The sequence below is a fragment of the Triticum aestivum genome, chromosome 5B, assembly GCF_018294505.1.
Source record: "Triticum aestivum cultivar Chinese Spring chromosome 5B, IWGSC CS RefSeq v2.1, whole genome shotgun sequence".
In the NCBI taxonomy this organism is placed as follows: domain Eukaryota; kingdom Viridiplantae; phylum Streptophyta; class Magnoliopsida; order Poales; family Poaceae; genus Triticum; species Triticum aestivum.
Genome location: NC_057807.1, coordinates 71,337,969 through 71,410,057, shown reverse-complemented (window position 1 = coordinate 71,410,057; position 72,089 = coordinate 71,337,969). Strand labels below are relative to the sequence as shown.

Genomic DNA, 72,089 nt, shown 5'->3' with positions numbered 1-72,089 from the left:
TTGATGGTGAATAAAACCACTAAGTTCAAGAAGGGCAAGGGTAAGAAGAACTTCAAGAAGGACGGCAAGGAAGTTGCCGCGCCTGGTAAGCCAGTTGCCAGGAAGAAGTCAAGCAATGGACCCAAGCCTGAGACTGAGTGCTTTTATTGCAAGGGAAGTGGTCACTGGAAGCGGAACTGCCCCAAGTACTTAGCAGACAAGAAGGCCGGCAAAACCAAAGGTATATGTGATATACATGTAATTGATGTGTACCTTACCAGTGCTCGTAGTAGCTCCTGGGTATTTGATACCGGTGCGGTTGCTCATATTTGTAACTCAAAGCAGGAGCTGCGGAATAAGCGGAGACTGGCGAAGGATGAGGTGACGATGCGCGTCGGGAATGGTTCCAAGGTCGATGTGATCGCCGTCGGCACGCTACCTCAACATTTACCTACGGGATTAGTTTTGAACCTCAATAATTGTTATTTGGTACCAGCTTTGAGCATGAACATTGTATCAGGATCTCGTTTAATTCGAGATGGCTACTCATTTAAATCTGAGAATAATGGCTGTTCTATTTATATGAGTGATATGTTTTATGGTCATGCCCCGCTGGTGAATGGTTTATTCTTAATGAATCTCGAGCGTAATGTTACACATATTCATAGTGTGAATACCAAAAGATGTAAAGTTGATAATGATAGTCCCACATACTTGTGGCACTGCCGCCTTGGTCACATTGGTGTCAAGCGCATGAAGAAGCTCCATGCTGATGGACTTTTAGAGTCTCTAGATTATGAATCGTTTGACACATGCGAGCCATGCCTCATGGGCAAGATGACCAAGACTCCGTTCTCCGGAACAATGAAGCGAGCAACCAACTTGTTAGAAATCATACATACTGATGTGTGTGGTCCAATGAGCATTGAGGCTCGTGGAGGATATCGTTATGTTCTCACTCTCACTGATGACTTGAGTAGATATGGGTATGTCTACTTGATGAAACACAAGTCTGAGACCTTTGAAAAGTTCAAGGAATTTCAGAATGATGTAGAGAATCAACGTGACCGAAAGATAAAGTTCCTACGATCAGATCATGGGGGAGAATATTTAAGTCATGAATTTGGTACACATTTAAGGAAATGTGGAATCGTTTCACAACTCACACCGCCTGGAACACCTCAGCGAAATGGTGTGTCCGAACATCGTAATCGCACTCTATTGGATATGGTGTGATCTATGATTTCACTTACCGATTTACCGCTATCATTTTGGGGATACGCTCTAGAGACAGCTACATTCACTTTAAATAGGGCACCATATAAATCCATTGAGACGACACTGTATGAATTATGGTTTGGGAAGAAACCTAAGCTGTCGTTTCTAAAAGTTTGGGGATGCGATGCTTATGTCAAGAAACTTCAACCTGAGAAGCTCGAACCCAAGTCGGAAAAATGCGTATTCATAGGATACCCTAAGGAAACCATAGGGTATACTTTCTACTTAAGATCCGAAGGCAAGATCTTTGTTGCCAAGAATGGGTCCTTTCTGGAGAAAGAGTTTCTCTCGAAAGAATAAAGTGGGAGGAAAGTAGAGCTTGATGAAGTACTACCTCTTGAAACGGTGAGTAGCGCAACTCAAGAAAATGTTCCTGTGTTGCCTACACTGACAAGAGAGGAAGTTAATGATGATGATCAAGATACTTCGGATCAAGCTCCTACTGAACTTCGAAGGTCCACAAGGACACATTCCGCACCAGAGTGGTACGACAATCCTGTCTTGGAAATCATGTTGTTGGACAACGGTGAACCTTCGAACTATGAAGAAGCGATGGCGGGCCCAGATTCCAACAAATGGCTTGAAGCCATGCGATCCGAGATAGGATCCATGTATGAAAACAAAGTGTGGACTTTGACAGATTTGCCCGATGATCGGCGAGCGATAGAAAACAAATGGATCTTTAAGAAGAAGACGGACGCAGATGGTAATGTCACCATATATAAAGCTCGACTTGTCGCTAAGGGTTATCGACAAGTTCAAGGGATTGACTACGATGAGACTTTCTCTCCCGTAGCGAAGCTGAAGTCCGTCCGAATCATGTTAGCAATTGCCGCATACTATGATTATGGGATATGGCAAATGGACGTCAAAACGGCTTTCCTTAATGGTCACCTTAAGGAAGAACTGTATATGATGCATCCGGAAGGTTTTGTCGACCCTAAGAATGCTAACAAGGTATGCAAGCTCCAGCGCTCCATCTATGGGCTGGTGCAAGCATCTCGGAGTTGGAACATTCGCTTTCATGAGATGATTAGAGCGTTTGGGTTTATGCAGACTTATGGAGAAGCCTGCGTTTACAAGAAAGTGAGTGGGAGCTCTGTAGCATTTCTCATATTATATGTGGATGACATACTTTTGATGGGAAATTATATAGAACTTTTGGACAGCATAAAGGCCTACTTGAATAAGTGTTTTTCAATGAAGGACCTTGGAGAAGCTGCTTACATCAAAATCTATAGAGATAGATCGAGACGCCTCATAGGTCTTTCACAAAGCACATACCTTGATAAGATATTGAAGAAGTTCAATATGGATCAGTCCAAGAAGGGGTTCTTGCATGTGTTGCAAGGTGTGAAATTGAGCTCGGCTCAATGCCCGACCACGGCAGAAGATAAAGAAGAGATGAGTGTCATCCCCTATGCCTCAGCCATAGGGTCTATCATGTATGCCATGACCTGTACCAGACCTGATATAAACCTTGCCGTAAGTTTGGTAGGAAGGTACCAAAGTAATCCCGGCAAGGAACACTGGACAGCGGTCAAGAACATCCTTAAGTACCTGAAAAGGACTAAGGACATGTTTCTCGTATATGGAGGTGACGAAGAGCTCGTCGTAAAGGGTTACGTTGATGCTAGCTTTGACATAGATCTGGATGACTCTAAGTCACAAACCGGATACGTGTATATTTTGAATGGTGGGGCAGCAAGCTGGTGCAGTTGCAAGCAAAGCGTCGTGGTGGGATCTACATGTGAAGCGGAGTACATGGCAGCCTCAGAGGCAGCGCATGAAGCAATCTGGGTGAAGGAGTTCATCACCGACCTAGGAGTCATACCCAATGCGTCGGGGCCGGTCACACTCTTCTGTGACAACACTGGAGCTATTGCACTTGCCAAGGAGCCCAGGTTTCACAAGAAGACCAGGCAAAATGTTCAAGATGGAGACATAGATATTTGTAAAGTGCATACGGACCTGAATGTAGCAGATCCGTTGACTAAACCTCTCCCTAGGGCAAAACATGATCAACACCAGAATGCAATGGGTGTTCGATTCATCACAATGTAACTAGAATATTGACTCTAGTGCAAGTGGGAGACTGTTGGAAATATGCCCTAGAGGCAATAATAAAATGGTTATTATTATATTTCTTTGTTCATGATAATTGTCTATTATTCATGCTATAACTGTGTTATCCAGAAATCGTAATACACGTGTGAATACATAGACCACAACAAGTCCCTAGTGAGCCTCTAGTTGACTAGCTCGTTGATCAACAGATAGTCATGGTTTCCTGACTATGGGCATTGGATGTCATTGATAACGGGATCACATCATTAGGAGAATGATGTGATGGACAAGACCCAATTATAAGCATAGCTCAAAGATCGTGTAGTTCATTTAGCTAGAGCTTTTCCAATTGTCGAGTATCATTTCCTTAGACCATGAGATTGTGCAACTCCCGGATACCGTAGGAGTGCTTTGGGTGTGCCAAACGTCGCAACGTAACTGGGTGACTATAAAGGTACACTACGGGTATCTCCGAAAGTGTCTGTTGGGTTGGCACGACTCGAGACTTGGATTTGTCACTCCGTATGACGGAGAGGTATCTCTGGGCCCACTCGGTAATGCATCATCATAATGAGCTCAAGGTGACCAAGTGTCTGGTCACAGGATCATGCATTACGGTACGAGTAAAGTGACTTGCCGATAACGAGACTAAACGAGGTATTGGGATACCGACGATCGAGTCTCGGGCAAGTAACGTACCGATTGACAAAGGGAATTGAATACGGGGTTGATTGAATCCTCGACATCGTGGTTCATCCGATGAGATCATCGAGGAGTATGTGGGAGCCAACATGGGTATCCAGATCCCGCTATTGGTTATTGACCGGAGAGGTGTCTCGGTCATGTCTACATATCTCCCGAACCCGTAGGGTCTACACAATTAAGGTTCGGTGACGCTAGGGTTGTAGAAATATTAGTATGCAGCAAACCGAAAGTTGTTCGGAGTCCCAGATGAGATCCCGGACGTCACGAGGAGTTCCGGAATGGTCCGGAGGTGAAGAATTATATATAGGAAGTGCTGTTTCGGCCATCGGGAGAGTTTCGGGGGTCACGGTATTGTACCGGGACCACCGGAAGGGTCCCGGGGGTCCATCGGGTGGGGCCACCTATCCCGAAGGGCCCCATGGGCTGAAGTGGGAAGGGAACCAGCCCCTGGTGGGCTGGTGCGCCCACCTTGGGCCCCCCTGCGCCTAGGGTTGGGAACCCTAGGGGAGGGGGCGCCTCCACTTGCCTTGGGGGGCAAGTTCCCCCCTTGGCCCCCCCCCTAGGAGATCCCATCTCCTAGGGCCGACGCCCCCCCTGGGGACCCTATATAAAGAGGGGGGAGGGAGGGCAGCCGTACCCTGCATCTTGGTGCCTTCCTTCCCCCTTGCTACACCTCTCCCTCCCGCAGACGCTTGGCGAAGCCCTGCCGGATCCCTGTTGCATCCACCACCACGCCGTCGTGCTGCTGGATCTTCATCAACCTCTCCTTCCCCCTTGCTGGATCAAGAAGGAGGAGACGTCACGCTGACCGTACGTGTGTTGAATGCGGAGGTGCCGTCCATTCGGCGCTAGGATCTCCGGTGATTTGGATCACGACGTGTACGACTCCCTCAACCCCATTCTCTTGAATGCTTCCGCTCGCGATCTACAAGGGTATGTAGATGCACTCCCCTCTCTCGTTGCTGGATGAACTCATAGATTGTTCTTGGTGAACGTAGGAATTTTTTTATTTTATGCAACGTTCCACTAAACCTTATTCCCACGCGTCTGCGACGACGCGGTAGTACCGCATGTCATCGTGGTAGTACCGCTTGGGCTGAAGTAACGCACCAAAGCGGTAGTACCGCTCTCCCAGGCGGCAGTAAAAAATTACTGCCGCGTTGGGGCGGTAGTACCGTTCTCTCCACAAGCGGTAGTACCGTGGCAGGCCGCGGTAGTACCGTGAGCTCAAGAAAAACACACACAAAAAGAGGTCTTCGCAAGGAAACTTTGAGCAAGAGAGACACCACAAGGACACGCACAACACAAAGGCAGAAAGTCAACAAGAAGCAACCACGCGACACTACCTCTCAAAAGAGAGGGCGGTGGCCGGAGCCACCTATGTTTGAGTCAGTTGGTATGGCACCGCGAAGAATTATCCTTGGGCCCATGACAGTCGTCTTTGAAGCACAAGTGCCATCAAAAATGGCTAATGTGAAAGATTTGATCGATTTATGCATAATGGGGGGGGGGAGAGTTCATTGAGAGAACAACACTCCCCCTATGTCCATGCCTACACCTAAACTAGACAACAAGTTGAGTGTGGTGGGAGGTGCAAGGGTTCAAGTCACATTGCTCGAATCAATGATATTTAGCTCATACCTTAACTCGCGAAATCTTGCTTCATCCAAGGGCTTCATGAAAATATCTGCAAGGTTATCATGAGTGTTGACATACTTGAGCTCGATCTCCCCTCGCCCAATGTGATCCCAGATGAAATGATACCGAATCTCAATATGCTTCGTCTTGAAGTGTTGCACCGGGTTGAGAGAAATCTTGATGGCACTTTCATTATCACACCAAAGAGGCACTTTGTCACAAATGACACCGTACTCCTTGAAAGTTTGCCTCATCCATAAGAGTTGTGCACAACAACTACCGGCCGCCACATATTCCGCTTCGGTGGACGAAAGAGACACACAACTTTGCTTCTTGGAAGACCAACTCACCAAAGAGCAACCAAGAAATTGGCACCCTCCGGAAGTGGACTTCCTATCCACTTTGTCTCCCGCCCAATTGGAATCCGTATATCCTTCAAGCTTGAAGTTTGCCCCTCTTGGGTACCATAAGCCAAAGTTTGGGGTATGAGCCAAATATCGAAAGATTCGCTTGACCGCCACATAGTGGCTTTCCTTCGGTGCGTCTTGAAACCGTGCACATATTCCCACACTCAACATGATATCCAGTCTAGATGCACAAAGGTAAAGCAAGGAGCCAATCATGGAGCGATATACCTTTTGATCCACCGCTTTACCATTGGGATCAATGTCAAGTTGGCACTTGGTAGGCATTGGAGTAGAAGCCGGCTTGACATCACTTAGCTTGAATCTTTTTAGCATGTCTTGAGTGCATTTGGCTTGGTTGATGAAGGTACCTTCTCTTCTTTGTTTGATATCAAAACCAAGGAAGAATTTCAACTCTCCCATCGAAGACATCTTGAACTTGGAGGTCATGAGAGCGGCAAATTCCTCATTGAAAGCTTTGTTAGGGGAACCAAAGATAATATCATCAACATATAGTTGGCATACAAACAACTCCCCTTTGACCTTCTTAGTAAAAAGAGTGGGATCGATTTGCCCAAACTCAAATCCACGATCTTGTAACAACTCGGTAAGGTGGTCATACCACGCACATGGGGCTTGTTTAAGGCCATAGAGCGCCTTATCGAGTTGATACACATGATCCGAGAAGTAGGGATCCTCGAACCGGGGGGGGGTTGCTTGACATAAACCAACTCATTAATAGGACCATTAAGAAAAGCACTTTTCACATCCATTTGTTGTAACTTAAAGTTGTGATGGGAAGCGTAAGCAATCAACAAACGAATGGATTCAAGGCGAGGTTTCACCGTAGTCGATACCCTCGACTTGGAGTAGCCTTGTGCTACCAATCCTGCCTTGTTGCAAATGATGTTCCCATGAGCATCTTGCTTGTTCTTGAAAATCCACTTGGTTCCAATGACGTTGTGGTTCCCCGATGGCCTTGGCACCAACCTCCACACCTTGTTGTACTCGAAGTTGTTGAGTTCTTCATGCATGGCATTGAGCCAATCCGGATCTTCGAGCGCCTCATGGACCTTTTGGGGTTCAACACAAGAGACAAACGCGTGATGTTCGCAATAGTTTGCTAATTGTCTATGAGTGCTTACCCCCTTTCTTAGGCTTCCAACCACATTATCCATGAGATGACCTTTGGTGGTGAGCTTGGAAGCAATCTTCACGGCACGACGCTCTAATTCCTCCTCGGATGTGGAAGGAGGAGGGTTAACTTGATTATCGTGAGCGCCGTCTTGAGCTTGTTCTTGATCTTGAGCTTGCTCATGATCTTGAACTTGCTCGAGGGGGAGAACTTGACCTTGGGCATCATTTGGAGGTTCACCACCATTTTGAGGTTGATCTTGCCCTTGGTCTTGTTCACGAGGTTGAGGGCCTTCACTTTGTTCTTCGGAAGCGTGTGGGTCTTGGGGAGGTGATGGCTCCACTTGAGTGGAGCATTGTCCTTCTCCTTCGGCCACAAGGGGTTCCTCAATGGGTAGAATATGACCAATACCCATCCTTCTTATGGCTTGGGGAGGAATTTCATCACCTACATCACAAGTACCACTTTGCTCCACTTGGGAGCCGTTATTTTCGTCAAACTCTACGTTACACGTCTCCTCAATGAGTCCGGTGGACTTGTGGAGGACACGGTAAGCATGAGAGTTTGTAGCATAACCAACAAATATGCCCTCATAAGCTCTAGCCTCAAATTTAGACAAACGAACACCTTCCTTGAGAATGAAACACTTACACCAGAACACCCGGAAGTACTTGAGATTGGGCTTGTTACCGGTGAGTATTTCATAAGGAGTCTTGTTAAAGCCCTTGCGGAGATAGAGCCGATTGGATGCATGACATGCTATGTTGATGGCTTTGGCCCAAAATTTGTATGGAGACTTGAACTCCGCCATCATGGTCCTTGCCACATCCATCAACGTCCGGTTCTTCCTCTCTGCGACACCATTTTGTTGAGGGGTATATGGTGCAGCATATTGATGCTTGATCCCCTCATCACTAAGAAACTCATCCAAGGTGTAGTTCTTGAACTCGGTGCCGTTGTCACTTCTTATTGTCAAGATCTTTGCATCATGTTGATGTTGAGCTTCATTTGCAAAGTCGATGATGGTTTGTTGAGTCTCACTCTTCCTCTTGAAGAAATATACCCAAGTGTATCTTGAATAATCATCCACAATCACCAAGCAATACTTTCTACCTCCAAGACTATCAAACGATGGAGGCCCAAAAAGATCCATGTGAAGGAGCTCCAAGGGTCTCTTCGAGTAGATGATGGTCGTGGGAGGGTGAGCCTTCTCATGAAGCTTTCCTTCAATACAAGCACTGCAAGCACGATCTTTGGCAAAACTAACATTTGTTAGTCCACGGACATGGTCCCCCTTTAGGAGACTTTGCAAAGATCTCATATTGACGTGGGCTAAACGGCGATGCCAAAGCCATCCCACATCAACTTTAGCCATTAGGCATGTCGCGGTCTTTGTGGGTTGCTCCGAAAAGTGAATCACATAAAGACCGTTCTCGACATGCCCAACAAAGGCTACTTTAAGATTCTTGCTCCACAAGAGGGCCACGATATCAATATCAAAGAAAGTGGCAAAGCCCATGAGTGCAAGTTGACAAACGGAAAGAAGATTGAATGCAAGGGACTCAACAAGCATGACTTTCTCGATTGTTAGATCATGAGAAATGAAAACCTTGCCAAGACCCAATACCTTAGAAGACGAGGCATCACCCCACTCGACATTGATGGGCATAGAAGGAATCTTGTGCACGTCCACCACCAAGTCCTTGCTCCCGGTCATATGATTTGTTGCTCCACTATCAAGCAACCATGATACTCCACCGGAAGCAAACACCTACAAGAAATCAATGCTTGGTTTTAGGTACCCATTTAGTAATGGGTCCTTTGATGTTAGTAACAAGGGTCTTAGGAACCCAAATAGACCATTCAATGTACTCATAAGGAGAACCAACAAATTTAGCATAAACATGCCCATCACTAGCACGGCACAACACATATGACGGGTTAAAGTCGCCGACTTTGTTGGGGGAGGTGGTTTTGCCCTTTTTGACATCGACACCCTTCACATTTTCCTTCTTCTCCTTAGGAACAGCCTCTCCCTCTTTCACAAAAGTTTGCTTGAGAGGAGGAGGTCGTTTGGTCTTGTCATTCTTCTTCTTGTTCTTGGTCTTGGGTGCAAACCCAATTCCCTTCTTGGCCACAACTTCCTTTCGATTGCTCAAAAGGTCGTTGAGGTTCTTCTCACCTTGAATGCATGTCACAAGGCCTTTCTCAAGTTGATCCTTCAACTTGGCATTCTCCTCCACAAGATGCACATGCTCACAACATGGGTTAGTAGCATATGCATTATCAATTAATACCATATGAGGAAAGGTGGCCTTTTCCTTGGTTAGCTTAACTTGGAGTTGAGCATGAGACTCCTTGAGGTTAGCGTGAGCACCCTTCAAGACCTTGTGGGCCTTGTCAAGTACATCAAACTCCTCCTTGAGTCTAGCATGATCAACCCCAAGTTTAGCCTTCTCGGAGGTTAGCACACGAGACACAACAAGAGCATGATCAAGATCTTTCTTTAACTTAGCATGGTCATCATTGTATGACTCCTCAAGTCAAACGATGCCCACGCTCTCCCTCAAGAGCATTAGAGAGATTCGATATCTCATCGGCATAGTCACGACTATGACCTTCCATCTTAGAGATGGTTTCTTCGTGAGCCTCAATCATGTCATTGGCTTCACCAAGTTGTTCCAAGAGAGCAACAAAGTGCTTCTTGGATTTGCCCTTGAGCTTACTCATAAATGACTCAAATTCATTCACATCCTCATTAGACCCCTCATGTTCATCAATGCAACCCTCCAAAGAAGGATTAGTAATGATGGTGGTTTTGATGTTGGGGGTTACCTTGTTAGTGGCTTTAGCCATGAGGCACTTGGCGGTGATGTTCTCGTTGGGTGAATCAGAGAGAGACACCCGGGGAGTGGTAGCAATGGCAACGGAGGCCATGATTGTTGCTTCTCCATTTTCATCATCATCGTCATCCTCATGGTATTCTTCTTGAACCACCAACCCACGAGTAGGAGTCTTCTTGGTGAAGTTGTTCTTGTTGGGGAAGGATTTGGCTTTGTCTTTTCGGATGAACTTGCCACCATTGTCTTCTCGCTTCTCGTAAGGACAATCCGCAACGAAATGGCTCACATTGCCACAGTTGAAACAAGTTCTAACTCGTTGCTTGCCCTTGAAGACACTTGAGTTGTTCTTGTTGAAGTTGGGCCTTGAGTTCTTCTTGCTCCAAAATTGCCTTGAAGCAAGAGCCATGTGCTCATGATAATCATATTTTGTGTCTTCGGGGTTGCTCTCCTCATCTTCCTCTTCTTCCACAATAACCTTGGCCTTCAAGGCAAGGTTGGGCTTCTTTGCCCTTTGAGAACGGAGCACCGCATTGTCGGTGGTCTTGTCCAAGATGCTCATTGCAACGAACTCATCCAACACTTCACTTGAGGTCATGGAGTGGAAGTCCGGTCTTTGACGAATGACGGAGGACATGGCCTTGTTGTAGGGCATCATGGCCTTGAGGAACTTGCGCTTGATCCAATTGTCATCCATGTCCTTGCTCCCATGATCTCGGAGTGAGACCATGAGTTTGGTCACTCTTCGAAAGAGCTCACGAGGTTCTTCATCTTCTTTCATTACAAACTCATCGGCTTCATCTTGCACCACTTCATAGTTGGAGCGTTGAATGCTAGCACTTCCTCGATAGAGAGACACAACGCATTGCTATGCATCTTTGGCCATGGCATGGGGTCGAAGATGAGGGAGATCTTCGGGAAGGATTGCATCTTGGATGATGAAGAGAGCACTCTCATTGAATTGATTATCCACCACTTCTGTCGGGGTGAAGTTGCTTTGGTCATGTGGATAGAAACCTTCTTCAATGATTCTCCAAAGATTAGTATTCACATGATTTAAATGACGCTTGAAGCGATACACCCAAGAATCAAAATCCCCATTTTTCACAATCTTAGGAGGAGGACCGGCATGATTTAAATGAGTAGAGGGAATCGGTCCTCCATAAGTTGGAGGTTCCACATGGGCAAAGATGTCGGTGCCATTTCTACCACTAGTAGAAGAACCCTTCTCACTATTAGCTTCCCCCTTGTCAGAGTTAGCATCCGTCACCTTGTTAGTGGGATCACCCACTTTCAACGGCGAGGTAGGTAGTTTAAGTCCTTCTAAGAATTTGTTAAACATGCTTTCTACCGTGGTTGTCATGGAAGTTTTCAATGTGTCCAAGGCCACATTGAATTCCTCGTGGGACACGCGGTTTCCCCATCACCCGTAGACGAGATCGGATTCACACCGGAGTGCTCCTCCTCCCCATGGTCTACGGTGTCAACCATACTCTTCGGACGGCAAAGTCCTTAATAAAGAGACGAGGCTCTGATACCAATGAAAGCATCGATATAGTTGACTAGAGGAGGGGGGTGAATAGGCAACTAACAATTTTTAACTTTTCTTTACCAAATTAAACTTTGCATCAAAGTAGGTTGTCTAGATATGCAACTAGGTGAACAACCTATATGATGCAACAACAACAAGCACACAAGCAAGCAAGGGATACAACACAAGTAAGCTTGCAAAAGTAAAGGTGCGAGATAACCAAGAGTGGAGCCGGTGGAGACGAGGATGTGTTACCAAAATTCCTTCCTTTTGAGGGGAAGTACGTCTCCGTTAGAGCGGTGTGGAGGCACAATGCTCCCCAAGAAGCCACTAGGGCCACCGTATTCTCCTCGCGCCCTCACACAATGCAAGATGCCGTGATTCCACTATTGGTGCCCTTGAAGGCGGCGACCGAACCTTTACAAACAAGGTTAGGGCAATCTCCACAACTTAATTGGAGGCTCCCAACGACACCACGAAGCTTCACCACAATGGACTATGGCTCCGAGGTGACCTCAACCGTCTAGGGTGCTCAAACACCCAAGAGTAACAAGATCCGCTAGGGATTAGTGGGAGGAATCAAATTTCTCTTGGTGGAAGTGTAGATCGAGGCCTTCTCAACCAATCCCGAGCAAACCAACAAGTTTGATTGGCTAGGGAGAGAGATCGGGCGAAAATGGAGCTTGGAGCAACAATGGAGCTTCGAGGTGGAAGAGATGGTCAACTAGAGGTAGGAGACACCCCTTTTATAGTTGTGGAAAAGATCCAACCGTTATCCACATGTCCAGCCCGCGACATGCGGTACTACCGCTCCAGGAACGCGGTACTACTGCAAGGCCACGCGGTACTACTGTGAGGGACCACGGTACTTCTGCGACAGCAGCAGAGACTAGAACATGCCTGACTAAGAGTAGTACTTCCGCAAGCGCGGTACTACCGCTCCCCCTTGCGGTACTACCGCAAGGCAGGAAAGTCCTAGCCTACGAAGGGCGCGGATGAATAAAAATACATCCGTGCCTACTTCCGCTGGAAAAGAAACAATGCAATAGTCCGACACGGTACTACCGCTGGGGAGCGGTACTACCGCATGGCAGCTGAAAACAGGTCGCGCGCGGTACTACCGCGCAAGGACAGCGGTACTACCGCAGAGGCGCGGATGTAAAAAATTACACCCGCCCCTACTACCGCGAAGTAGCGGCACTAGGCAGGCCGAGCGTGGTACTACCACGCATGAGGTGCGGTACTACCGCAGGGGCGCGGATGTAAAAAATTACATCCGCCCCTACTACCGTGAAGCAGCGGCACTTGGCCTGGGAGCCACAGTACTATAGTTCTAGAGGAGCGGTACTACCATGGGCTCATGCGGTACTACCGCGCCGTGGCACGGTACAACCGCAGGTGCCTGTGGTACTATCGCTCCAGGGAGCAGTACTACCGCAAGCTCAACAGCATTAGCCAGGACAAACGCACAAAGGATAGACGGGGATGATCCAAAGTGCAAGGGAAAGGTGGAGACAATGAAGAAAGCGTGTACGTGATGATTCCACCTGAACCTTTCCGACGCGGACCCCCTCTTAATAGTATGGCTCTCCTACGATTCAAATCCACCAAAAAGAAACGTAGAACAACGCCGTCTTCAATAGTCTTCGAGGGGCAACGAACCGTCTTGTGCCTAGCGATGAAGCATCTGAGAAACTCAAGGCACACGATTAGTCCGCAAAAACATTGTCATCAATCACCAAAACACCTTAGGGATAAATATGCCCTTACACCAAGGTCACTCGACCACTAGGGCGAACTATCTTTGGTGATACTCGAAGTGTTCAGACCTAGGCTAGGACGATGCCTAGATCAGGGTGATTCCCGATGGTGATAGTCTGGACTAATGTCTGGGACACCGGGTCATGTTGGGACAGTCTAACTCCTATGTGATGATGATGTCCTTGGAACACTTCTTATTGGGTTGACCGTTTGGTAGTTATGCACCTGGTCTGTCCCAACCTTATAGCCCAGAGTGACTGGATGTAAAATCTATGCACAACTGCTATATAAATAACCTTTCCATATTTCAGGTTAGAGTCACTCCTTTGATTTGATTTCAGGTCTAAGAGAAACGAGAATCCCTCCATTCCAAGCCACCCTTCCTTTATTCCTTGGGATTTGGAGGACGGGTGGAGATGATATAACCCTAGAAAGATGCAATCATTACCCTCTCTTGTTGACTGGTTGATTTTGTGATTTGAGCAAATATTCCAAGCTTCCCCACTATGTTGCTACTCTTGGAGGTTTTAGACTCCTGGGAGGTAGGAGTCGCCAATTAAGATTTGATAATGTGGATTTTCCCAGACTCTGTGAAGGTAGGCAACCTCAAGGTCCAATGCTAGTGGACTAAACTCATACTTTGCGGGGGTGAGGCTCCTATATAAGGTGAAACTTTGGGGGTACGTTGTGCTCCCCACGCTTCTCCAATGAACATTATCTTCCCTCGAAGGAAGTGAACTTCGGAATACATCTTTGTCTTCTTTGCTTTGGTTATTTCCATCTCATATCATTTATATTTGTGGTAGTAACTACCTTTTTCATGATCATCATATAAGGTGTCATACTTAGTCGTATAATTAGAGAACTTATGTACCCACAATACCCTATTTTCTAAGAAGGGTTGAAATTTGCAGTCACCTATTCACCCGTAGTTGATATATGATGGCTCGAGAATTTGTGATGATTTGTAGTGATTCTTCCTTGGTTTCACTGGAATTCTTATTACTCTTCGGATATTTCTAACACTAATCCCTTGAAAGAGAAGAAAGTCCATTTTCCTAATGTTTGATAGGAAAAATCAATTATGGAAGGAAACTAAGGAAGATTGCTGAAAAACAAGCCAAATAGAGTAACTTTCGCGAAGAAACCCAAGTCAACAGGCGCACCAGAGTAAAAGATGATGTTCCATACAACCGCAAGAGCTCGTATGGGCTGCCATCTGCTCCACCACGTCTATACATGCAACTTTCATGAAGGGCCCAGGGGATAAAAAGAACCCTAGTCGCCGCCACACCACCAAGAACAGAAGAAGAGAGGATCTGAAGAACCTTCGGAGATCATCTTAGTTTTGGTCCTTTCATCTCCATTATCATCGCTACCCCTTTCACTATCGTAAGAGTAATTCCAATTGGGAGAACAAATGTAACTCAATCTCATCCAGAGATCAAGACTATTTGAATTAACCATTTCATCTTATTGTGAATCTTCCCGGTATTATTGATATGGTTTTTATGGGTTTTGTCTTCATTGTGATTGATTCCCCTCTTATGATGTGTGAGTAATTCCCCCAGGTGTGGGAGATGTAGGTAAGCGGTAAGATTAATTTATGCCTATTCTATATGTCGTCATTTGCATTAGTAGTAGTATGATCTATCTAGTATGTTGTTATGCTATGGTGAACTCTATGCATGTTGTCCAATTCAAGGGCCCATGCAACATGATCTCCAAAGCTACACAGGTAACATGTATTGTTTAGGAAATCTGGGACCTATGACGTGATAGGTGGAGATATCTATGAGGACCAAAGACAATATGAGATAACAATGATCCATTGAACTTAATGCTTGGTTCCGGTCCAAGGACCTTAATTGTGGAAACGACCACTCTATGGTAACGGAGAAGCAGGGCCATAGTGAAATATAATCGGAGGAGTTTCATAACTTTAGGGAGAACCGCCTACAGAACACTTATATCAAATGCTATGAGTACAATACAAACTCGTATTACCGTCGCACTAGCACACTTTATATTCTTACCATGAGCTGAAATCTCTCCGCACCTAATCTCTTCAGTGCAGGAAATACAACCTTAGTCTCATTCATGTTATTTACTTTTATTAGTTCTTATAGTTGTTACCACAATTCCCTTTATATTTGTCAAGTTGGTTCATCCGTGATTGAGGACAGTAATAATATTTGCAGAAGCCAAAGTAGTTACTTCACACAAGAACTGTGACACCTTGTGTGTGATAGAAGCACTACCTATAAATACTCTCCTTCGCGCTTCGTTCGGATGATTACTCATTGGGACACTTCTGCAAAAGTGCTACACTACCCTGTTTGGCTTGCATGCATTAATATATCAGGCCATTCGGTTGGTATAAGAGACACCAACCATTTATTAATTGTTTACCACCTAAAGAGTAAGATGACGAACGATAAGGGGAGAGCTCAAGTAAGCTTTACCATGTAGGGGGTGCGGAAGACAAAGTTAAAAACCAAACTTGCGACCTCCATGAGTGCCACCGTGAAAAGGAGTTAGCCAAGCCCTTAAATTCATGTTCCTTGAGGCTTCTAAATCCTCTTGCCGAAGAGGTTGATAAAGTTCAGAGGACAATCACATCATCAAGTGAACCTAAGAATTTTGTTGATATACTTTACCAATACATCCCTCCATCTACACCCCTTCCACATATTCATAACCTTGACCACACACACATCTTGGACGGAACACGTTGTTCTCATGGAGTCTTGTTGTTGCGGGGAAGCGATCATGGAGCTTTAGGGTTCGCCTCATCGTCATCGAGTGTCACGAGCCATCTGAAGCAGATATGACACCGAAAAGGCGAGTTCGTCAACTCAGAAGGAGTACGGACATGTCCACCCAAACTAGGAAGACTTACAACAAGGATCTTGGCGCTCACCCTTTCGAATATCATCAAATGGCCGGGTGGGTGAGTGGGTGGATGGGTGGGGGGCTCAGGTCTCAAACGCTCTGCATGACTTCTTGAAACATCCACCCTAGTCATCATCTTCACGGGCTAACACATTAGACAAGTTCATAACAAAAAGCGACAAGTGGCCACTGTAAAGGTAATAAGAGCATATTTCACTTAGAGTTAGAGCATGGCCATCGCTACACGGTGGACAGATGCCTCAGGTATCCACGTAGGTTCGGGTGGTCCAAAACGCCTCAAAATATCGTTTGCAGAGGAAAACGGGTTCCTGCAGAAGAGGCAGTCTCTTCCCTGGTAAAAGTCTGCTGCTGACGCTGTAGATGTACCATTGGCTTCCTTTCTCCCTCACAGAATATGGCAAGCTAGCTCTACACTCATGTGGTATTGGGGAAAAGCAAGAGAGAGAAATAAAAAAAGTGAAGAAAACAGGAGAGAGGGGTGGGGCCAGCGAGGAGGTTGCAACATTGGGTGGGATTATTTCACACGGTGGTTTCAGTGCTCTTTATCTACGTGGATGTCTAGAGCTAACGCTTCCTGTAGCCTCCATTGTACATGCCCTTAGAAGTTAGAACCACTTGCGCTCGCCATCATGGTCCAGATCGAAGCCTCCTTCGATCTCCCAGCTGGAATCCACTTCGCATTCGCAAGTGCGTCCCAGCTGGAGTCCACCCACATTCGCAGGTGCGTCCCAGCTGGAGTCCACCTCGCATTCACAGGTGCCAGCCGGCGCCGTATCTTCCAAGCGCCAGCAACTTTGTTTTTGGACAACATAACTGACTTGGTAGGTTTTAGCCAAAATTAAAACTATGTTAGTGACATAATTATATTATAAGTAAATAAACGGACTGCATGTAAATAATTTTGTTTTGCCAGTTGGCCAAGCGTCGTGTGCCCCACACTCCCAGTTCCGTGTTCCCGTCCCATTTTCCTAGCCGAAACACGTTCATCTTGACCCACCGACAGCGGCGCCCCACCGGTCAGTGCGAAAAAATGGGGTTCCCGCCCATGGGCGCCCCCCGCTCAAAACGCAACCCACCCGACCACGCGGACGGACCAGTGGCACTAGTACCCACCCGCGGTACAGCATAGTATATCTAGCTAGGTCGAAGAAAACAAACGCGAAGGCCCAGTAAAAATTCTTCATCATCAGCGGAGCGGTGCCGGTGGTGCTCATGCCACTCATCACCTCTCGTCACTAGCAGGAGGCGGTAGAGTAGGGTAGGGTAGGGTAGGGTAGAGAGAGCGAGCGAGAGGGGGCGGCGGGGAGGCAGATGCGGGAGATCCCACGGGGGGTCGCCGCAGCCGGAGGAGGAGGAAGAAGAAGAGATGGACACGCCCGATAGGCCCCGCGCCGGCGCCGCCGCCGGATTCGAGGTCCGCGTCTCGGCCCGGGCCCTGATTATTTCTGGGGGATTTAGGGGGGAGCGATTCGTGGGGGATCGGGCTTGGGTGCCGGGGGTCGGCGGCCGGTTCGCTCCTCCGGTCCGGGGATGCGCATGTGTGGATTTGGTTGCGCGGTGGGCTCCCCCCTTGTTTCCGGGGGGTTCCGGGTGCTTGGATTCGTTGGGTGGGTTAGGTCCAAGGGGATGCATTTGGTGTGCGATTAGGGTTTTCATTCTGGCATGTTGTTAGCACTCTGCGGATGCTGGGTTGGTGAGATTTAGGGGCCTTTCCTGGTGGTAGAGGGGCTGGGGTTTGACTTCATTTCTGAACAATCATGCGGTCTCCCATGATGTTATGGGCGTCCTCCCTGGGGATTTTGCCCATTCTTATCAAATGAACAGATTTGATTGTCGATACCGGGGTTTAATTGTTTGCTTTGATTATCCTCTTCATTTTCCTCAAGTATTAGATGCTCTGATGCGTGCATTGTTAAGAAATAGAGGTTTAGTATGGGAGTTGGTGTTCAGATCCGTGCCTTACAACAATGCCTGTTGATTTAGTTCCATTGTTGGTGGCATATCCATGGGAAATTGAAGTTCTTGCCGGCTATTCATACTTACAACTAGGGAGCCTTCAGCTTGGACACAGAGTTTTATTAGGAGTACTACTTGATCATGCATAGTTGCATACATGGTTGTGCCAATAAGAAATGATGATCCCAGTGCACGGTTGGCCTGGTGCTAGAAACTTGTAGCCCTGATGTCCGTCACATTCATCACCCTTCATTTTATTTGATTGTGATCGAGAACTCTGTTCACCAGGCCTTTCCTAATTCTGTTAAATAATGATGTGCTAGTGGTCTACAAATTTTGGATTTGATTGTGCCAGTGCTCCATGCTAATTTTCTTCCGCAGCATTGGGTTATTTTGCCTATTTACACTAGTCTATAATCTGTATGTCAGGGACAGTTGTTTGTTTGCTAGTGTAACCTATGGTTGATCCATAATTGGTACATTTAGGATTCGCCTACCCTCTGCATTTGTTGATTTTGTAACCTTACTAAGTTGGATAACATGTACATTTTCTTGCATCTGAGCTCACTTTAATACCTGTGAGGAGATGAATATATGCACTTTCAAATCCTCTGAAAGATAATCCAGTAGTTTGTTTTCTAATAAGATTTTTCCTACCTGCAGGACTCCCCCGTCTTCAATTTTATCAATAATCTATCTCCTATACCACCTCCTAAACCTCAAGACTCATCACATAATGTGCACCTATTCAAGTCGTCTGACTTGGCTCCTGTTTCTTCAATCTTTGCCTCACCCCATGTCAATCCACCAAAGGAATCTAAACTTCTGATAAGGTAAATTTGTATTATTTTTGTAACCTGCGTGTAGTTTCATCCATTTAGGCTTAAAGTCTACTATGTCTTTTCATATTAACCAGGGATGATTCTGTTCAACTTTCTCAAGATTCAAACTCTCCTAATAGTGTCAGAACTCGATTAGGGAGTGCTATTAGGTTGATCAAATGCAAAAACATTGTTTCGGAGAATTGCAGTTTCACCTGCCACCTAAATCAGGGACCTATTGATTCTTCTGCCAATAGATCAAACTCTACAAGTAAATTGCCTCAAACCATCCAGTTTGTTGGTGACAGTTCAGAATGTGGTAAGAATCAAAGTGCTGATGGTAAAAAAGATCTTGCTAGAGATCAGGAGAGCATAGAACTAGAAGGCGTCCTCCTTGATCACACTGGCCCAGATAAAATTGACTCATCACAACCTGGAAGAATCGTTCATGAAAACCAACAATGTGAACAACAAAAGGATGGATTTACAGCATATGATGGGGATTACTTGATTACACACGAATCAAGTATGGATATGCTGAGATTAGCCCCACCATGTGAGGCAGATACACAGTTAGTGAACGAGACACTAAACGCTGATAATGTGTTCTCTGGCAATTCCTTGCTGACCGATGGGCCAAGTGGCTCTTACATCAACAATGCTGCACATGATCCAAATCTTTACTGGGATGGAACGGTTGAAGGGCCCACGACAGATTATACCCCACAATTGCTCTCTGGTGCTTGTCAAAGTCAGTCAGTGTCAAATGATCAAATCTGTAATGCAGTTGAAGAGCCCAGTGATCACATACCAATCGACCAAAGTGTATGTATATTTCTATCTTCTTTGCTGCTATGATTTTTTTGGACATGGTCCTCATATTGGCTTACAGATGAATAATAGTTAGGTGTTTAGTTTTCTAACTGGATGAGATAATGGTTATTTACACTGGATGTTACATCTTACAAGATTGACAATTAAATGTAACAGAACCGAAAGTTTATTTGGATCCTGCTTCCACTTTGACAATTTGTTGTTGATATCTTAACAACCTTAGCATTAAGGTTTAGCTCTCTGCACTCTTTATTTTTTTAAATAAATCTAATCTTGCATACATTGCATATTGCTGGTTCTTTTACTACCTGTCACTAATCTGGCTGAAGAGTCAATGTTCTTATCAGTTATCACAGCAGAATAACTTCTCTTACTGTTCTGGCAGGCCTTGTCACAGAATATGCGTGGTATGCGCAGGCGTTGCCTTTTTAATGAAAAGGCTGGGGCTGTTAACAAAGCTGCCAAGAAGACCTCAGATCGCCATTCTGCAAATACAACTACCCCCAGATGCAAAACTAATTCTGGTGATAAGCCTGTGAGAACCCCTCCATGTGCATTGCCTGGTATTGGCTTGCATCTGAATGCCCTTGCCCCAATATCAACAGACAAAATAGTCCCCCAAGCTGCTCAATCTACCATAAATCAAGCCAGCAACTTCCCCTGTGCTGTCAGTTCTTCAACAGCTGAACCAAATATTGTAAATGAAGATTCCTCTCAGGCAATCGTGGTTGCAAATGCTGATGAGTCTGGTCAGGGCAGTCCAAAGAAGAAAAGGTACAATGTCTATGCCCGTCATTTTATGTCACCAGCACCATTTTATTGGACAAATCATGGAAATGCAATATTACTGTGCAGACACAAGTTTGATGATGGTGATGGGACTTCATGCAAGCGTTGTAGCTGTAAGAAGTCAAAATGCTTGAAACTGTAAGGTCTCTTGTATCTTTTCTTTGATTTCAATCTACTGGATGCCTCGATTAATCCAAACACGAACAAGTTTGAATATTGGTTCTCTAAATGTACTGGCGCTGTTTATGCACTTGAGGTCGAAGATGCAGGTGTGCAGGGTTATCGTGCTGTATCAGCTGCTCCAAGTTTTGCAGTAGATAAATCACTGTAGCCTCTACATGATTCTCTAGGCTTCCTTTTATAGTCATCTCCCTCTTATGATTACCTCATTTATCACCGCATTTCTGAGCTGGTTAATATTCAGCATTTTCTTTAGGTTTTGTGCTTGTTGATTCGCTGCGGAGTCTAGTTATGGTAATCTTTACAGGTTTTAGCAAGATTTTCCTGTTATGCCTTGAACAAAGATGTTTTTGAATCTCATGTAGTTACATCATCCTATTTAGAATAATGTACCACAAAGATAAACATAGCCTTGTTAGTTGGCCACATAAGTTTATTCTTTTTTTTCTTTCTGCTGGGCAGGTAGCTGAACAGTTAGAACTTGCGGGTCCTCCAGCTCTTCAAATTTTCAGTTTTTCTGTGTACCAGTTTGGTCACATTACTGATGCTTGTTTTGACTGAATTATTGTCAGAATTGTACTAAAATTGTTTTCCTGTAATTGTTGCACGTTTTGACCTGTGCGATACTCAAAGGAAAATGCTCCTGACCTATATTTTGGACTCTACAGATTGTTGGAGATGTCATATAATTTTAAATATCTTATTGCTGAAAAAAGTTAGTTTAGTTTATTAAAAAATACTAATACCTTATACCTACAATATCCAAATAATCCACCTTGCTTGCCTCTTTCTTAGATCTTCATCTTGCAAAACTGAAATATGGTCAGGAATTTTGCCAATTTATATAGAAGGTTTCCACAGAAAAAGAACATATTGGTGGGTGTTTTTGTTTCCAAACCAATAGAAGACTCAGCCTGGAACACCCACAATTACTCCCTCCGTCCCACAATATAAGATCGTTTTTCAACCTAACATAGCTTGAAAAATAATCTTATATTGTGGGACAGTGGGAGTACTACTGTAGTATTTATGGCAAAAATTGGTGAAGACTCAGTCTCCAGCGCTCCATGTGGTTTGAGTCCCAGCATCATCTAAGGTTCTATTTGGCATGATGCAATATGGCTGAATTGCTTTTAGATATTTGGGTGTTTAGTTAGCGGCTTTTTTTCATAAGAAGCCAGTTGCAAATGGATACATCATTGTACTTTAGAACATACGAGACGAGGATACTATAACAGTTGTTGGATAACATAACTTTCAACTTTATAATCTGCTCTACTGCAGAGTGTAGACTTTTTCACAACAGCTTAAAAGTTAAAAGCACAGCAAAGCACATTAACCACAGACTGAGCCTCACTGTCCTTCACCTGTTCTACACAGCAACTGATGGTGGTATACTGACATGATAATTAGTCGTGTTGTAAGGCTTCTATCTTTTCTGATGACATAATAATTGGCATAATTCAATATGAGCAAAGCCTAAAACAGAAAGCTGTGGTGCACTTGGCTAATACACAGTCACACTCACTGTATCACCACATCAGGTCTTCTAGTCACCCCTATATACTTTAATGAAGACCATTTTGGTCTTTCATCACTAACTGTGTAAGACTTAAAACTAGTGGTGTAAAACGTTCTAAGGGTACAGTGCAACTGACTTAGGATTTAGAGGAATTTAAATGAAGATATCTGGTATGGGTTGTTAGTTGAGCTATCAGCTACTGTGGTCATATGCATAATGAACTTGCTGCCATAGCACCACACCGCTAGTGAGGTAGCAAGGTATGCCTCCCAAGAATACGACCATAAAGGGGGGGTGCTAAAATATACTTAAGTATAGATAGAAACAGTACTTGAAATGTCCATGTCTGTGTGAGACTTCTCTTTTTCTTCTTTTAGATATGCACATCAAGAACTGCAGATATTATTACTTGCAATAAATTTGGTTTGACTGGTTAAACTATACTTCTTTTGTTAACAAATCAGTTTGATTTTTTAATTATTTTTGTTGCCAAAAGTTGCTGAAAACACAGACAAATTTAGATGATGCATTCTTTTCTATCTGATGTATTGATGACTTGGCTAATTCTCATGCAGTTACTGTGAGTGTTTTCATGCTGGAGTCTTTTGTTCAGAACCCTGTTCATGTCAAGGCTGTCTGAATAAGCCTAGCAACATGGAGATAGTTCTATCTACTCGAGAGCAGATTGAATCTCGTAATCCACTAGCATTTGCTCCTAAAGTGATTCGCACATCTGAGCCTGGTCAGGAATTAGGGGTAAGAACCATTCTTTCATATTTAACTTTCTTTCCCTTCACCATCACTCATACCATTTGTCCAACATTGTAGGAATACCCTAACAAAACTCCTGCCTCGGCTCGTCACAAAAGGGGCTGCAACTGTAAGAAGTCATCGTGTCTAAAAAAGTACTGTGAATGCTATCAGGTACATACTCTTATATGGTTTAATATTTTTTACCTAGCTGGTTAGCCTACCTGAATTTGTCTTACTGTACTCTTCATCAAGGGTGGCGTGGGATGCTCCATAAGTTGCAGATGCGAGGGATGCAAGAATGCTTTTGGTAGAAGGGAGGGTGAGCTCCTTTTATCTGTTTTTATATACACTTATCTTATAAATCTGCAAACTTCTGCATGCATCACAGCGCATAGTTTCATCTTTAGCCTTTAGGTTGACATCACTTGCTTCAGATAAACCAAAGTACAAAACATACCCAACAAGTGTTCTTTGATTTGTCAGTACATGTTACTCTCTTTGAAATGTGCTCTATTAACAATGTTTTGTAGGAACGATATGATGAGTGTAGTTTTTTTTTCCGAATCATGTGATAAGTTTAGTAGCCTGCTACGCTGCTTTAGTTTTAGTTTGGACCATTGCCTGCTGTAAATATAACCTGTTTCTGTTAGAGGCTATGCCAGCCATCATTTCCTTCTAACCACAATCACACCCATACTACCACATCATTATTGGTGTGCTTCTGCAACTTTTCGAAATGAAAATATACAGGCAAGACATCTGATGATTAGCTTGTGAACGGGTGATCTTAATTTGTGTGAAGTAAGACGTCATTTCCTTCTTTTTAAATGCAATAGCACCAAATAGGCCAATGATAAAAGAAAAGGGATAATCATCTTGGTGGAACCAAAGTTTTGGTACTTATGTGACTGTGACATATCTTTCTGTATAGTTCACTGGAATTTTGGTGCTAGCCATCACTGTTAAGTACTCCCTCTGTTCCTAAATAATTGTCTTTTTAGTGATTTCAAATGAACTACTACATACGGATGTATATAGACATATTTTAGATTGTAGATTCACTCTTTTTGCTCCGTATGTAGTCACTTGTTGAAATCTCTAGAAAGACAAATATTTAGGAACGGAGGGAGTAGAAGGTTGGGAGGTTTAAGTCTTGAAATTTTGTTACTAGCCATCAGTATCTACCAGCTTTTGATGGTCCTTTTATTCATTGAAGGACTCGGACCGTTAAGCATTGAGGAAGCTAAGCAGGGAAATGAGGAAAATAGTGCTTGTGTGAAGGAAGAAAAAAAGGAAGATGATAATAATCAGCTCGTTATCTGCCCAGCTGCTAATCCAGCTCCTGCTGAGAATGTACTGACAACACCTTCAGCTATGGATGTCAGGTTTGTGAGTCACACCTTTGTGGTTTTGCACATATGTTACCATGAAATGTGAACCTACTGTTAGGTAAAATACCGAGCTTTGAGGCAATTTTCTATTCTTCAGACCCTTGGCTTCTCGTCCACCTTCAAGCTCTAAGAGGCCACGGTCTACGACAAAGGCCCTCGGACATCCTTCTCGACTATGCAACTCTCAAGCTCCTCTGAAGACGGACACTCTGCTCTCCCCATTTGAAAACTATGCAGAAATTATGTTTGGGGTGGGTACATCAGACAGCCTGAAAGGAGGGTTATCTCCTCAAACTTCTGTTAAGGTGGTGTCACCGAATAAAAAGAGGGTATCTCCCCCGCGCATTGGTACCGGGTTGTCTCCAATCTGCAAGAGCGGCAGGAAGTTGATCCTGAAATCCATCCCTTCATTCCCTTCTCTCTGTGGTGATGTAAATAACGTGGATACCAAGACCACCTCACCAGCTCCTTGAATTCATCAAGCATTTGTCACTGAGGTAAACCTTTATCTTTTCCTCGTTGAGATGTAAATTCAGTTTCCAGTATTTATTCATCCAGTTAACAGCTATTCCTTTGCAGGTCATTTCATTAGTTCCTTGTTGATTCCCCAGATGGCCAATGCCTCGTAGCTGCACCAGCTCCTTCATCCTTGAGAGTTTAATGAACATCCAAGGGACTTTTATTTCTCCAGTTCATTTTAGAGCCTGATAAGTATCCCATGATCATCCTATAGTGGACCGTTGAATAGTAATGTACCAAAATACCCCCTCGAGAGCCTTCGGCATGCTAGTAATTATATCCACACCTGTGGAGACAAGAGTCCTTGTTGAGTTGCACATCCATGTTCATCTGTATAATTAATTTATATATTTTTGAATCTATGTAACTGTAACTGAGATCAAATCATCGAGCATTAGATGTACTTATGGTCAGAAACCTTTTAAGATTTATATGTAAGAACTCTGGGTATTTTGGACCTTGGAGTATGTGTTTGCCAATGAACTTGAGGGAACATGTATGATTGACTGATTGCACTACCAGTGGAGTGAAGGAGTCAATTTTGCTCCCCTCCCGATCACGGGAATATTGGCCTACATAGTATTAATGGAACTAAACACCAAGTTCCATAGTGGGAATAACTTAGCTAGTAACATAACACGCCTTAATATAAGTTTGACTATGTGGCATGTAGTTAATGAGGAGAGAAGTGTTTAGAGTAACATAAGAGCAAGTATAATAGTGGTCTTATAGCTTGCTTACATGTCAATTTTGCCTATGTGAAGAAGAGAGACATGAAAAAATAAGGTGAGTGGGCTCTCATGCAAGAGCTTGGCTATATGTGTGCTCCAAGACAGATGCAATAAATGTGAGGAAAGAGATACAGAGAAGATTTGACAAAGTACTAACCTTATAACCAACCTTATAGCTAACTTTATTGTATAAGTGACTATGTGTTGGCTATAGATGATATGGCAACATTTTATAGCCAATAGAGTTTCTAAGGCAAGATGAGTCTACAATCTGATTAATACAACGACCTATGACACTACCTCTATGTTACTCTATTATGAAGGTAGCAACATAGGCTAGTGTCATATGCATGACACTAGTGTATGTTACTCCCTGTTACGACTAGCCCTAGGAAAGCACTTCCTATCATTATACTGATACTTGAATTCTTGTCAGACAACTGCAGGGCCGTTGATTGCTAGTAATGCTCCATCCAACGTCACGCGTGTCTCATATATATAAAAGAATATATGATAATAAAAGAATTAAAGCTGCTAAGCTAGGGCTGCTCCCATGTCTTTGAAGTAACTTTGGCCCCAATGCTTTCCTAGCTGACACGTGCTAATTTTCCATTTAGTTCATTGCTAGATTTTTTCTATTGTGTTTGCTAACTTTTATGGCACATTAAAAAACAGATGTTCACATATACGCACATACAATCATTTCTATGAACGCATGCACGCACATTCTATCATTATAAGAACTTTCGAGATACTGAGCCGACACTATATTTTAAGATCAATGAAGTCACTACAAGCGCCTTTGTAGTCGACGGGAACATCTCCTCCCACTGAACGATTATCACCAGATAGGTTGAAAAGAATGAAAGCTACTACCATGCGTTTGAAGTACTTTGGCCTCAATGCTTTTCTAGCTGACATATGTTAGTTTTTCATTTAGTTCACTGCTAGAGTTTTTCTTCTGTGCTTGCTGCCTTTTCTAACACATCACAACGTAGATGCTCACATATACACACGTACACATATTCTATTATTGTAAGAACTTTTGAGATACTGAGCCGACACTGCATTTTAAGATTAACGAAGTCACTGCGAGTGCCTTTGTAGTCGGTGAGAACGTCTCCTCCCACTAGATGAATATCACCAGATAGGATGAAATAAATCCAGGAAAATGCAAACATCAATGCCAAGACAGTAAAATGAGATGCTCACATACACTCACTCCTATAAATACACCCACGCACAATCTACCCCTATAACACAATCCGGAGAGCCTGAAGTAAATCTAGGAAAATACGAGCACCAATGCCGACATATTACAACACAGATGCTCAATTACACTCACCCCGATGCTCGCACGCGCAAACACCCTACTGCTATAACGCCGTGAGTAGAACAAAGTAGTATTTCTTTGGAAGCGGCGATTTGGCGCCCGTGCTCAGCTACACCTGAAATCGCGCACGTCAGTTTCAGGCTCGGGATGGAAACAAATCCAGCTGGCGTGGCAGGTGCGAGCGGCAGTAAATCGGGCATACAGCTGAATACAGTACGAAATAGTGCCGAAGACGTGGGGCCAAAGCGTAGCCGCGGAACGGACGGCGCGCGAGCGCGCACTGGGCCGTGGACCAGGACGTCACCATTTTAGGCGGGCCATGGATCAGATAATGGGCCCAGGACGGTACACGACATCTGAGCCGTCTGTCGGGCGGCGGGCCACCACACGTGCTCGTGTGAGGGCGAGAAAGGGCTGCCCCTCCCTTGGCCTAGTTCATTCTGGAAACCCTCGCCGCCACCCGGTTTGGGAGAAAACGCCGATAGCGACGACTGCATCGGGTGCTTGCGGCGGCGCTAGTTCTTCGCCGTCGACAAGCAGGGGATGGAAGCTACGGTATGGAGTTCCTGCTTGATGCGGTCGACATGTTAGTCTGTACAGATATATGAAATTGTTATAGGGATTTGATGAGCTAAGCTACAACAGACGCACTAGTGCCCTGACGAACTACCCTTTTGTGCTGGTGATTGCCATGGTTTTTTTCAGGTTCCCATTGAGAGGAGTTCGATGAAAGCCTTGAACAGCCAGATCCGTTTCCCCTCCTTGTCCTGCTAGAGAACGGGGCCAGAAATTCGGACACTGGTGATTCAAATGTTGGGCCTGGGATCGCTCAGAAGGTGGGAGACGATGCCACAGGTGGAGCGGGTGAAGGTTTGCGCCGTCGGCGTGATGCATCTCCGACGAGGTCGGCCCAGTTGACCGACAAAGCAAATCCAGAGGCCCCTGACTGGTCTAAAAGGTGTCAAGCAAAAACCACACCACTTTTTTTGTCCGTTTTAGTAGAACTATGTATGCAACTTCATATGCAGTATGCGTTCTATGTCCATAGGAAAAAGTTTCCTTTCTTAAAAATTTAGCTTACAGATTTGATGCAGTTATTCTAGGAAATTGCATAGGGAATGACTGTACTGAATATGAGCGTTTGATTTAAAAAATTCAGGCTTCGTCTAGACAGTGCGCCACCAAACAGAGCAATCATGTCCCTCCCGGTTGATCGCTCTGGAGCAGTCAATCCACAAGTATGTACAGCAAACTGACAAGAGTGTAATACGGCCTGACAAAGGTTGTGAACCATGGGAGAGAAGGTGCACTGGCCTTCTCATTAGCACATTGACGTTTACACCAAGGATTTGTTAAAGCAGCAGAGAGAAAACATTGTGAACCTGGGGGAAGTCTATATGATAATTGGTAGCTTTTTTGGTTGCGTTGAGAAGGTGCCATTCATGAAAAGGACTCTTAGTAATATTTGTGGAAAGATTAGTCGTGAACAAGCTGTAGATGATGTAAGGAAGACGCTGGAGGTGTTTGCTGACATCCGTTCTACTGACCCTGGCTTCACCTATGTGGTTTTGACTGACAAGTCCATCAAGGTTAAAAGTCTCATGTGGGCTAATGGGAGCAGCAGAATGCAATACAAGTTATTTGGTGATGTGGTCACATTCGACACTACATACAGGATAAACCTTTATGACATTGTAGTCTTGGAGTCCGGCGGACGATGATAGTCCGGCTGTCCGGACACCCCCTAGTCCAGGACTCCCTCAGTAGCCTCTGAACCAGGCTTCAATGACGATAAGTCCGGCGCGCATAATGTTCGGCATTGCAAGGCGGGTTCCTCCTTTGAATAATCCAGAGAAGATCATGAACACCAGGATAGTGTCCGGCTCTGCAAAATAAATTCCACATTCCACCGTAGAGAGAATAAAATATGCACAAGCTCAATCTGCTGACGTATTTTGCGGCATGACGTCACACCACTACCAAGCCTTTACTTGAATCATTTTTCATTACCGCATCAGCGCGTTTAGTGAAGCGGTTCCCTTGGCACGTCTTGTCGAAGCAGAGATCGTGTTCCCCTTATTCCGGGATTCTCATCAATACGGACGTGGGTAACCCAACCGCGCCATTGATGGTGGCGCTTGGGAGATAAGCGAGTTTTACCAGGCTGGTGTGGGACGCATAGTTTTCGCCCGCCTATATATAAGGGATAAGGATTCACCTTTTCACCCATGCCTTCTTCCTCCTTTGCTTATCCACCTCCGCGCACTCAAGCTCCAGCGCCCAAGTTCGTGCATCTCGTCTCAACCTTCTCCGACCATGTCCGGAGGGGGAGGCAAATGGTTGGCTTCCACCGTTAAGAAGGAGCACATCACAAAGCTGCGCAGCGCCGGATACCTTTCCGGCGACATCGCGCACCGGCTGCCCGACGAGGGGCAGCTCATCCCTACCCCCGGGCCCCATGAGAGGGTCGTTTTCCTTCCCCACTTCCTCCGCGGACTGGGCTTTCCACTTCACCCCTTTGTCCGGGGGCTCATGTTCTACTACGGCCTGGATTTCCACGATCTGGCGCCGAACTTCATCCTCAACATCTCGGCGTTTATCGTCGTGTGCGAGGCCCTCCTCTGCATCCGGCCCCACTTCGGCTTGTGGCTCAAGACCTTCAACGTCAAGCCGAAGGTAGTGAAGGGCACGCAGGCGGAGTGCGGAGGCGCCATGTTGGGCAAGATGCCCAACGTCCTCTGGTTCGAAGGGGCCTTCGTGGACTCCGTCAAGGGGTGGCAATCGGGGTGGTTCTACATCACCGAGCCGCGCGACCCTACGTGGGCGGCGACCCCCGAGTTTAGATCTGGTATCCCTACACAGCTCACCTCATGGAAAGAGAAGGGCTTGCTGTGGGGTAATGCGAAGGAGCTGACGGGACTCCGAGCCTGTATCCAGAAGCTGGTGAACAAGAAGCTCAGGCTTGTCGACGTGGTCCAAGTCATGCTCGTTCGCCGGATTCTCCCATGCCAAGAACGGACATTCAATCTGTGGGAGTTTGATCCGGAACAACACCAGGCGCTGAGCGGGCTCTTCAACACGACGTACGAAGGTGCCTGGAGGGTGCTGTTTAAGGGTGCCGAAGCCCCCGCATCCGCGACGGAAGATCGCGGATTTCACTCGCAGCATCCGGCTGACGAGGTAAGTGATTCTACCCCTTTACGGGACACTTATTGTAAATAGATTGATTCTAAGAGGGTTTCAATCTCCCTTTTCCTTTGACAGGAATGGATGAAGAAGGCCGAGCAGCTCATCTGCCCGGCTCCCATGCCAGAAGACCCAGTGGATGCCCGTCTAGCGGGGCTGCTGGTTCCGACACCGCATGTGGTGCTGGAGAAGAAGGCCAAGAAGGTGGCCACGGGCACTCGAAAGAGTTCCCGTTATCAGGCGTCCGACGACGAGCCGGACTCCTCCCCTGAAGACGAGGAGGAGGAAGAAGACTCTCTCCCGGAGGAGGGAGAGAGAAAAAGGAAGGCTTCCCCAACAGGGGAGGCCGAAGGGTCCAAGAGGGGGAGAACTATTCCCCCGGACAGCTCTGCCAACACCGACGTTGGCGGCGAGGAGTGGCCTTCAAGGGCCAGGCCTCCGGCAAGATCGTAAGTATCCGGATCCCTGAATGATCTGCAATTTCTTTTGTGTCACATAGTGTCCTACTAATGCCGCATATTGCCCGCAGTCCGGCCGATGATGATCTCCCCGCTTCATCGAGCGGGTCGTTGGCCCCGTCGGATGTGGATTCCCTTCCGACTGCCTCCACCCCCCGCGCCGACGAGGACGCCGAGGTGGGACCCCAGAAAGGGACCCATCAGGAGGAGGCTCCAGAGGCGCCACAAGGCAGCCTCCCGGACTTTGCGCCAGACTCCACGCCGGAACCTGCAGCGGTTCCGGAGTCCAGCAAGCAGCCCCTTCGCAAGAAGGGCAAGACCGTGACGCCGGTGGCCGCCGTCCAACCGGAGGCACCGGACAACTTGCTGGAGGCGCTCAAAGGCGCTTCCATCGAGGAAGAACACCGCACTGTTATGAGTGCGGTGATCCAGAAGGTTCAGCTCGCCAAGAGCGGGCTGACCGAAGCCTGCAGTATCCTTCTAACAGGCTTTGAGGTAAGAAGTTAAAATTATGTAATGTAATACCGCATAGACAGTAGCCCCTGATGCTCGGTTCGGTGTTCGGAAAGAAATGCCGGACTGAGGATCTAAAAAGATATTCGCAGGTTGCTAATAAATTATGTCAATATGGGTTTGCAGGCTGTGCTGCTGACCTCTGCCGCACTGACTGCGGAGGTTGGTGCATTAAAGCAAGATCTCGAGCGGTCCGAGCGAGAGCTCGGCCATGCCAAGAGGCAGCTCGAGGACAAAGAAGGTGAGTAGCACCACTTTGAATTTTTACCTTACAGAAAAGGATTTCGGTTGCAATAAAATTAACAAGGATAATACGGGTACTGCAGGGGCCACAAACGAGGTGGCAGCCCTGAAGGAGGCTGTGTCCGCGGCCGAACGCAGTGCGGCCGCGGAACAGGCAGAGCGAGAAAAGCAGGAGGCACAGGTGGCAGAGGTGCGGCAAGAGCTCCAGGCTCTCGTGGAGAAGCATGAGAGTTTGGAGCGCGACTCAAAGACTCGAGAGTCCGAGCTCGCCTCGGCTCTCGGAAGTGCCAAGTCCGCCAAGGCCGAGGCCCGCAAGGCCCTTCAGGAGGTTGAGGATATGAAGAAAATAGCAGCGGGTAAGGCATTTTTCATGCAAAGCAAGCATGTTAATGTGAACTACCTGACACTTACCCGAATTCGGAGCTCTCCAGGGGCGTTTGCAGATCTGCCTCGCAGTGTATCTGATGCTGCCGCATTCTACCGTGGCGAGGAGGGGAGCTCAACGGAGAAGGTCTTCTGGTCTCAGTATGCTGAGGCCGGCCATCCGGTGCCCCCAAGCGACCAGCTGAAGCAGCTGGTCGAACTCCACAAGGTAGCTGAGGAGGCCATGAAGGGCCTTATAGTCCGGCTGTGGCCTGGACAGGCCATGCCTAGGAGCTACTTCGGCCTCGTGCGGCGGCTGGTGGATGCGTGCCCCTGGGTGGATGTCATCAAGCGCTCCGCTTGTATTGAAGGTGCTCGTCGGGCCCTTGCCCGCGCAAAGGTGCACTGGGGCAGGCTGGATGCGGAGAAGCTTCTTACTGACCCGCCGCCAGTGGGCAAGGAGTATCGTACGCCCGAAATGTACTATAAGACTGTCCTGAAGGGTGCCCGCAATATTGCGGATGAGTGCCCCAGAGATGTAACTATTGAGTGAAACTCGTTATGTATTATCCTGTGCGCTGAAAACTTTGTTCATATGCGCTATGCAACGCTTGTTTAATTTAAAATATTACCTTCTGTGCGGCCGTTTATAAAATCTGAGAGATGGCAAGTCGTTGGCTTCAGCCCCCAAGCCACGAGTGCTGGGGTGTTCGGGATAAACTTGAGCACTCTTGTTCCCATTTTTGGGTCCATCTAGGGAGGCGCTCAACACAACGAACAAGGCAACCGGACTTATAATGCTTGAACACTCTCACTTAGCCATAGAATTCTATAATTTTAAATTTCGGCGAAGCCCCTAGTATTCGGAAGACCGAATTCGGGGCGCTATCCACGCCTTCGTCGGACATTATCCGGTACTTCGCTTGAAGCGGCATGGGTCTTTAGGGACCCGAAAAGACCTCTCGAACAGCGACCAGTCTCTCGCCTTATCATGCCGGTCAGTTTTAGCTTTCTCCACTGAGGCGCTCACCCAGCTCAACCGGGGCGCAATCGCAGTGGTTCTCCCAGTGCCACCTTAGCCGACAGAACGGAACGTAAGGCGCCAAAACGTGGGAGCCGGGCAAACCCAACTATTGACCCAAGACATGATTCGGAGCCGATTCATATAATGCTATAAGTTCGGGGTGCCGCACTTGTGAAAGTGTTCGGACTTATCACACCATAATGCGGGGAACATAAGCCCCTCGTGTATTCGGCCGTACCAATAATATACGGGTGCAAGATGTCATTAATGAACATATGTGTAAAGTAATGCGATAACAGGCAAAAAATGCTGCATTATTTATTTAAAGAATTCTGCTATGAGTGCGGAATGATACAAATAGTGCGGTAAGCAAGGGATTGGACTAATCAAACATGTCCCCCTCCAGGGATGGGCTGCGGAGTTGTGGATATAATCAAATTTAATGCTCGTAATGGAGACCACCTGAGTGTTTATCGCAGTCTTCTTTCTTCCCTGGCTGTTGCATCGTGAATTCGGCGGGTTCACCGCCGGACAGGGCCTCTGGTGAACGGAGTCCTGTGTACATAAAGAAAGAAAATAATAACAAAAAGGAGTGACACACTTGTGAGCCCCTGGTGTGGTCGAGCTGCACTCTGGGTCTGTTGTGGTCGTGCCCCTTCCCCTAGGCCCATGGTATCTCCAGAGCGTAATGATGTACGTGGAGGGTTGGTCTTGCAATTATGCAAGGGCTGGGGTTGGGGCCGCATTGCTACGCGTGCTCGGAACGTGCCAGGTGGTCTTGGTTGATGTTGCTCCGGGCGCGTTTGGCCGTGTCCGTCCGTTTAACGGCCGGACTCGAGTATTGCCTTAAAAGGCTGCTCTGTACTTCTGCCGCGAGAGCCGCTGTGTGTTCCTCCGTTCGGAGGGAGTGTTCTGTATTTCCATTGATCGTGATGACTCCACGAGGGCCTGGCATCTTGAGCTTGAGGTATGCGTAATGCGGTACCACGTTGAACTTTGCAAACGCGGTTCGTCCGAGCAGGGCGTGATAGCTGCTGCGGAATGGGACTATGTCGAAGATTAACTCCTCGCTCCAAAAATTGTCCGGGGATCCGAAGACCACTTCCAGTGTGACTGAGCCTGTACAATTGGCCTCAACACCTGGTATGACGCCTTTGAAAGTCGTCTTTGTAGGTTTAATCCTTGAGGAGTCTATGCCCATCTTGCGCACTGTATCCTGATAAAGCAGGTTCAGGCTACTGCCGCCGTCCATCAGGACTCTCGTGAGGTGAAATCCATCGACGATTGGGTCTAAAACCAATGCGGCGAATCCGCCATGGCGGATACTGGTCGGATGATCTCTTCGATCAAAAGTGATCGGGCAAGAGGACCATGGATTGAACTTAGGGGCGACTGGCTCCATCGCATATACGTCCCTTAGTGCACGCTTTCGCTCCCTCTTGGGTATATGGGTTGCGTATATCATGTTCACCGTCCGCACTTGTGGGGGAAAACCCTTCTGTCCTCTATTGTTCGGCGGTCGGGTCTCTTCCTCATCGTCGCTGTGCAGCCCCTTGTCATTATTTTCGGCAATTAACTTGCCTGCCTGCTTGAACACCCAATAATCTCTGTTGGTGTGATTAGTTGGCTTTTCAGGGGTGTCATGTATCTGGCATAAGCGGTCGAGTATTCGGTCCAAATTGGACGGACACGGAGTGGTTCTTTTGAATGGCTTCTTCCGCTGACCGGGTTTAGAGCCTCGGAATCCGGCGTTGACTGCCGTATCCTCCTTGTCGTCGTCGTTAATGTGGCGTTTATTTTTGCTTCGACGCGACCTGCCATTGTGGTCCTTGGTATCCGGACTGCCAGAATTTTTACTGAGGTTGTTGCTGCGAGCTAGCCAGCTATCCTCTCCCGCACAGAAGCGGGTCATTAATGATGTGAGGGCTGCCATGGATTTCGGCTTTTCCTGTCCTAGGTGCCGGGCTAGCCACTCGTCGCGGATGTTATGCTTGAAGGCTGCGAGGGCCTCTGCATCCGGACAGTTGATGATTTGATTTTTCTTTGTAAGGAACCGTGTCCAGAATTGTCTGGCCGATTCGTCTGGCTGTTGAATTATGTGGCTTAGGTCATCGGCGTCTGGTGGTCGCACATATGTGCCCTGGAAGTTGTCGAGGAATGCGGCTTCCAGGTCTTCCCAACACCCAATTGACTCTGCGGGAAAGCTGTTAAGCCAATGCCGAGCTGGTCCTTTAAGCTTGAGTGGGAGATACTTGATGGCGTGGAGATCGTCGCCGCGGGCCATATGGATGTGAAGGAGATAATCTTCGATCCAAACCGCGGGGTCTGTTGTGCCATCGTAAGATTCAATGTTTACGGGTTTAAACCCTTCAGGGATTTGATGATCCATTACTTCGTCAGTGAAGCATAGCGGGTGTGCGGCACCTCTATATTGAGCAATATCACGACGTAGCTCGAGAGAGCGTTGTCTGCTGTGTTCGGCCCGGCCGGAGTTATTGTATCTGGCACGACGGTATTCGTCATGGGTCGTGGGGCGCCCATGTGATCCATAGATGGATCTGGATTGCCTTGCTTTGTCCTCCAATATATCTCGCAAGTCCGGCTCGTTCCCTCTTGGCTTCGTACTTTTGGAGCGATGCCGGGGTACGGTCTTGGTGGAGGGCCTAGATGCCTCTCTGTCTCGGCCACGAGGTGGTCGGTCGGCCGTATTGTGCGCTGGCGATGAAGGTATGTATGTTTCCTCCTCTAATCGGGGGAGCAACTTGCATCTTGGGTAGCTTTTGGAGGGGCGTTCGAGTTCATACTCTTCGGCCGCGAGGACCTCGGTCCATCGATCGGCCAGCAGGTCCTGATCAGCTTGAAGCTATTGCTGCTTTTTCTTTAGGCTATTTGCCGTGGCGATAAGCCTGCGTTTAAAACGCTCTTGTTCGACGGGATCCTCGGGCACGACGAATTCGTCGTCGTTGAGGCTTGCCACGTCTTCGGAGGGAGGTATATAATTATCATCCTCGACCTCTTCGTCTGCCGCCCTCTCGTGAGGGCTTGCTTCTGCATCCTCCTGCACTGAATCTTGCTGGAGGGGATTATCTTCGGCACTCTCTGGGGTATTATTATCTCCTGTGCCTGAATCTCCATTCTTGCTGTGGCGGGATTTAGAGCGGCGCCGCTGACGTCGGCGCTTGGGCTGTTTCTTTGAGGAATCTGCCTCCGCTGCTTCTTCGCCGTCCCCCTCTTTTGGGGTGTCCACCATGTATATGTCATATGACGAGGTGGTCTTCCAGTGCCCTGTAGGCGCTGGTTCTTGTTCGTCTCCGGTATCGTCGTCCATACCGTTGATGTCCTCGGAGTCGTAGTCTAGCATGTCTGTTAGATCGTCGACAGTGGCTACAAAGTGGGTGGTGGGTGGGCTTTGAATTTCTTCGTCGTCCGTATCCCAACCGTCCTGGCCATAGTCCGGCCAGGTCTCTCCGGATAGCGAGAGATGTTTTAGCGAATTTAGGATGTCGCCAAAAGGCGAGTGTTGGAAGATGTCCGTGGCGGTGAATTCCATAACTGGCGCCCAATCAGATTCGATTGGCAGGGGCGCGGGAGGTCCGGAGTCTGGTGGGGAGTCCGGCACCTTGGAGTCACAAGTTTCGCAAGGGACAAGGTTAGTGTTCGGCTCCATCGCCGTGGAAGTTGCAGCCCCCGAGGCGGTGTCCAACCACCGGTCCTCGATCTGGGCGACCGGCTCCGGATTAAGGGCCGGAGCGGATTCTTGTGCGGCCACCAAGGCACTATTCGGCGGCAGAGCTAGATCATGCCCATCGTGACAGTGCGACACGCTTGGCTGTGGCTCGAGCCCATCGAAGATCAAGTCCCCGTGGATGTCGGCTGTGAAGTTTAGGCTCCCGAACCTGACCTGACGGCCAGGGGCGTAGCTTTCGATCTGCTCCAGATGGCCCAGTGAATTAGCCCGCAGTGCGAAGCCGCCGAATACGAAGATCTGTCCGGGGAGAAAAGTCTCACCCTGGACAGCGTTGTTGATTGAAGAAGCCATCGAGCCTATCGGTGACGACACATAGGAACTCTCAATGAAAGCACCAATGTCGGTGTCAAAATCGGCGGATCTCGGGTAGGGGGTCCCAAACTGTGCGTCTAGGCGGATGGTAACAGGAGACAAGGGACACGATGTTTTACCCAGGTTCGGGCCCTCTTGATGGAGGTAAAACCCTACGTCCTGCTTGATTAATATTGATGATATGGGTAGTACAAGAGTGGATCTACCACGAGATCAAGGAGGCTAAACCCTAGAAGCTAGCCTATGGTATGATTGTTGTAATGTATGTTGTGTCCTACGGACTAAAGCCCTCCGGTTTATATAGACACCGGAGAGGGCTAGGGTTACACAGAGTCGGTTACAATGATAGGAGATCTACATATCCGTATCGCCAAGCTTGCCTTCCACGCCAAGGAAAGTCCCATCCGGACATGGGACAAAGTCTTCAATCTTGTATCTTCGTAGTCTTGGAGTCCGGCGGACGATGATAGTCTGGCTGTCCGGACACCCCCTAGTCCAGGACTCCCTCACCAGTCACACTACATCCACACACCACTGTGACACCAATTTTCAAAACCTTATGCTGTATGAAATTACAACTCAGTACCCACATCACTAAACCATAAGTACACTAAAAATAGAGTACAAAAACTATAAAGGCCTAACTTAGGTTGGCACAGATAAAAATAAAAGAAGTCCCAGTTTTGAGCAACAACTCGTAGTGAACTAGAAAAAGTTTTCAGATCAACTAGTGTATAAGACTTCAGTGCAAAAATAAGACTTAACCTCCACACTAAAAAAATCACAAAGATGCGTCACTTAAACAGTACAAAATGCCATTGATACGTCTCCAACGTATCTATAAATTTTGAATGTTCCATGCTATTATATTACCTCTTTTGGATGTTTATGGGCTTTATTTTACACATTTATATTATTTTTGGGACTAACCTACTAACCGGAGGCCCAGCCCATATTGCTGTTTTTTTGCCTATTTCAGTATTTCAAAGAAAAGGAATATCAAACGGAGTCCAAACGGAATGAAACCATCGGGAGCGTTATTTTTGGAACAAATCTGTTCCGGAGAGCCTGGAGTGCAAGTCAAGAAAGCTCCGAGGGCCCCGTCGGTGTCAAAACCGGCGGATCTTGGGTAGGGGGTCCCGATCTGTGCGTCGAGGCTGATGGTAACAAGAAGTAAGTGATACAAATGTTTACCCAGGTTCGGGCCCTCTCGATGGAGGTAAAACCCTACTTCCTGCTTGATGAAGTCATGTACCTAGGGTAGGGTCATAGACCTAATCTAAGTACCCTACCCAAGGACACCCTCAGAAGAAACTACCTTCCATTCGACCAAGAGAGACTTCACTCGACGGACTCGAAGGACTCGACCATGAAGACTCACTCGACCACCAGGAGATCAAGAACCACTCTGCAGCGTAACGGTCTGTAATTAAGTAGTCTTTATGGCATTTAGGACACTTTATGTAAGGCGTTACCAGTAACGCCTAGACTTAATGTACTTTAAACCCTGCATTACTGAGGGCCGGAGGGGTCTGGCATACACTATATAAGCCACCCCCCTCCTCAGTGTCAAGGGTTCGCACCCCTGTAATCCATACACATATAATTCACTCGACCGCCTCCGAGCTCCAAGACGTAGGGCTGTTACTTCCTCCGAGAAGGGCCTGAACTCGTACATCCTTGGTGTTTACAACTGTTCCATAGCTAGGACCTTGCCTCTCCATACCTACCCCCACTCTACTGTCAGACTTAGAACCACGACAGTTGGCGCCCATCGTGGGGCAGGTGTCTTAGTGATTTTTGGAGAAGTTGCAGTTTTTCCGATTACTTTCATCATGGTTGCTGGTGGAGTTTTGGTCGAGGGCCGCGAGATCCGTCTCGGCGCTCTCACCTTCATCGCCGATGACTCCGCTTGGCTCCAGGAAGCTCCACTCGACGTTGATGCGCTCCCCGTCCGCGGTGCGACGCATTTTCGCACATGTGTCCGCGGCGTTCTGCTGCGGCAACCGTCGACTCCATATCGGTCGACTCCCCTATCGTCCACCCTCCCTGTCTCTCGCCAGCGCAAGCGCTCTAGTCGGTCGAGGCTCCAGCGGTGGGTGCGGCACGCGATGGCTCGCCAGACGGCTACCACCCAAGTTGCGGCAATCGAGCCCGACGAGTCCCTCTACGGCCTGTTCGATCTGTCGACTGGCTCCGTAGAGACTGCATCTGAGTGCGATAGCAGTGATCCAGCGGCAGAAGTGTTGATGGTCAATGGACCTCGCAGCCCTCCCGGTTTCCCCCGTGAGGACGGGGTAGACGATGGAGGCGACCCCGCACAAGTCCATGAAGAGTACCAACCTGAGCCACTTAATTCCCTGCAAAGGGAAGAACTTCGCCGCAGGAACATGGATGCCCTGCATACTCCCATCGCGGGAGAAACCCCCGAGGCTCGCGCCTTGGAGGAGGCACGTTTGGCCAACTTGGCTGAACGCGCTCGTCTGGAGAACCTTCAGCGAGCACTCGACGAGCGCGCGCGGCAACGAGTACCCGACTCCAATCGACGTCAACTCTTCCCACCGACTCAGGTATATCGAACCCCGATTCAGAATTTAGCAGCTGCAACCCGTATAGCAGAGTCCATTCAGCCCTCTCAGTCGGAGGCTGGCAGAGGCTTGATGCAGATCAGAGATTTGCTCCGGGCAGCAGGAGATCAGAATTCAGCCGTGTCGCAGTCACGCAACAGAATTCACAGTCGATCCGTCGCTGCGAATACGGTTCAGTCGGCTCACAGCCCCAGATCGCCTCCGCGGAGTGAAGGACGCGAGAATCGACGGGACCAATATGGTGACCGATACGATCGTGATGATAGGCGTCGAGTGCCCACTCCTCCCCCGAGAGGTGGGTCTTATGCTCCTCGGCAGCAAGATGACATGCGTCAACTCAGTGTGGGGTGAAGAGCTCCGGTCGACCCCCGGGAACCAGGCTTCGACGCGCGATCCATCATCGTGCAAGGCTTGGTCGATCAGAACAGGGCTCATCGAGGTGGCCCTGACAGAGATGCGCCCACTAGCAGTCGAGTGCATGTTTCTGGTCCGGAATGTTTCAGCAGGGCTATCAGAGCCGCGGTGATTCCCCCCAACTTCAGGTTGGCAACTGGAGTAAGCAAGTTCACCGGTGAGTCTAAGCCTGAAACTTGGCTTGAGGACTACCGAGTGGCTGTACAGATCGGCGGTGGGAATGACGAGGTGGCCATGAAGCACTTACCGCTCATGTTGGAAGGTTCTGCCAGAGCATGGTTGAATCAGTTAACTCCAAGCAGCATTTACACTTGGGAAGACCTTTCCCGAGTGTTTGTCAGAACATTTGAGGGAACTTGCAAGCGACCAACTGGATTAACAGAGCTGCAAGTTTGTGTGCAGAAGTCGAATGAGACCTTAAGAGAGTATATTCAGAGATGGATCACTTTGCATCATACCGTGGAGAACGTTTCTGATCATCAGGCAGTCTGCGCCTTCAAGGATGGTGTTAAGAACAGAGAATTAAGTTTGAAGTTTGGTCGAACCGGAGATATGACCCTGAGTCGGATGATGGAAATTGCCACCAAGTACGCCAACGGCGAGGAGGAGGACCGACTCCGGAGCGGCAAGTACAAGCCGAGTCAGTCGGAGAAAGGAAACTCCAGTCGGAAGCAAAAACGGAAGGCCGAACCAGCGGCTCCTGGGGAGGCTCTGGCCGTGACTCAGGGCAAGTTCAAGGGTAAACCCAAAGGATCCTGGAACCCTAAGAAGGTGAAGGATAAAGAAGGAAATGACGTGGTGGATATGTCGTGTCACATCCACACGAAGAAAGACGAAGAGGGTAATATCATCTACCCGAAGCATACCACTCGCCAGTGTCGACTCCTGATCCAGTAGTTCCAAGGTAAATAGCCCAAGGACAAGGAAAAGGAGTCGGACAAAGCCGAAGAAAAGGAGGATAGTGAGGGAGGATATCCTCATGTTAACTCCACTCTGATGATCTTTGCGGATGTGGAAAGCAAGAGTCGACTGAAGGTTATTAACCGTGAGGTGAACATGGTCGCCCCGGCGACACCCAGTTATCTGAGATGGTCCCAAACCCCCATTACATTCGACCAGTCTGATCACCCGACTCATATAGCCACCCTTGGGAGGCAAGCTTTGGTGGTCGACCCGGTGGTCGAAGGCACTCGACTCACGAAGGTGCTAATGGATGGTGGTAGTGGACTGAACTTATTGTATGCGGACACGCTGAAAGGAATGGGCATTCCGATGTCCCGACTGAGCACCAGTAACATGAGTTTTCATGGAGTTATACCAGGAAAGAAAGCTGAGTCACTCGGCCAAATAGCTCTGGACGTGGTGTTTGGTGATTCAAAACATTTTCGCAAAGAGAAACTGACATTTGAGGTCGTGGATTTTTAGAGCGCTTACCACGCTATTTTGGGGAGACCAGCTTATGCATGGTTCATGGCTCGACCATGTTATGTGTACCTCAAACTGAAGATGCCTGGCCCCAAAGGAGTGATCACTGTCACTGGTGATCGGAAAAAGGCAGAAGAGTGTTTCCAGAAAGGCTCAAAGATTGCCGATTCCCAGGTGATAGCGGTCGAGTTTGAAGAATATAAGCAAAATGCAGATCCGAGTGATTTGCTGCGAGCCAAGAAGCCAGCCACGGAGTCAGCATTTCAGTCGTCCGGTGAGACGAAGCCCGTCCACATTCACCCGACCGACCCCAATGCAGCTCCGACCCATATCTCCACAACACTCGACCCGAAATAGGAAGAAGCGCTCATCCAGTTCCTCCGTGAGAACTGGGACATCTTTGCATGGAAGCCAGCTGACATGCCGGGTGTTCCCAAGGGACTGGCTGAGCATCGCCTTAGAGTCGATTCAACCGCAAAGCCGGTCAAGGAACATCTTCGGCGGTCCGCCGTCCAGAAGAAAAAAGCTATTGGTGAGGAGGTGGCTCGACTATTGGCGGCAGGATTTATCCGAGAGATATACCACTCCGAGTGGCTCGCCAATGTCGTCATGGTTCCTAAGAAGGACAACTCACTCCGAATGTGCATCGATTTCAAGCACATCAATCGGGCCTGCCCGAAAGATCATTTTCCTCTCCCTCGCATCGATCAAATTGTTGACTCGACCGCAGGATGCGAGAGATTGTATTTTCTAGACGCCTATTCCAGGTACCATCAGATCTGTCCATACGGACCCGATGAGATAAAAACAGCTTTCATCACTCCATTCGGGTGCTTCTGCTATATCACCATGCCATTCGGCCTCAAGAATGCCGGAGCCACTTTCATGCGAATGATTCAGAAGTGTTTGCTCACTCAAATCAGTGGGAATGTGGAAGTGTATATGGATGATATCATGGTCAAGTCGCGAAAGGGTTCCGACCTGCTGACTGACCTCGCCGAAACATTTGCCAACCTCAGAAGGTATGATATCAAGCTCAATCCATCAAAGTGCACATTCGGAGTTCCTGGTGGAAAGTTACTCGGTTTTCTCGTTTCCGAACGAGGAATCGACGCTAACCTAGAAAAAAATTGGCACTATACTCCGAATGAAACGCCCCGTGCGGGTGCACGATGTCCAGAAGCTTACTGGATGCTTGGCCGCATTAAGTCGATTCATCTCACGACTCGGTGAAAAGGCATTGCCTCTTTACCGACTGATGAATAAGGCAGACAAGTTCGAGTGGACTCCAGAAGCTGATGCAGCGTTTGCCGAGCTAAAAGCTCTGCTTTCCACCCAGCCGGTGCTTGCTGCTCCAGTCAGCAAAGAGCCTCTGTTGCTTTATATTGCAGCCATAGGACAAGTCGTCAGTACAGTGCTTACGGTCGAGCGGGAAGAAGAAGGAAAAGCCTTCAAAGTTCAGCGCCCAGTGTACTATCTGTCTGAAGTTTTGACTCCATCAAAGCAACGATATCCTCATTATCAGAAGCTTGTGTATGGGATCTACATGACCACGAAGAAGGTTGCTCATTATTTCTCTGATCATTCCATTACAGTCGTCAGCGACGCTCCACTTTTAGAGATTCTGCACAACAGAGATGCAACTGGTCGAGTGGCGAAGTGGGCGATTGAACTTCTTCCCCTTGATATCAAGTTTGAGGCAAAGAAAGCCATTAAGTCCCAAGCAATAGCAGATTTCCTTGCCGAGTGGATTGAACAACAACAACCGACTCAAGTTCACTCGGAGCATTGGACCATGTTCTTTGACGGCTCTAAGATGTTGAATGGTTCCGGTGCTGGGGTTGTCCTCGTTTCCCCCAGAGGAGATAAGCTTAGATATGTGCTCCAGATTCACTTTGATTCCTCCAACAATGAGGCGGAATATGAGGCCCTTTTGTATGGGTTGCGCATGGCCATTTCACTCGGCGTCCGTCGCCTTATGGTTTATGGCGACTTAGATTTGGTGGTCAACCAAGTGATGAAGGAGTGGGACGTTAGAAGCCCAACCATGACTGGATACTGCAATGCAGTGAGGAAGCTGGAAAAGAAGTTTGAGGGGTTAGAGCTCCATCATATACCCCGACTGAAAAATCAAGCGGCTGATGATCTGGCAAAGATAGGTTCCAAGAGAGAAGCCATTCCGAGTGGTGTGTTCTTGGAACACATCCATACTCCGTCAGTCAAAGAAGATCCTTTCACTGAAGAAGCTCCACAGCCCAAGAGTGCCATAGATCCGACTGAAATTGAGGTCCCAGCGGTGGTCGACTTGGTCATGGAGGTTTTAGTAATCACTCCTGACTGGACAGTTCCATATATCGCGTATATTCTGAGAAAAGAACTCCTGGAGGACGAAGAAGAGGCTAGACAGATCGTCCGTCGGTCCAAGGCCTTTACCTTGATCAAAGGACAGTTGTACAGAGAGAGCGCGACTGGAGTTGGTCAGAAGTGCATAATGCCAGAAGAAGGTCGAATCATCCTTGATGATATCCACTCGGGGACCTGTGGCCATCATGCGTCCTCTCGGACCATCGTAGCCAAAGCATACCGAGCCGGATTTTACTGGCCAAGGGTGAATGAGATGGCAAAGGAGATAGTGGACAAGTGCGAGGGATGTCAGTTTTACTCCAACATGTCACACAAGCCTGCATCAGCTCTGAAGACCATACCACTCGTCTGGCCCTTCGCAGTATGGGGGTTGGATATGGTGGGCCCCTTGAGGACAGGTCGAAGCGGTTTCACGCATGTACTGGTGGCAATCGACAAGTTCACCAAGTGGATTGAGGCTAAACCCATCAAGAACCTTGACGCCGGTACTGCTGTTAGCTTCATCAGGGAACTGATATTCAGATATGGAGTCCTGCACAGCATCATCACAGACAACGGGTCAAACTTCGACTCGGAGGAATTTAGGGATTTCTGCACTTCTCAAGGCACACGAGTCGACTACGCTTTGATCGCCCATCCATAGTCGAATGGACAAGCGGAGCGAGCCAATGGCTTGATCCTCAAAGGGTTGAAATCCCGACTGATGCGTGACCTTAAGCATGCGGCTGTAGCACGGGTCGATGAACTTCCCTCAGTGCTTTGGGGTCTGAGGACCACACCTAATCGGTCGACCGGAAGGACTCCATTCTTCTTGGTCTATGGAGCTGAAGCGGTCTTGCCGAGTGATCTGCTCCACAATGCTCCTCGTGTTGAGCTCTACAACGAGGCTGAAGCGGAACAAGCGCGGCAAGATGCAGTCGACCTTTTAGAGGAGGAAAGAGAGATGGCTCTGATTCGATCGACCATCTATCAACAGGACTTGCATCGCTTCCACGCTAGAAACGTGAAGAGTCGAGCCTTCCAGGAAGGAGATTTGGTTCTCCGAGTGGACCAGCAGAAACAACACAAGCTTGCTCCTTCTTGGGAAGGACCCTTCATTGTCACCAAAGTTCTCCACAATGGAGCGTACCGTCTCTACAACGTCAAGCACAATATCGACGAGCCCCGGGCTTGGAACGCGGAGCTACTCCGCCCATTTTACATTTAAGTTTTCACTCGGATGAGTTGTAATAAAAGTACTTCTGTAGTCCATGTTTTACAAGATAATAGTGTCGTAATTTCCCCAATGATTTTTGTCACTTTTATTTATTCAGTAAAACTTCCCCCTCAGTGGGTGGCTTAGCTGCGAATCAGTTTCGCCTAAGTTTGTAAAAAAAAATCCTTACCGAGTGGTGAGCCAGACTCTCACTCGGGGGCTTAGCTGTGAATCCGTTTCGCCTAAGTTTCAATAAAATCCTACCGAGTGGTGAGCCAGACTCCCACTCGGGGGCTTAGCTGCAGTCCAAGTACTCGCCTAAGTTTCAATAAAATCCTACCGAGTGGTGAGCCCGACTCACACTCGGAGGCTTAGCTGCAGTCCAAGTACTCGCCTAAGTTTCAATAAAATCCTACCGAGTGACGAGCCAGACTCTCACTCGGGGGCTTAGCTGCAGTCTAAGCACTCGCCTAAGTTCAAATTCAACGTGCGCTCGCAAGGAGGACGAGGTGCAGGTCGACTGCGACCCTCTCCTCTGAGCTACACCACAAGTACAGCGTGCACTCGCAAGGGGGACGAGGTGTAGGTCGACTGCGACCCTCTCCTCTGAGCTATGCCACAAGTACAGCGTGCGCTCGCAAGGGGGACGAGGTGCAGGTCGACTGCGACCCTCTCCTCTGAGCTACGCCACAAGTACAACATGCGCTCGCAAGGAGGACGAGGTGCAGGTCGACTGCGACCCTATCCTCTGAGCTATGCCACAAGTACAATGTGTGGTTGCAAGGAGGACGAGGTGCAGGTCAACTGCGACCCTCTCCTCTGAGCTACGCCACAAGTACAACATGCGGTCGCAAGGAGGACGAGGTATAGGTCGACTGCGACCCTCTCCTTCGAGCTACGCCACAAGTACAACTTGAAAATCCTACTGAGTGGAGAGTAGACCTCCCACTCGGGGGCTTAACTGCAGCCCAGTGCTCGCCTAAGTTATAAAAATCCTACCGAGTGGAGAGCAAACCTCCCACTCAGGGGCTTAGCTGCAGCCCAGTGCTCGCCTAAGTTATAAAAATCCTAACTGAGTGGAGAGCAAACCTCCCACTCGGGGGCTTAGCTGCAGCCCAGTGCTCGCCTAAGTTATAAAAAATCCTACCGAGTGGAGAGCAGACCTCTCACTCGGGGGCTTAGCTGCAGCCCAGTGCTCGCCTAAGTTATAAAAAATCCTACCGAGTGAGAGCAGACCTCCCACTCGGGGGCTTAGCTGCAGCCCAGTGCTCGCCTAAGTTTTTGAAAATCCTACCGAGTGGAGAGCATGTTTCCCACTCGGAGGCTTAGCCACAGCCCAGTGCCTGCCTAAGTGAATTGAGGAACAAGTCGATTGCAATGAGCACCTCGCTTTAACCTGCAAAAGTCATCTCAAGCCAAATGCAAGCATATTCAAACGTCGAATCCAAGTTCAGATGGATACCTAACGGAACCGAAAGTGCTCAGGCGCTAAGCCTGTTAAGGTTTATCGGTTACAAAATCACTCGGCATACCGAGGCAAATTTAAAGTGTTGAGCTCAAGAAGTTTTTTACCCCTCCTGTGGAGGGCTGGAAGGTGCAACAAACTCATCAAGGTCGATCCCATCCGCGATCCGAGTGGCAGCGGTGATGAAAGTCTCCATGAAGGACCGGAAATCATGCTTCTTGGTGTTAGCCACCCGAAGAGCCGCCAGCTTGTCCTCACGCGCATCCTTGCAATGGACTCGGGCCAGACACAGAGCGACGTCTGCACCGCACCTGGCAGAAGACTTCTTCCACTCTTGCACTTGACCAGGGACTGTGTTTAGTCGAGTCATCAAAGACTCGAGGTCATTTTGGTGCGTCTCCTTGGGCCAGAGCGTAGAGTCAATACGGGAAGTGGCGACCTTCAGCCGTGCAAGATAATCAGTGACAGCAGCAACACGAGACTCGAGCCGGAACACGTTCATGGCGACTTCATCATTCACCGGAGAGTTGATGGGGTCCAGGTTTGGTTCCAGTCGACCAGTCTCCTCTTCAAAGTTTTGGCAAAATTCTGCAAGCACAACCACCGAGTCAAGACAACAATCGAATGGAAAGAACACTGTAAAAATACTTGCTTGGTGCAAAGGTTTACCTTCGAGCATGAGGAACAGCTTCTTGGCGAGTCCGCCCAGATAAGCCTCCAGATCTTTCTTCTTCCCAACTAGCTCACTGGCTTTGTCGTTCAGGGCAATCTTGTCGCTTTTCAGTCGACTCACTTCTTTGTTGGCAATATCAAGAGTAGCTTTCAGATTGGTGTTTTCTTCTTCAAGCCTGGTGACCGAAGCCAACTTCTCGTCTGCGAGCTTGGTCTTCTCTAAGGCTGTCTTCTGCATCTCAGCTAGCTCAAGGTCTTTCTTCTTCTGGGCCTCCTTCACTTTGCCTGCAAAGTTACAGCAAGGTCAGACTTTGAAACAAATGAGGGGCAAAAGCAGTCGTCGAGTCCTCACCAAACATGCCTTTGGTCTCCTCCTTTGCCTTCGCCAAGTTCTCCTGGACCAGCTTCAGATCAAGCTCAAGTTGGATATGTTTGTTCTCCAACTCTGTGTAACGAGCCGCCAGGTCGCAGGATTTCTACGAAGAACCAATCGACAAAATGTCAAAGATAATTCACTTCCGAGTGACTGAGGAAAAATCATACATTTCTGAGACTACAGCCGAATACAAACATTCGACCGTAGTCTCGGGGACTACACCCAGTGGGTGCACTCAGCGTGCCCCCACTAGTTCTATCAAGATAGAGTCGACCAGTCGACCAACAAAAAAAACATAGGACATATTCTTCAGACTATAGTCATCCATTCGACCTAGTCGAATGAAGGAAGATCTTAACTTATAAAGCCTATGGTCGACTGCCAGCAGTCCACCATAGCCTTGGGGACTACACCCAGTGGGTGCACTCAGCGTGCCCCCACTAAACCGGGATTTTAATCGACACACCCAGTGGGTGTAGGACTACTACGGATTTCGGAAAGAAGAATGTTCAGAGATCATATCCTAACAGAACAGGCGATGACCGACTGACCTGAACGTTGCTTTGAAGAGCGGAACTGGCGTCATAGGCTGCCTGGCTAGCCTCCCGAATGGCCTTCACCTGCTCCATCATGACTCCCGCCCGGCGTATCGCTTCTTTTGTAGCGCTGGCTTGGTCCTCTGGGACGTTGTGGGTCGAGAAGAGTGAAGGTTGTGCGGCACTCGACGACGCGGGCTGAGCACTCGTCAACGGCACCGCGAAAGATACGGTGTGTCGAGTGATGTTCTCCCCTTCCGCGACCAATGTCTTGGGTGCTGGCACGTCCTGAGTCATCCTCCCAGCAGACGCTTTCCTGCTCCTCCTATGCTTCAGCGGTTCCTCATCGTCGTCGTCGTCAGGAAGGGTGATAACGACATTGGATGGAGCTGCAGAAAAGAATCAGAATTATAGACTAAGAGCCAATCGACTAAAATACGGAATTACGAGTCATACCAGGTTTTGAAGTAGCAGCGTCTTCCATCTCATGATCGTCAGCCTTAGCTGAGGTGTCAGAAGTAGCAGCACTGTGATTCCAAAAGATAGTCGGTTGATTTATGAGTCGACCAAAGATAAGTTCATGGAGAACGGAAAAACTCAAGCAACATCATTACCCTGAGATAGTGGGGATCGACACCTTCATCTTCGGCAAGACTTTCGCCGGCTTCGATGGTGCCATTCGAGACTGCTTCAGAGCCTTCTCAGTCGGCGCCGGAGAAGTGGTTCGAGGGCGCTTGGTCGACTGCGCGACAACCGCGACCCCCTTGCCACGTTCAGTCGCAGGGTCATGGGCAAGCTTCGATCGCCTTTCCGAACGAGGCGGTGCAACTTCCTCCTCTTCCTCCTCTTCTTCCTCCCCATCAGAGTCATCATCATCATCATCGTCAGCAGCGTCCGAATCCCAGTTATCGGTGTCAAAACCGGCGGATCTCGGGTAGGGGGTCCCGAACTGTGCGTCTAGGCGGATGGTAATAGGAGACAAGGGACATGATGTTTTACCCAGGTTCGGGCCCTCTTGATGGAGGTAAAACCCTACGTCCTGCTTGATTAATATTGATGATATGGGTAGTACAAGAGTGGATCTACCACGAGATCAAGGAGGCTAAACCCTAGAAGCTAGCCTATGGTATGATTGTTGTAATGTATGTTGTGTCCTACGGACTAAAGCCCTCCGGTTTATATAGGCACCGGAGAGGGCTAGGGTTCAACAAAGTCGGTTACAATGGTAGGAGATCTACATATCCGGATCGCCAAGCTTGCCTTCCACGCCAAGGAAAGTCCCATCCGGACACGGGACGAAGTCTTCAATCTTGTATCTTCGTAGTCTTGGAGTCCGGCGGACGACGATAGTCCGGCTGTCCGGACACCCCCTAGTCCAGGACTCCCTCAGTAGCCCCTGAACCAGGCTTCAATGACGATAAGTCCAGCGTGTATATAGTCTTCGGCGTTGCATGGCGGGTTCTCCCTTTAAGTTCCATGTACCTGCCAAACAGTGTCCGGCTTCCTCATAAATGCTGTGCTTCTTGGCTTCTACGCCCAATAATGGCCTTCTTCCACGCGTCGCACGAATGCGAAAAGCCAGTGTATCTTTTATGTTTCACCCCCTAGTCGTGCAAGTCATCCGCCTACAAAAGAGGCAAAAATCCAGATCCAAATCACACGATCTTCCTTCCGCGAATACTCATCGGAGCGCCTTTGACCCAAAATCCATTCCATCATGGACCGTCGGCGCGGCTCCTCTTCTCGCGCTCCCAGCCCATTGCCAGGAGATTGGAGGAGATGCTCTGTTCCACACAACGAGCTAGTGAAGCTCCAAGCAGGGGGATATCTCCCTCCGGCCTTCATGGTTCCGGTTCGAGCCGGGCTGGCCACCTACCAAGGTGGGAAGCAAGCGGAGGCTACCCCAAGTCCCAGCAAAGGGGAGCGGGTATGCTTCGTCCCCTATCTGATAAGGGGACTCGGATTTCCTATACATCCATTCCTCCGCGGGCTCCTGGAGTTCTACGGACTTCAGCTCCATCACCTTACACCCGCCTCTATCCTGCATATCGCGGGTTACGTAGCTCTTTGTGAGCTATTCCTGGACATCGAGCCCCATTTTGCACTGTGGAAGAGGTTGTTCTGCCTCGTGCCCCGTTCTCATGAGGGATCTATATATCAAGTGGGCGGCGCCGAAGTATGGCGCATTGCCGGGACCGGATATCCATCCGGAACCCCTAGGAAGGCGTCCGAAGACTGGCCTTCGGAATGGTTTTATATAGAAGACGCTCCGCTGCCGAACCCAGTCCGGGTCGGCCTCCCGGAGTTCAGTACTGCTCCCCTGAAGAAACGCCTTAGTTGGCGCCCGCAGAGCCCCCAATTGGAGGAAGACAAGAGCGTCCATTACTTGATGGGCCGAATAAGATTACTAGCCCATTCCGGGTTGACCATGATCGGAGTCATGGCAACATGCATCATGCGGGGGGTACAACCATTGCAATACAGGGGCCACCCCATGTGGGATTTCAACTGGGAAGAGGATGCCGCCCGCCATGGCCGCAAAGGGCCAGATTCGACCGAGGATCTGGTGCAGATCCTGTCCGGCCTGTACAAGGGGGAGAAGGAGGACTTCCTTCGGACGAACCCCTTGAATGGGTTTTCCATGAATAACCCTCAGGGCTGGGTAAGCGAACACTTTTAAGGGCTCAACCCATGCTTTCAAAGTTTAAGCTTCTTACATTATGTTTTCGGCGCAGGAACTGCGCCAGATTGTGGAGGACATGGTAAGTCCAGCTCCGCAACCCGAGGATCCAGAGAGATCCCAGGATCCGGCCTCCGAAGAGGATCCGGATATCAAGGTGGAGCTAATTGACGGGGTGTTCCACCAGCTCAGCATGGATAATGCTTTAGTCGCCATTACGGCGGACTACCCCGGATTATATCCGGCTTTCCAGGTGATTGTGACCGAGGTCCGGACACCATTATCTCTTCCTTGCCCATTTCTGACCTTCGCGAACGATGGTGTTTTACAGGAAGCGCCTTCAAGGCGGGAAGCCGAGCCCGCGGCGGCCGACCAACAAAGGCCAGTCCGGACCAGCAGGCGGAAAAGGAGCGCGGCACGGACTGAAATGTCGCTGCAAAGGTATAGCTCGTATTTAAATATTCAGAGCAACGTTCCTAGGAAGCGTTTAAGTGCTCATGATCTTTGTAGGAGAAAAAGCGCCCGCTGGACTGCGGGCGTAGAGGTTGCCTATCCGACCTATACCAGCCAGGCTCCAGCGCCCGGTCTGGAGGGGGAGGCAAGCGCAAGGCACGGGCCGGATACTCCTCCAACGGAGGATGCCGACAGACTGTCCGCCACCAAGTCTGAGGTGGAGAGCGCCATGAACCACAGGCGCCGCCGGACAGTATTTCGTGAAGCGTGCTTCTCCCCTGAGGCGTTGAACGCCTTTAACGCGGGGGACGTGCACCTCCGTGCTGCTCAAGATGGTTTTACCAGAGCCACGGAGCAGTATGTAAAAGACATACAGGTAAGGGAATTTAATGGTTATATATGCCAGTAGCCCCCGAGACTTAAAGTAATTATGTTAACTGATTTAAGGATCATTTGAAATGCAGGCTCTTACCGAGAAGAATACCCAGCTGTCTCAGGAGCTGCAAGAATGCAAGGCCCAACTTGAGGCCGCACTTGCTGCCGCAGGAGGAAACACAGAGGCCCCTCCTGGTAACACATTTGTTTGTTAAATATAAGCGCTGTGCGGCGTGCGCGCAAGTCTAATAATGACATTGCAGGTGCTGTTGGACAAGATTCGGACAGGCAGGAACTGCTGCGCCAGCTGAAGGCCGGCGAGAGGGTGCTGAATAGAGTACAGCAGGAAAGGAACAAACTCCAAGATGCCCACGCCCAGCTTGGAGAAGAGCTGAAAGGCGTTCGGGTCGAGCTGTCCGGCTCCGTTAAGGAGAATCAGCGGCTTCGTCGCGACATCTATAGTAAGTGCTTGAGCGAACTCCTTTGAAAAGAAGAGTTCGGCGAGGAAGTCAATTGACAGAATATGTCTTGTAGGTATACTCATAGGTCGCCCTACGGAGGAGATGCCCGTATCAACAGGTGATCAACTTCCCGAGCTGTTGCAACTGCTCGAATGAGTTCAGCAGGCGATGAGCGGTGTCGTCCAGGCATTATGGCCAGCCTTCTCCCTACCCGAGGGCCTTGGGGAGCTTGCGGAGAAGCTCCAAGGAGTGCGGTAGTGCTTCCATTTATGGAAGATTTCGGCCTGCCGCCAAGGTGCCAGGGAGGCTTGGGCCATGGTGAAGACGCGGTACAAGAAGGCGGATCCCAACCACATGGCCGAGGTCGGACCGGTGGGGCCCGATGGGAAGGAGATCCCTGTGAGCTTAGTGTACAGCCAAGTAGAGTTGGCTGCTAAGTTTTCCCAACGGGACTGTAAGTTGGACAGCCTGTTAGACGGGATTGAGGAGGAATACAATCAGTAAATTTGACAATGTATTTTAAAATGACATGTGAAATGCCCTCTAGCCGGATTGTAGATCGTTTGTCTTTGCCGTCCTTTTCGCTTCGACCTCGGGACCCTAGAGTCCGGAGTGTGTCCGAATACCTTTTTGGTTAAGAAACAACCGGGGTATGCATGGAGACCAGGCGTAGGGGTCATTAGTGCTTTATCAGACAAGTGCCCAACTAGTTATGTTATATTACATGGTTAGTAAGAAACATCTTCCAGGGAGAATAGTTCCGTTAAGGGTTCCTTTCCCTGGGAGGCATGCCCTAAAGTGCATGTCCGGACTGCGAAAAAAGCAGAAAAACATCTGGGGGCAGATAAATAGGTAGGTAAAAAATCATCTTTCAAGTCACCGACCGAATATTCCCTTAAGAACGCTAGCTTTCGGCTTCACCCAGTCTGAGGTACACATCCGGCTGACCCGGCAGTAACAATCGCAGAGGTGGTCCCTTTACCTCCTAGCCGAACAATCGAGAACGTAGGGGTAAGCACAGGAGCCAGGCAACCCAGCTTGGCCAAAACTTAAGTCATATCGATGCATATAATGGTGAGTAAAAGGTACATGTGGAAGCTTGACACATGTGCTAGGCATGAAGCCCTTACAATTGAGCTTCTTGAAAAGAAGCCCCCAGGTATAATGAGTGCGGATGGCACATCAAGTATGTGCGAACAATGCGCAAGTAGGCCCTTAAGGGCTTTTTATGAAAAAGTGTTAAGAGAAGAAAGAGAAACAAAGTGCAGCTGGAGTGTAAAAATTTGGACGGGGGAAGGGGACGAACTCTTAGTCCGGCGCTAGGCGTAGAATCTTCGGAGGCGGGCTGCGTTCCATGGGTTCGGCTCGAGTCGGTTGTCCGACGCATTTCGCAGACGGTACGCCCCGCCGGTCAGGACTTGGTCGATAATGAAGGGGCCCTCCCATTTGGGCTTGAGCTTGTCCTTTTTCTTGTCCGGCAGGCGTAGAACTAGTTCGCCAACGTTGTAAGTCTTGGCCCGTACTTCTCTGCTTTGATATCTTCGAGCCTGCTGCTGATAAAATGCGGAACGAGCCTTGGCGACGTCGCGTTCCTCCTCCAATGCGTCCAAGCTGTCCTGCCGATCCAGCTCGGCTTCTCGTTCTTCGTACATGCGTATTCGAGGTGAGTCATGAATGATGTCGCAGGGCAAAACTGCCTCTGCGCCGTATACCATAAAAAATGGTGTGAATCCGGTAGTACGGTTGGGCGTTGTCCGCAGCCCCCAGAGTACGGAGTCGAGCTCCTCTACCCAGTGCGTGTCAGATTTCGTAAGTGACCGCACTAGTCTGGGTTTAATGCCGCTCATTATTAGACCATTTGCTCGTTCCACTTGACCGTTGGTTTGAGGATGATAGACTGAAGCGTAATCGAGCTTAATGCCCATGTTTTTGCACCATGACTTAACCTCGTCGGCCGTGAAGTTCGTGCCATTGTCGGTGATGATGCTGTGGGGGACACCGTAACGGTGTACAACCCCAGACATAAAGTCTATCACTAGTCCGGACTCTGCCGTTTTGACCGGTTTGGCCTCTATCCATTTGGTGAATTTATTCACCATAACCAATAGGTACCTTTGCTTGTGGGTTCCCCCTTTAAGGGGTCCAACCATATCAAGCCCCCAGACCGCGAACGACCAGATAATGGGTATAGTTTTGAGGGCGGTGGGTGGCATATGGCTCTGATTAGCAAAGAGCTGACAACCGACGCAACTCTGGACTAAGTCCTGGGCATCTGCCCGGGCCGTCGGCCAATAAAATCCTGTACGGAATGCCTTTCCTACAAGGGCTCGGGCTGCTGCGTGGTGTCCGCCTAGTCCGGCATGAATTTCAGCCAGGAGGTTTCGCCCATCCTCTTCGGAGATACACCTTTGAAGGACTCCGGTTGTACTTTTCTTATAAAGTTCTCCCTCATGGACCTTGTAGGCTTTCGATCGCCGGACTATGCAGCCGGCCTCATTTTGGTCTTCGGGAAGTTCCTGCCTAAGCAAGTAGGCTAGAAATGGTTCTGTCCACGGGGCAATTACTGCCATTATGTCGTGGGCTGAAGGTGTTATGTCATCGGCTGAATCGCCGGTTGGCGCGGTTGTTTCCGGTTTGTCGTTTCCGGACTCCCCTTCCCATAGTATGGACGGCTTGAAGAGCCATTCCAGGAAGATATTTGGAGGGACATCGTCACGTTTTGCGCCGATGCGTGCCAGTACGTCGGCTGCTTGGTTATTATCTCGGGCTACGTGATGGAATTCAAGTCCTTCAAACCGAGCTGACATTTGTAGGACAGCGTTGCGATATGCTGCCATTTTTGGATCCTTGGCGTCAAAGTCTCCGTTTATTTGGGATATTGCAAGGTTTGAATCCCCGCGCACCTCTAGGCGTTGAATGCCCATGGAGATTGCCATCCAGAGACCATGTAGAAGGGCCTCGTATTCGGCTGCGTTGTTGGAGTCCGTGTACATTATTTGAAGTACGTATTGGACTGTGTCCCCGGTTGGGGACGTCAAGACGACGCCAGCCCCCAGTCCGGCCAACATTTTGGAGCCGTCGAAGTGCATAGTCCAATTGGAGTATGCGCCGTACTCTTTAGGGAGTTCGGCTTCGGTCCATTCAGCGACAAAGTCAGCCAAAACTTGTGACTTTATAGCTCGCCGAGGTTTGTAGGTTATATCGAATGGTAGGAGCTCAATGGCCCATTTTGCAATCCTGCGTCGCGGTTGTTTATAATGTCATTGAGTGGTACTTCGGAGGCCACCGTTATCGAACACTCTTGAAAGTAGTGTCGGAGCTTCCGAGATGCCATGAACACCGGATACGCTATCTTTTGATAGTGCGGGTAACGGGACTTGCAGGGGGTTAACACAGTGGATACGTAGTACACTGGTTTTTGAAGAGGGAATTTATGCCCTTCTGTCTCTCGTTCAACGATGAGTACCGCGCTTACAACTTGATGTGTTGCTGCGATGTATAACAACGTTGGTTCGCCCAGGTTTGGCGCAGCTAGGACCGGATTTGTTGCCAATATGGCCTTTATTTCTCCGAGTCCGGCAGTGGCAGCATCCGTCCACTCGAAGTGTTCGGTGCGCCTACGGAGGCGATAAAGGGGCAGTGCCTTTTCTCCCAAGCGGGAGATAAAGCGGCTTAGAGCTGCCACACATCCGGTCAATTTTTGTATCTGTTTGAGGTCTTTTGGAATATCCAACTGTGACAGAGCTCGGATCTTGGCCGGGTTTGCTTCAATTCCTCTACCAGATACAATGAAGCCCAGCAGCTTTCCGGCTGGTACGCTGAAAACGCATTTTTCCGGATTCAGCTTGATGTCATATGCTCTGAGGTTGTCGAACGTGAGCCTCAAATCGTCTACTAGAGTTTCGACGTGTTTGGTTTTGACGACTACGTCGTCTACGTATGCCTCAACTGTTTTGCCGATTTGGGTGGCCAGACATGTTTGAATCATGCGCTGATATGTTGCGCCGGCGTTTTTAAGTCTGAAGGGCATCGTGTTGAAGCAGAATGGTCCGTATGGAGTGATGAATGCCGTTGCGGCTTGATCTGCTTCCGCCATCTTGATTTGATGGTAGCTAGAGTATGCGTCAAGGAAGCACAATGAATCGTGCCCTGCGGTAGCATCGATTATTTGGTCGATGCGGGGGAGGGGGAAGGGATCCTTTGGGCAAGCCTTATTAAGGTCTTTAAAATCGACGCATAGGCGCCAGGATTTGTCCTTCTTTGGTACCATTACCCGATTTGCTAGCCAATCCGGATGTTTGATATCTCTAATGAATCCGGCTTCCAATAGTTTGGCTAGCTCTTCTCCCATTGCATGTCTTTTGGGTTCGGAAAATCGTCGAAGAGCCTGCTTGACTGGCTTGAATCCTTTTAGGATGTTTAGGTTGTGTTCTGCCAATCTGCGTGGGATTCCGGGCATATCCGAGGGATGCCAGGCGAAAATGTCCCAATTTTCCCGAAGGAATTCTCGCAATGCGGCGTCTACCTCAGGGTTCAATTGTGCCCCGATGGAGGCTGTCTTTGTTGGGTCCGTTGGATGGACCTGGAATTTTACTATTTCATCTGCTGGTTTGAAGGACTTGGATCTTTTATCGAGTATCACATCGTCCCTATTCACCGTAGAGCGCAGCGCGGTGAGTTCTTCTGCCGCTAGGGCTTCGGATAGTGCCTCCAGGGCTAGTGCGGCTGTCTTGTTTTCGGCGCGGAGTGCTATGTCCGGATCACTAACGAGAGTGATTATTCCGCTGGCCCAGGCATTTTGAGCTTCATGTACCCGTAATGGGGTACGGCTTGAAAAATTGTGAATGCCTCTTGTCCTAATATAGCGTGATATCCGCTGTTGAACGGGGCCACTTGGAACGTGACTTCTTCGGATCTGTAATTGTCTGGCGAGCCGAACACCACATCGAGTGTGATTTTTCCGGTGCAGCGCGCTTCCCGGCTAGGGATTATTCCTCTGAAGGTTGTGCTGCTTCACTCAATATGGCTCCAGTCTATTTCCATTTTTTGAAGAGTTTCCTCGTAGATGAGGTTTAGTCCACTGCCGCCATCCATGAGGACCTTTGTAAGTCGAAAGCCATCCACTATGGGACTAAGCACCAGTGCGGCTGGTGCTCGGGCTATTCGGAATTTAGGTTCGTCGCTGGCGTTGAAGGTGATGGTTGTGTGGCTCCATGGATTTGCTATTGCTACTTGGTAGACTTCGGCGAGGCCGCAGATTGTTCGTTTTCGCATATTATTTGATGCGAAGGTCTCAAAGACTGTTGATACCGTACCGGTATTGTTGGAGTGGTTTTCCGGGGCTAGAAGCTCCTCGCCACTTTTGGCCACCTGCCGTAATATCCAACATGCTCGAAGGCTATGTGTTGGGACGGCGCCCTCTGTACCGTGAAGTTTACAGGGTCCGCTAAGCCATCCCTCCAGTACGGTTCCGTGCCCTCTATGGGGTTTTTGCTTTTTGGTTTTTGTATCTGGGGCCTGAGTATGATGCACCCTTTTGTTGCGGACTAGGGTTGTATTCGGGGCCGGATTGTCCCAAAACTGGTTTTCGGTTTTCCGGAAGCTCTCCATCGCACAGTGCTTTCGTACTATGGACGCTAGATCGGCGAAGCGTGTAATTTTACGACGGCTGATGGCGTTTAATATTCCCTTGTCCATGCAATTATTGCAAAAGATTGAGATTGCGTTTTCCTCTCGGCAGTCCTTTATCCTGTCCATAACCAGGAGGAATCTGGCCCAGTAGTGATGTGCTGTTTCAGCGGGCTCTTGCCGTATTAGAGATAGATCGCATATGTCTGGGCGGGTGGGTGGAATAAAATCCGGAACCCTACCCATCTCAGGGCTTAAAGGCCGTGAAGTTTCCAAATTTGGAAGCTTGGATTGCTGGACGTTGTCCAACGAGTCCGGTCCGATGCCTGACTTTAAGTTCAGTGCTTGATCGAAGTCCGTCCCTCCGTGGAAATCCGGCATGGAGGGTTCGGGGGCCCGGACATGACTAGTTTTCAATACAGGAGAAGAGTCGCTGCATTGTTCCTCTACTACTGTGACGTGGTGGGTGACTTGGGGAGAGTTAATCTCTCTCAGATTGGTTTTAAGCCCAATCTGATTGTAGTCCGTAGCGACTCCCTGGGCGGCGATGTGATCCAAGAGCTCATTGACAGACGAGAGCTCTGTTGGATCCAGCCGCTCGGCAAATTCCGAGCTGACGTGAAGATTGCTTTTGACGACTTGAGAAGTCATTGTCGAAGCAGTGGCCGGACAGGCGGTCATAAGAAAACCACCCAGCCGGATAGTTTGGCTGGCGGCCAAGGCCCCTTTGGCGAAAATACCGTCCTTGAAGACGGGTGGAGGCATCCTTCCTATCGGTGATGGCACAGAGGAACTCTCAATGAAAGCACCAATGTCGGTGTCAAAACCGGCGGATCTCGGGTAGGGAGTCCCGAACTGTGCGTCTAGGCGAATGGTAACAGGAGACAAGGGACACGATGTTTTACCCAGGTTCGGGCCCTCTTGATGGAGGTAAAACCCTACGTCCTGCTTGATTAATATTGATGATATGGGTAGTACAAGAGTGGATCTACCACGAGATCAAGGAGGCTAAACCCTAGAAGCTAGCCTATGGTATGATTGTTGTAATGTATGTTGTGTCCTACGGACTAAAGCCCTCCAGTTTATATAGGCACCGGAGAGGGCTAGGGTTACACAGAGTCGGTTACAATGGTAGGGGATCTACATATCCAGATCGCCAAGCTTGCCTTCCACGCCAAGGAAAGTCCCATCCGGACACGGGACGAAGTCTTCAATCTTGTATCTTCGTAGTCTTGGAGTCCGGCGGACGACGATAGTCCGGCTGTCCGGACACCCCCTAGTCCAGGACTCCCTCACCAGTCCTCCTGGCTTTCACCCCCACTACCTTCTCCCTCTTCAGTCGGTGTCTGAGCTCCATTGGGCATCGAGTATAGTTCGGTGAGGGCCTGACAGACAGCAAATAAAGATCAATCGACCAATCTACAGCGAAAGCAGAATAAGGATTGCAAGATTATGATTGGAAATAAAGTGGGCATACCTTGTCTGGAGTGCTAGAATGGTCGAGTGGCGGAATCCTCCTGGCTCCTCGAGGATTGTCTTTGTTCCCTGTGACCGCAGCCATCCACCTCTCCAGCGTGGCGTCGTCGACTGCTTCTGGATGGACCCGAGTCTCATCCTCGGTTCCACAGTACAGCCACATGCAATGGCCTCGGTACTGAAGTGGCTGGATGCGCCGCCTAAGGAAGACCTCCAGAAGGTCCATACCCGTCACTCCTTCCCGAACTAACTGGACTACGCGCTCCATCAACATCTTCACTTGGGCTTTCTCCTCCGGGAGCACCTTCAAAGAAGAAGGCTTGTTTGCTCGGTCCATGGTGAACGGAGGGAGACCACTCGACTGCCCCGGTGTCGACTCACTTTGGCAGTAGAACCAAGTCGACTGCCATCCTCTGACCGACTCAGGAAGGGTCATGGCCGGAAAAGTACTCTTGTTTCTCATCTGGATCCGAAGACCCCCACACATCTGGATAATCTTAGTTCTATCGTCGTCTGGACTCGCCTTTTTCACTGTCTGAGAACGACAAGTGAATATGTGTTTGAACAGACCCCAGTGCGGTCGGCAGCCCAGGAAGTTCTCACACATGGACACGAAGGCAGCAAGGTAGGCGATGGAATTTGGGTTGAAGTGGTGGAGTTGTGCCCCAAAGAAATTCAGGAAACCAGGGAAGAAAACACTCGGCGGTAGAGAAAACCCACGGTCGACGTGGGTAGCCAGAAGAACACACTCACCCTCTTCCGGCTGTGGTTGCCACTCGTCCCCCGGGAGCCTCGCTGCCCCGTGGGGGATCAAACCCTCGTTGGCCATATCCGTGAGATCCTTCTCGGTGATGGTCGACCGGATCCAATCTCCTTGGACCAGCCGTGCGGCAGACGGGACCTTGACGAGGATCCGCCCCGGCTGGTCGCTCTCCCTTTCGCCTTCCCCTTCGCCGTCGCCTTCTTCGCGCGCTCGAGAGCCGCCGTCTTCTCCTTCACCATTGTTGCCGGCGAAGCGTACAAGGAGCGATTGGGCGGAGGCGAGAACGGGCGCAGTGGGCGGAGGCAGAGAGGGCAGGGAGAAGAATGGGGAGATACTGTTCAAAAAACCCTCGCCGGGCGCCTTTATAAGAGCACTTCCGAGTGGATGACAAGTGGGCCCAGACAATCCAATCACATCCCGAAACAGTCGCGCGTATGCGATACATGGCGAAAAAGGTGGCACAGGAATCGAGGCGTCTATGCCCTATCGCATCCGAGCGCCGCGGTCCGCCCCGCTTCGCGCGCTTCCCAAAATTCGGATCCCACAAAATCCGCGAACGACAGATCGATCTGTCAGACGAGAGATTTCCTGCGATCCGTCGCTCGGAGGTTGCTAAGTTCAAAAGTTCACTCGACGAAAGAAAAAGAATGGATCAAGGCAACTGAAAGAAAAGTTGCTGATATCCACAAAGAGATCATTAGTCCAAGACGGTACATGTCCAGAACACAAAAGCAGGTCGGAAATATTGTCAACTCCTTCTTCACTCGAACCTCGATCCATTCAGGGGCTAATGATGAAGTCATGTACCTAGGGTAGGGTCATAGACCTGATCTAAGTACCCTACCCAAGGACACCCTCAGAAGAAACTACCTTCCAGTCGACCAAGAGAGACTTCACTCGACGGACTCGAAGGACTCGACCATGAAGACTCACTCGACCACCAGGAGATCAAGAACCACTCTGCAGCATAATGGTCTGTAATTAAGTAGTCTTTATGGCATTTAGGACACTTTATGTAAGGCGTTACCAGTAACGCCTAGACTTAATGTACTTTAAACCCTGCATTACTGAGGGCCGGAGGGGTCTGGCATACACTATATAAGCCACCCCCCTCCTCAGTGTTAAGGGTTCGCACCCCTGTAATCCATACACATATAATTCACTCGACCGCCTCCGGGCTCCGAGACGTAGGGCTGTTACTTCCTCCGAGAAGGGCCTAAACTCGTACATCCTTGGTGTTTACAACTGCTCCATAGCTAGGACCTTGCCTCTCCATACCTACCCCCACTCTACTGTCAGACTTAGAACCACGACACTGCTTGATTAATATTGATGATATGGGTAGTACAAGAGTAGATCTACCACGAGATCGTAGAGGCTAAACCCTAGGATCTAGCCTATGATGGTATGAATGTAATTGTGATCGGCCTTCTAAGGACCAACCTCTCCGGTTTATATAGACACCGGATATGGCTAGGGTTTACATGGAGTCGGTTAGAAGGAAGGAAATATAATATCCGGATCGCCAAGCTTGCCTTCCACGCCAAGGAAAGTCCCATCCGGACACGGGCCGAAGTCCTGAGTCTTGTATCTTCACGCTTCAATAGTCCGGACGTTGTACACAGTCCGGCTGTCCGGATACCCCCTAATCTAGGAGTTCCTCAGTACCCCTGAACCAGGCTTCAATGATGATGAGTCTGGCGCGCAGTATTGTCTTTGGCATTGCAAGGCGGGTTCCTCCACCGAATACTCCAAAGTAATCACCGAACACCCAAATCGTGTCCAGATCTGAAAAAAATGATCTTCGCATACCACCGTAGAGAGGAGGATATTTCACAAATGCAATCTGCTGACAACTTTTCCCGATGACGTGACACGTTATTATGATCGGATCCATTATTCGAATCGTTTCCACACAACCAGCTACAACGCATATCACGAGGCGGTTTCTGTGACACGTCTTGTCAAAGCAGGGATCGTGTCCCCTTATTACGGGATTCTCATCAATACGGGCATGGGTAATCTAACCATGCCGCTAATCGCGGCGAGTGGGAGGTGGACGGGTTCCACCAGGCAAGTGGGGAAGCACAAAAAGCCTTTATCGCCTTTATAAGGAGGTCAGGTTCCTTTCTCTTTTACCCATGCCTCCTTCTCCTGCTAGCTCATTCCCCTTTGCGCGAGCCCTAACGCCCAAGCACTCTTCTCCCCCATCGAAGGGAAGTTTTCTGAAGATGTCCGGAGCAGGAGGCAAATGGATGGCCTCAACTGTCCAGCAGAAGGACATCAAGAAGCTCCAGGGAGCCGGGTATCTGGCCCAGAAGATCGGCCATCGTCTTCCCCCGGCGGGACAGGTCATCCCTTCTCCGGAATCTCATGAGAGAGTCGTGTTCCTTCCCCATTTCGTCCGTGGGCTCGGGTTTCCCCTTCACCCATTCGTTCGGGGAGTCATGTATTACTACGGGATCGATTTTCATGATCTTTCCCCAACTCCTTCCTCAATATCTCGACGTTCATCGTTGTGTGCGAGGCCTTTCTCCGGATCCCACCTCACTTCGGCCTATGGCTGAAGATTTTCAATGTGAAGCCCAAGGTGGTGAGTGGCGAACACGCCGAGTGCGGCGGCGCCATGGTAAGCAAGATTCTCAAGGCTGTCTGGCCGAAAGGCACTTTCAACGACTCCGTCAAGGAGTGGCAGCAGTAGTGGTTCTATATCAACGAACCACGTGGCAAGAAGTGGGCGGCAGCTCTAGAGTTCAGATCCGGAGCCCCACTGCAGCTCACGTCCTGGCCCGAGAAGGGCCCGAACTAGTGCTTGTCTGACGAGCTATTACTGCTCTAGACACGCATCCAGGGTGTGATCGATAGGGACATCAAATTCGTCGACATAGTCCAGGTGATGCTAGTTCGCCTGGTTCTCCCTTGTCAGCACCGAGCTTGTACCCTATGGGAGTTCGATCCGGCCGAGCACCAAACCCTTCAGGAGCTTTACGACTCCACCCACAAGGATATCTGGAAGGTGCTCTTCAAGTCCGGCAAATCGTGGCCAGGCCCCGCTGAGGACCGTGGGTATCAATCATCCCATTCTCCCAGCTCGGTAAGTCACAACCACACTCTGTCTATTCGTGCTTTAATTGGCACATCATGCGGGAGACACCCTAATCATGTTTCATTGCAACCTCAGGGATGGGTAAAGAAGGTGGAGCGGCTACATTGTCCAGCCCCCTGCTAGAGGAACCGGCCGGACCTCTTCTGACGAAGATTTTGGTCCCCATGCCTTACAAGGCGCCAAAGAAGGAGGTCTCCAAGAAGGTCAAGAAGACCTGGGGTGGCCTTCGCCGTCGCGAGGTTTTGGACGCCAGATCCGAAGACTCCAGCGATGATCCTTCGTCCGAGGACGAAGAGGAGGAAGAAGAGGAGGATGAGCCTCACTCTGATGGGAGGAGGAAGAGGACGACCTCTACATCTCTGGAGGCCGGATCGCCCAAGAGGGGGAAATATTCCCACCCAGGGGCATCCCCCACGGCTGCCGATAGTAGCCCGGAGTGGGATTCCAGGGCCCAGTCCGTAGAGAAGTCGTAAGTATCTGAACACGCATATGCGTCCGGGATCATTTTTTGGGTATAGTCGTTTTGACTGTTGCCTACATATTGCACAGTCCGGCAAGGTCCTGCGCCGGCCAGTCCTCGTCGGAGGATTCATTGGACTCGGACGCTTTGGCAAGCGAGACGCCTCCGCAGGCCCCTTCCCCCAAGTCTGGGCACGACACCGAGGTGTCGTCTCGACAAGACCCGGACAAGGGAGGACATATCCCTGGTGCTGAACATGCAGGGATGGATACAACCCCCAAGACCTCTAGGGTTCTGGGATCGAGCAAGCAGCCCTCCCTGATGGCGGGGGGCCAGCCCAAGCCGCCGGCGTCCTCTGTTCAAGCAGAGCTGCCTGGTGGTCTATTGACAGCATTGAAGAACGCGTCTATTGTCAACGAGCATCGGGCCCATGTGGGCGAGGTGGTTGAAAGGATACAGTCCGCCGAGAGCGGGCTGAACGCGTCCTGCCTTAGTCTTATAAAGGCTTTTGAGGTATGTCTCCTAGGAAACCCTTAAGGAATTGTCATAATATAAGTAGTAGCCCCTGATACACTGTCCGACGAAGGAGACAGAGCCGGGCAGGGGATCAAACCCCCTACCTTCGCAGGAGCCTGTGTAAATGACGTATACCCTTTGGTGTGAAAATATGCATCCGCCGAGAGGACTTCCGGTTTCAAGGCGGAAGTTTCCAAACTGAAGCAGAACCTTGCACGGTCCAAGGAAGAACTCGACCGTGTGAGGAAGCAATTGGAAGACAAGCAAGGTATGTTGAAAACATTTGTCTTGGAGTTGGCATGAACGAATGGTTATGCAGAATAATTTTTTTAGTATTGTGTGCTCTAGGAGCGTGTGCCGAACACAAGGCACTAAAGAAAGCTTTGGCTGATGCCAACAAGAAGGCTGAGGCCAAACAGGCGCTTCGTGAAAAACACGAGGCCAGGGTTATCACCGCTGAGCGGAAGCTCCAGGAAGCTGTGGAGAAAAGCGAGAGCTTGGAGCAGAGTCTAAAAGGGAAAGAATCCGAGCTCGCCCAAGCTCTCGAGGATGCAGAAGGTGTTCGGGAAGAAGCCCGAGGTGCTGCGTGGGACATTCAGGAGGCCCAAAAAGTGGTGGCTGGTAAGGCCTTCTGTATTCTTGGCTTCCTGTATGTTAGAATGTGAATAATCCAAGCGGCAGGCTGAATTCTTATTTTTCCAGGGGCTTTTGCGGATCTTCCTCGCAGCATATCAGATGCTGCTCAATTCTATCGCACCGAGGAGAAGAAGACTGCGGAGAGGGATATTTGGTCGCAGTATCTGGCGCCGAACTAACCGGTGCCATTTATCGATCAGATGAAACAGCTGATCAAACTACACCAGGCGGCTGAACTAGCCATGAAGGACTTAGTTGTCCGGTTGTGGCCTGCGGATCCGATTCCAAGCAGCTCCTTCGCACTCGTCAAGCGGATCGTGGGCGCCTGTCCTCGGCTAGATGCTATCAAGCGATCAGTCTACATAGAAGGCGCGCGTATGGCGTTTGCCCATGCGAAAGTGCATTGGGGGAGGCTTGACGCAAAAAAGCTGATCACTGAGGGGCCACCGGAGGGTAAGGAACACCGCAAGCCTGAGCTATATTATGAAGGTGTGATGAAAGGGGCCCGCCTTGTGGCGGACAAGTGTACTAAAGACATCATTTTTCCCTGAGGGCATCTATGCCACTTGTTGTAATATGGGATAATGGCATGTTTGTTATATATTGCCTGTTTTATTTGAACATATGTTCTTCTTGTGCGGCTGTTTATTGTATGCAAATTCTGGGAGTTGGCTAGTCATCGGCTTCTGCCCCCTCGTAAAAAGGATACGGGGGTGTTTGGGATATATCTGAACGCTCTTTATCCCATAGTTGGGTCCTTTTAAGGAGGTGTATCTTTTCGCGAACCAGGAAATCGGACTATAGGGCTTTGTTACTCTCACTTAGCCATAGGAATTTGAGTATGGTCGGCGCAGCCCCTAGTGTTCAGAAGGCCGAACTAGGGGCTCTATTGGCGCCTGATCAGAAGACAAATCCGTCGCACTTAGCATTTATGATGGCGTTATGCGGAATAAATCTTTAAGGATTTTATGAACTCTCGAACAGCGGACCCCCCCTGTAGGGCGCGCCCCGTGTCTCGTGGGCCCCTCGGGCAGCCAGCGATGTACTTCTTCCTCCTATATATACCTACGTACCCCGAAAACATCCAGGAGCACCACGAAACACAATTCCACCGCCGTAACCTTCTGTATCCGCGAGATCCCATCTTGGAGCCCTTGCCGGCACTCTGCCGGAGGGGGAAGCAACCACAGAGGGCCTCTACATCAACATACTTGCCCCTCCGATGAGTTGTGAGTAGTTTACCACAGACCTACGGGTCCATAGTTATTAGCTAGATGACTTCTTCTCTCTTTTTGGATCTCAATACAATGTTCTCCCCCTCTTGTGGAGATCTATTCGATGTAATCTCTTTTTGCGGTGTGTTTGTCGAGATCCGATGAATTGTGGGTTTATGATCAAGTTTATCTATGAATAATATTTGAATCTTCTCTGAATTCTTTTATGTATGATTGAGTTATCTTTGCAAGTCTCTTCGAATTATCAGTTTAGTTTGGCCTACTAGATTAATCTTTCTTGCCATGGGAGAAGTGCTTAGCTTTGGGTTCAATCTTGCGGTGTTCTTACCTAGTGACAGAAAGGGTTGCAAGACACGTATTGTATTGTTGCCATCGAGGTTAACAAGATGGGGTTTATATCATATTGCATGTGTTTATCCCTCTACATCATGTCATCTTGCTTAATGCGTTACTCTGTTCTTATGAACTTAATACTCTAGATGCAGGCAGGAGTCGGTCGATGTGTGGAGTAATAGTAGTAGATGCAGGCAGGAGTCGGTCTACTTGTTATGGACGTGATGCCTATATACATGATCATGCCTAGATAATCTCATAACTATGCGCTTTTCTATCAATTGCTCGATAGTAATTTGTTCACCCACCGTAATACTTATGCTATCTTGAGAGAAGCCTCTAGTGAAACCTATGGCCCCCGGTTCTATCTCTTATCATATTTGCTTTCCATCTACCTTTATTTACATCTTTACTTTTTGCATCTATATAAAAATACCAAAAATATATTTATCTTCATACTATCTTTATTATATCTCACTTCCGCAAGTGGCCGTGAAGGGATTGACAACCCCTTTATTGCGTTGGTTGCGAGTTCTCAGTTTGTTTGTGTAGGTGCATGGGACTTTTGAGGAGCCTCCTACTGGATTGATACCTTGGTTCTCATAACTGAGGGAAATACTTACGCTACACTTTGCTGCATCACCCTCTCCTCTTCGAGGAAAAGCAACGCAAGCTCAAGACGTAGCAAGAAGGATTTCTGGCGCCGTTGCCGGGGAGGTCTTCACTCAAGTCAAGACATACCAAGTACCCATCACAAACCCATCTCCCTCGCATTTACATTATTTGCCATTTGCCTCTCGTTTTCCTCTCCCCCACTTCACCCTTGCCGTTTTATTCGCCCTCTCTTTCCCAATCTCATCCTTTCTTTTCGTTTGTCTTCTCTTGTGTGCCTGTTTGCTTGCTTGACCTTATGGCTGCGCCTAAGGGCCCTGACCACCTTCTCAGAAGGATGGATGAGATTGAATCAAATATTATAAGTTTTATGAATTTGCAATTTGAGCATAATAATTTCTTTAGAAAAGAGCTTAAGGAACAAAAAAGTTTTTTGGGTTTCATGAACAAAGAGCTTGATGATATGAATAAAGAATTCTATGGTGTTAACGCTCAAATTAACCGGCTTGAAAATGCTTATAGCCAAAATTTCTGACAAGCAAGCCACCTTAGTCAATAAGATGGCCGCTAGACCAGAAAAATTACATGAAAATAATGATGAGGATCTTAAAGTTATTGATACGTCTCCGATTAGATCTATGTTTTACAATATTAATTTTGATGATTATGGGAGTGATGATGAATCCACTTTGCCTAGAAGGTGTCCCAAAAATTTGGAGTCTTTAGATCTTGATGCTAAATTTGGTAAAAGTGAGATTGGAGAATCCTCAACTTCTAATAATGTTGAACTTACTATCTCGGATTTCAAGGAATTTGATTATGATAATTGCTCTTTAAAAGGTTGTATTTCCTTGTTGCAATCCGTTGTTAATTCTCCTCATGCTTATAGTCAAAACAAAGCTTTTACCAAACATATTGTTGATGCCTTGATGCAATCTTATGATGAAAATCTTAATTTGGAAGTTACTATACCTAGAAAACTTAATGATGAGTGGGAACCTACTATAAAGATTAAAATTAAAGATTATGAGTGTTTTGCTTTGTGTGATTTGGGTGCTAGTGTTTCCACGATTCCGAAAACTTTATGTGATATTCTAGGTTTTCATGATCTTGATGATTGCTCTTTAAATTTGCATCTTGCGGATTCCACCATTAAAAAGCCTATGAGAAGGATCAATGATGTTCTCATCGTTGCAAATAGAAATTTGGTGCCCGTAGATTTTATCGTTCTTGATATAGATTGCAATCTTTCTTGCCCTATTATTCTTGGTAGACCTTTCCTTAGAACGATTGGTGAAATTATTGATATGAAGGAAGGAAATATTAGATTCCAATTTCCATTAAAGAAAGGCATGGAGCACTTTCCAAGAAATAAAGTCAAATTACCTTATGAATCTATCATGCGTGCTACTTATGAATTTAGTGCCAAAGATGGCACTCGTTAGATCTATCTTTGTTTTTATGCCTAGGTAGGGGCGTTAAACAATAACGCTAGTTGGGAGGCAACCCAATTTTCTTTATGTTTTTTGTTTTTGCTCCTATTTAGTAATAAATCTTTCATATACCTTCTGGTTAGATGTGTTTTTATCTTTTAATTAGTGTTTGTGCCAAGTAGAACCTATAGGATAACCTACGATGATAGTTGATTTGATTCTGCTGAAAAACAGAAACTTTGCACGCACGAATATAATTTTGTTAAATCACAGGAACGTGATTTTGCGTTGATTCTTTTTGCTGATGTTCAATAGACAAAATTTACAGGACTTCCTATTTTGGTAGGATTTTTAGAGTTCCATAAGTTTGCGTTAGTTACAGATTGCTACAGACTGTTTTGTTTTTGATAGATTCTGCTTTTCGTGTGTTGTTTGCTTATTTCAATGCATCTATGGCTAGTAGATCAGTCTATGAACCATAAAGAAGTTGGAATACAGTAGGTTTAACACCAAAATAAATAAAGAATGAGTTCATGGCAGTACCTTATGTGGTGGTTTTGTTTTCTTTCACTAACGGAGCTTATAAGATTTCCTGTTGAGTTTTGTGTTGTGAGGTTTTCAAGTTTTGGGTAAAGCTTTTATGGACTATGGAATAAGGAGTGGCAAGAGCCTAATCTTGGGGATGCCCATGGCACCCCAAGATATTCAAGAATAGCCAAAAGCCTAAGCTTGGGGATGCCCCGGGAAGGCATCCCCTCTTTCGTCTTCATTCATTGGTAACTTTACTTGGAGCTATATTTTTATTCGCCACATGGTATGTGTTTTGCTTGGAGCGTCATGTATTATATTATTCTTTGCCTTTTAGTTTACCACAATCATCCTTTCTGTACACACCTTTTGGGAGAAGCCTATTTGATTAGAATTTGCTAGAATACTCTATGTGCTTCACTTATATCTTTTGAGCTTGATAGTTTTGCTCTAGTACTTCACTTATATCTTTGAGAGCATGGTGGTGTCTTAATTTTGAAGAAATTGCTAGTCTCTCATGCTTCACTTATATTATTTTGTGAGTCTTTTAGAACATCATGGTATTTGCTATGATCATAAAGTTGGTCCTAGAATGATGAGCATCCAAGTTGGGTATAATAAAAACTATCATAGAAAAGTGAATTGGATGCTATGATCAATTTGATGCTTGATAATTGTTTTGAGATATGGAGGTAGTGATATTAAAGTCATGCTAGTTGGGTGATTATGAATTTGAAGAATGCTTGTGTTGAAGCTTGTGATCCCCGTAGCATGCACGTATGGTGAACCGCTTTGTGATGAAGTTGGAGCACAATTTTATTTATTGATTGTCTTCCTTATGAGTGGCGGTCGGGGACGAGCGATGGTCTTTTCCTACCAATCTATCCCCTAGGAGCATGCGCATAGTACTTTGGTTTTTGATGACTTCTAAATTTTTGCAATAAGTATATGAGTTCTTTTGATTAATGTTGAGTCCATGGATTATACACACTCTTTCACCCTTCCACCATTGCTAGCCTCTCTTGTATCATGCAATTTTCGCCGGTACCATACACCCACCATACTCCTTCCTCAAAATAGCCACCATACCTACCTATTATGGAATTTCCATAGCCATTCTGAGATATATTGCCATGCAACTTTCCACCGTTCCATTCATATGACACGCATTACTTTTGTCATATTGCTTTTTGCATGATCATGTAGTTGACATTGTATTTGTGGCAAGGCCACCTTCATAATTTTCATACATGTCGCTCTTGATTTATTGCATATGCCCGTACATCGCCGGAGGCATTCATATAGAGTCATATCTTGTTCTAGCTTTGAGTTGTAAATCCATAAAAGTGTGATGATATTCATTATTAGAGCATTGTCCTAGTGAGGAAAGGATGATGAAGACTATGATTCCCCCACAAGTCGGGATGAGACTTCGGACTTTACAAAAAGAAAAAAAAAAGAAGAAAAAAAGGGAAAGGCCAAAATAAAAAAAAGAAAGGCCAAAGAAAAAAAGGAAAAAAAAGAGAAAAGAAAAAAAAAAGAGAAAAAGAGAGAAGGGACAATGCTACTATCTCTTTTTCCACACTTGTGCTTCAAAATAGCACTATGATCTTCATGGTAGAGAGTCTCATATGTTGCCACTTTCATATACTAGTGGGAATTTTTCATTATAGAACTTGGCTTATATATTCCAATGATGGGCCTCCTCAAAAGTGCCCTAGGTCTTCGTGAGCAAGCAAGTTGGATGCACCCCACTTAGTTTCTTTTATTGAGCTTTCATATATTTATAGCTCTAGTGCATCCGTTGCATGGCAATCCCTACTCACTCACATTGATATCTATTAATGGGCATCTCCATAGCCCGTTGATATGCCTAGTTGATGTGAGACTATCTTCTCCTTTTTTGTATTCTCCACAACCACCCTTCTATTCCACATATAGTGCTATGTCCACGGCTCACGCTCATGTATTGCGTGAAAGTTGAAAAAGTTTGAGATTATTAAAGTATGAAACAATTGCTTGGCTTGTCATTGGGGTTGTGCATGATTAAATACTTTGTGTGATGAAGATAGAGCATAGCCAGACTATATGAATTTGTAGGGATAACTTTCTTTAGCCATGTTATTTTGAGAAGACATGATTACTTTGATTAGTATGCTTGAAGTATTACTATTTCTTATGTCAATATGAACTTTTATTTTGTATTCATTTGGATCTGAGCATTCATGCCACAATAAAGAAAATCACATTATGAATTATGCTAGGTAGCATTCCACATCAAAAATTCTCTTTTTATCATTTACCTACTCGAGGACGAGCAGGAATTAAGCTTGGGGATGCTTGATACGTCTCCAACATATCTATAATTTTTGATTGTTCCATGCTATTATATTACCTCTTTTGGATGTTTATGAGCTTTATTTTACACATTTATATCATTTTTGGGACTAACCTACTAACCGGAGGCCCAGCCCATATTGCTGTTCTTTTGCCTATTTCAGTATTTTGAAGAAAAGGAATATCAAACGGAGTCCAAACGGAATGAAACCTTCAGGAGCGTTATTTTTGGAACAAATCTGATCCGGAGAGCCTGGAGTGCAAGTCAAGAAAGCTCCGAGGGCCCCACGAGATAGGAGGGCGCGCCCCCTGTCTCGTGGGCCCCTCGGGCGGCCACCGACGTACTTCTTCCTCCTATATATACCTACGTACCCCGAAAACATCCAGGAGCACCACAAAACACAATTTCCACCGCCGTAACCTTCTGTATCCGTGAGATCCCATCTTGGAGCCCTTGCCGGCACTCTGCCGGAGGGGGAAGCAACCACGGAGGGCCTCTACATCAACATCCTTGCCCCTCCGATGAGTTGTGAGTAGTTTACCACAGACCTACGGGTCCATAGTTATTAGCTAGATGGCTTCTTCTCTCTTTTTGGATCTCAATACAATGTTCTCCCCCTCTCTTGTGGAGATCTATGCGACGTAATCTCTTTTTACGGTGTGTTTGTCGAGATCTAATGAATTGTGGGTTTATGGTCAAGTTTATCTATGAATAATATTTGAATCTTCCCTGAATTCTTTTATGTATGATTGAGTTATGTTTGCAAGTCTCTTCGAATTATCAGTGTGGTTTGGCCTACTAGATTGATCTTTCTTGCCATGGGAGAAGTGCTTAGCTTTGGGTTCAATCTTGCGGTGTTCTTACCCAGTGAGAGAAAGGGTTGCAAGACACGTATTGTATTGTTGCCATCGAGGATAACAAGATGGGGTTTATATCATATTGCATGTGTTTATCCCTCTACATCATGTCATCTTGCTTAATGCGTTACTCTGTTCTTATGAACTTAATACTCTAGATGCAGGCAGAAGTCGGTCAATGTGTGGAGTAATAGTAGTAGATGCACGTAGGAGTCGGTCTACTTGTTATGGACG

At 48.0% G+C, this 72,089-nt stretch overlaps 1 protein-coding gene and 1 long non-coding RNA gene across 2 annotated transcripts; both read left to right on the top strand.

Annotated features, from left to right (window-relative positions):
• The first annotated feature begins 17,362 nt into the window (after positions 1-17,362).
• On the top strand, positions 17,363-25,518 carry LOC123110465 (protein tesmin/TSO1-like CXC 4). The gene is made up of 11 exons (XM_044530990.1): positions 17,363-17,668; positions 18,874-19,043; positions 19,127-19,856; positions 20,251-20,639; positions 20,721-20,792; positions 22,932-23,112; positions 23,185-23,280; positions 23,362-23,428; positions 24,326-24,494; positions 24,598-24,997; positions 25,080-25,518. The coding sequence occupies exons 1-10, from the start codon at positions 17,621-17,623 to the stop codon at positions 24,971-24,973; spliced, it is 2,298 nt and encodes a 765-aa protein (XP_044386925.1). The 5' UTR covers positions 17,363-17,620; the 3' UTR covers positions 24,974-24,997; positions 25,080-25,518.
• A 1,978-nt stretch (positions 25,519-27,496) lies between these two features.
• Positions 27,497-28,769, top strand: LOC123115705 (uncharacterized). Its single transcript, XR_006456707.1, has 3 exons — positions 27,497-27,638; positions 27,789-28,041; positions 28,243-28,769. It is a non-coding gene; the product is annotated as an uncharacterized lncRNA (long non-coding RNA).
• Positions 28,770-72,089: the final 43,320 nt, after the last annotated feature.

Bases quoted from the DNA above. Each gene is read 5' to 3' on its own strand.
- LOC123110465 (XM_044530990.1), top strand. From the start codon at position 17,621: ATGGACACGCCCGATAGGCCCCGCGCCGGCGCCGCCGCCGGATTCGAG. The intron at 23,281-23,361 runs GTACATACTCTT...CTCTTCATCAAG, and splicing joins AGTACTGTGAATGCTATCAG to GGTGGCGTGGGATGCTCCAT. The intron at 24,495-24,597 runs GTTTGTGAGTCA...TCTATTCTTCAG, and splicing joins CCTTCAGCTATGGATGTCAG to ACCCTTGGCTTCTCGTCCAC.